At 45.2% G+C, this 72,089-nt stretch overlaps 1 protein-coding gene across 2 annotated transcripts; it reads left to right on the forward strand.

Moving 5' to 3' along the window:
- Positions 1 to 6,100: 6,100 nt before the first annotated feature.
- On the forward strand, positions 6,101 to 53,948 carry LOC141117482 (uncharacterized). Of its 2 annotated transcripts, XM_073610374.1 has the most exons (8): positions 6,103 to 6,260; positions 19,010 to 19,333; positions 22,316 to 22,369; positions 45,273 to 45,347; positions 45,923 to 46,060; positions 46,621 to 46,686; positions 48,187 to 48,212; positions 52,202 to 53,948. In XM_073610374.1, exons 1-8 carry the CDS (start codon positions 6,212 to 6,214, stop codon positions 52,265 to 52,267), a joined length of 798 nt encoding a protein of 265 aa, XP_073466475.1. In that variant the 5' UTR covers positions 6,103 to 6,211; the 3' UTR covers positions 52,268 to 53,948. The 2 variants fall into 2 exon arrangements, with proteins under 2 accessions (XP_073466476.1, XP_073466475.1); XM_073610375.1 differs by lacking the exon at positions 22,316 to 22,369 and having other exon boundaries at positions 6,101 to 6,260.
- Positions 53,949 to 72,089: the final 18,141 nt, after the last annotated feature.

The raw sequence follows: 72,089 nt of genomic DNA on the forward strand, positions 1-72,089 counted from the left end.
GCAGCCGCTGCAGCATGGCCAACGTTGAGTTCCACCTGGTGGGCATGTCACAGATTAGGCGGTTCTTGGGCAGGTTAAACTCCTTTTGGAGGTCCGTCAGCCGAGCACTGGCATTATATGACCGGCGGAAATGCACACAGACTTTCCTGGCCTGCCTCAGGACATCCTGTAAGCCCGGGTACCTGCCCAAGAACCGCTGCACCACCAAGTTAAGGACGTGAGCCAAACAGGGCACATGGGTCATTTGTCCCTGTCGGAGGGCAGAGAGGAGGTTGGTGCCATTGTCGCAAACCACCATTCCTGCCTTAAGTTGGCGTGGCGTCAACCACCTCTGAACCTGCCCCTGCAGAGCTGACAGAACCTCTGCCCCAGTGTGGCTCCTGTCCCCCAAGCACACCAGCTCAAGCACCGCATGGCATCTTTTGGCCTGCGTACTTGCGTAGCCCCTTGAACGCCTACGGAGCACCGCTGGTTCCGAGGAAGAGGCCATGGAGGAAGAAGAAGAGGAGGGGGTGGAGGAGAGAGGTGTGTCACAATCAGCATTTTGGAGGCGTGGTGGCGGAACAACCTCCAACACTACTGCACCTTGTCCTGCATCCTTCCCAGCTGCCAGCAGAGTCACCCAATGCGCCGTGAAACTTAGGTAACGTCCCTGTCCATGCCTGCTGGACCATGAGTCAGCGGTAATATGCACCTTACCGCTGACCGCCCTGTCCAGCGAGGCATGGACATTGCCTTCCACATGCCGGTAGAGAGCCGGAATCGCCTTCCGTGAGAAAAAGTGGCGTTTGGGTACCTGCCACTGAGGAACCGCACATTCCACAAACTCACGGAAGGGGGCAGAGTCTACCAACTGAAAAGGCAGCAGTTGAAGTGCTAGCAATTTTGCCAAGCTAGCATTCAACCGCTGGGCATGTGGATGGCTGGGAGCAAACTTCTTTCGGCGGTGCAGCAGCTGGGGCAGGGAAATTTGCCTGGTACAATCTGACGTCGGTGTACCAAAAGCAGATTGCCCACAAGTACTTGGCTGTGACACACCTAATTCTACACCTTCATTCCTCTCACTGCAGGTCTCAGAGAGGACTGAAGGTCTAGTGGGGTTGGAAATCTCAGCTGATGAGGAGCAAGGAGAGATCCTCTTTGTTCTTTGGTGTGGGTCTTTTAGATACGCTTGCCAACGAACTGCATGGCAGGTCAACATATGTCTGGTCAAGCATGTGGTACCCAAGCGGGAGATATTTTGGCCACGCGAGATACGCTTGAGACATATGTTGCAAATAGCAGCGGTGCGATCTGATGCACTCGTCTCAAAAAAGGCCCACACCAAAGAACTTTTTGAATAACGCGCAGAGACTGCAGCGCCCTGCACATGTGGAGCTTTGGGGTGTGATGCAGTCAATGTGCTGCCCTTAGGCTGGCCCCTGGAGGGCATCCTGCCTCGTTGGTGATGTGCTGCCGCCTCCTCCTCCTCCTCCTCCTCCTCCTCTCTCCTATCAGGCACCCACGTTGAGTCAGTGGCCTCATCATCCCCTCCCTCCTCATCACTGGAGCAAACCTGGCAGTATGCTGCAGCAGGGGGAGCATGACTGCCAGATTGCTGTCCTTCTTGGGCACCCCCTCTGTCCGCGCTCATGTTACTGCCTTCATCGAGCTCAGTATCGTCATCAGAGCCTTCCAAACGCTGGGCATCCTCCTGGAGCATGTACCCAACACTGTGGTCAAACAGTTCGAGGGAATCCTCATGAGGACATGGTGGAGCTAGGGAAGGAGTCACTGATGACATTGAGCTGAGGGAAGAGGCCGCTGCTTTGCCAGACAAAGCACCCTGGGCATGGGTGAGAGAGGATGAGGAGGATGAGGACGGCTTGGTCATCCACTCGACCAAGTCTTCCGCATGTTGCGGCTCAACATGGCCAGCTGCCGAAAAAAAGGCCAAGCGTGTCCCATGGCCACGTGCTGATGAGGATGCACCGTCTCCACGACCAGCACTAGACACAGAGCCTGCTTGCCCTCTCTTATTGGCTTGTGACTGTCTGCCTCTCCTTCTTGGCCTTCCAGACATACTAATGGCCTGTAGCTGCACTAAGCTGGGATAGAACACCTGTAATTTTCTTCAAGTAGCTTTATATACTGTAACCAGACAAGCCTGCCTGTCAGTAGGAAGATAAGAGGAACGGATCTAGCTGAACACTGTGAGCAGGACGCACTGTACTAAATGTAAATAGTCTAGCTGCCTGACCGTGGTACTAATAGGATCAAATAGAACACCTGTAATTTTCTTCAGGTAGCTTTATATACTGTAACCAGACAAGCCTGCCTGTCAGTAGGAAGATAACAGGAACGGATCTAGCTGTACACTGTGAGCAGGACGCACTGTACTAAATGTAAATAGTCTAGCTGCCTGACCGTGGTACTAATAGGATCAAATAGAACACCTGTAATTTTCTTCAGGTAGCTTTATATACTGTAACCAGACAAGCCTGCCTGTCAGTAGGAAGATAACAGGAACGGATCTAGCTGTACACTGTGAGCAGGACGCACTGTACTAAATGTAAATAGTCTAGCTGCCTGACCGTGGTACTAATAGGATCAAATAGAACACCTGTAATTTTCTTCAGGTAGCTTTATATACTGTAACCAGACAAGCCTGCCTGTCAGTAGGAAGATAACAGGAACGGATCTAGCTGAACACTGTGAGCAGGACGCACTGTACTAAATGTAAATAGTCTAGCTGCCTGACCGTGGTACTAATAGGATCAAATAGAACACCTGTAATTTTCTTCAGGTAGCTTTATATACTGTAACCAGACAAGCCTGCCGGTCAGTAGGAATTTAACAGGAACGGATCTAGCTGAACACTGTGAGCAGGACGCACTGCACTAAATGTAAATAGCAGGAACGGATCTAGCTGAACACTGTGAGCAGGACGCACTGCATTAAATGTAAATAGTCTAGATAGAAGATAACAGGAACAGATCTAGCTAAACTGAATACAGTGTATATATATATATGCAACACCTGGGATGCATATATATACACAATACACTGTAAGTGCAGCTAACTGACTGACTGTTCTGCCTAATCTATCTAACTCAAATCAAATGACACTGTCTCTCTCTCTCTCTATCTCTCAGCACACCGGAACACACACTACACAGGGCCGCCGTGCAGGCGGCCTTATATAGTGTGGGGTGTGTACTAAATCCCCTGAGCCATAATTGGCCAAAGCCACCCTGGCTTTGGCCAATTACAGCTCTCTCTACTGACAGCGCTGTGATTGGCCAAGCATGCGGGTCATAGTGCATGCTTGGCCAATCATCAGCCAGCAATGCACTGCGATGCCGCAGTGAATTATGGGCCGTGACGCGCCACACGAATTTAGCGCGAACGGCCCATAACGTTCGCAATTCGGCGAACGATCGAACAGCCGATGTTCGAGTCGAACATGGGTTCGACTCGAACACGAAGCTCATCCCTACTGCTGATGTCTGCTCTCAGCCTCTCAGTGTGCTCTTCTGCCTCTGGGTTGCAGGGCACGGCTCCGGCGTCATGAGGAGTCGGACTTGGAACTCGGGAGTGGGACTGCTGCTCTCGACGGTGGTCTGAGTAGAGAAGGCCGCTGAAATTAGGAAATAAATGGCATGCAGTGGGTACAGTACACAAGAGGCTGGTCTGGAGCCTGGATGGTGGTCTGAGGGGATAGCCTATAATAATCGACAGTGCATTTACAAAAAGGCCTGGCCTGGATGCCACTGCCAGTGCCACTGTGCCACTGCCTGTCAGAGGAGGCCTGCCCTGCACACACAGTTGCACTGTTGCACAGGTGGTCGTCTAAGGGCAGTGAGGGCTAATTGATTTCAATGGAAAAGGCATTAGAAGAAAAAGGCATTAGAAGAAAAAATGCATAGGTAGGAGGGGGAAGGCCTCAGGCTTGGCTGTTGTGTACGTACCATTATGTACTGCAGTCACAGTGCAAAGTACTGCACTAAGAAAACTAGTTCTGCTGATGTCTGCTCTCAGTCTCAGCCGAAGTTCTCTCTCTGCCTCTCGGCGGCGGGCGCGGCATCAGGAGGAGTCAGATTTGTCTGGACTCGGATGGGAGTGATCTCTCTCACAGACTGTCCTCCTCTCCTCTCTCTTCGCTCACAATGGCGTCGGACTCGTCACTGGCGCTTGGCGCGGATTGCATAAGTAGGCGGAGCTCCGTAAAAAAAAAACGGAAGTTAGTAAAGGTCCCTCCTTGCCATTTTCATCTCGTTGTCGTCCGATAACGAAAACGGATCCAATTTTCGTCATAATTTTCGTCAGTGTGCTGTACTTTTTGTTACGTTTTCGTCACTGTAAAAATGCCGCTGACAAAATCTTTGACGAAAGCGTTTTCGTTGACAAAATTAACACTGGTGCCAGCAGAAGGAATAGTGCCCCATCATTGGTATCAGTGGGAGGAATAGTCTCCCATCATTGGTGCCAGCAGAAGGAATAGTGCCCCATCATTATTATCAGTGGGAGGAATCGTGTCCCATCATTGGTGCCAACAGAAGGAATAGTGCCCCATCATTGGTATCAGTGGCAGGAATAGTGCCCCAACATTGATATCAGTGGGAGGAATAGTGCCCCATCATTGGTGCCAGCAGAAGGAATAGTGCCCCATCATTGTTATCAGTGGGAGGAATCGTGTCCCATCATTGGTGCCAACAGAAGGAATAGTGCCCCATCATTGGTATCAGTGGCAGGAATAGTGCCCCAACATTGATATCAGTGGGAGGAATGGTGCCCCATCATTGGTATCAGTGGGAGGAATAGTGTCCCATCATTGGTGCCAACAGAAGGAATAGTGCCCCATCATTGGTATCAGTGGCAGGAATAGTGCCCCAACATTGATATCAGTGGGAGGAATGGTGCCCCATCATTGGTGCCAGCAGAAGGAATAGTGCCCCATCATTGTTATCAGTGGGAGGAATCGTGTCCCATCATTGGTGCCAACAGAAGGAATAGTGCCCCATCATTGGTATCAGTGGGAGGAATAGTGCCCCAACATTGATATCAGTGGGAGGAATGGTGCCCCATCATTGGTATCAGTGGGAGGAATAGTGTCCCATCATTGGTGCAAGCAGAAGGAATAGTGCCCCATCATTGGTGTCGGTGGGAGGAATAGTGTCCCATTATCGGTGTCAATGGGAGGAATAGTGCCCCATCATTGGCGTCAGTGGGAAGAATAGTGTCCCACCATTGGTATCTGTGGGAGGAATAGTGCCCCATCATTGGTATGAGTTGGAGGAATAGTACCCCATCATTGGTGTCAGTGGGAGGAATAGTGCCCCATCATTGGTATCGGTGGGAGGAATAGTGTCCCATCATTGGTGCCAGCAGAAGGAATAGTGCACCATCTATGGTGTCAATGGAAGTAATAGTGCCTCATCATTGGTATCAGTGGTAGTAATAGTGGCCTATCATTGGTATCAGTGGTGTGTGTGTGTGTGTGTGTGTGTGTGTGTGTGTGTGTGTGGGGGGGGGGGGGGTTAGTGTCCCATCACTGGTGTCAATGGAAGTAATAGTGTCCCATCATTGGTATCAGTGTGAGGAATGATGCCCCATCATTGGTGTCAGTGGGAGGAATAGTGCCCCATCATTGGCGTCAGTGGGAAGAATAGTGTCCCACCATTGGTATAGTCAAAAGGTCTCGGTCCCCTTCAGCAACTGGTCTGCCTTGCCTCTGGCCTTTGGCAATGCATACCAACTTCTGAAATTGACTGGGACTTATAATTATCCAATTTTGCAGATGTTATCTAGAGTCTGAGTTCTTTTCAGTCACTCTCCCTAGACAACGCTGCTGTCCAATGGTTGCTGCATTGCTCCTCCATCCAGAGTGGAGCCTCCCCAGGACACTAAGCATGTTACTGGCTTGACGATGGCTCACCAGGTGAAAACAAAGAGGAATAAAGCCTAAGAATAGAGAACTAATTCAGACACCTCATTTGAGCATTGTTAAGCTGCAATATATGACATTTTTGTTTTTTTGGGTTTCATATAGCTTTAACCTAATTTTACGAACAACCCGTACTCTGCTGCATGTCAGTGGTCAAAGGTACAGGAAGGAGGAGGTGAGATGAATAAGCGGTACAGTAAATATCTGTGTCACATCTTCACATTAGAGTGTTTTGGTGAAATGTCATTCAGGAAACAGTGGTTCTCATCTATGAGGTGAAAAATCATGGCTGTCCATCTGTGGGGTGGCTTGATGTTCCTATGTGTGTGCAAAGGTAAGTTATGTTTTTTCCACCATCCTTGTATTGTGTGATCTTCTACGATGGTGTGTAATATCTCACAACAACTGGTAATAAGTAAGAATTCTGTAAAGTCGATTAAGACGTGAATCACTTCTTATTTTTCTCTGTTTTATCTGGTGTTTTATATTCATCTGGGACGGACTGATATTCATATATAATGAAAGCTTGTTGCAGTTTTTGTAATTTTTCTTTTTTTTGCTGGTTGGTGCCGTTTCCGGTTTCACTGTTTAAACAATGCTGACCATGCTGTGAGCTACTCGCAAAGTATTGACTCTTCTTTTGGTCTGGGGCAATCATTGGGATTGATGTCCATTATGAAAACTCATATCTTGTGGAGCACCTCAGTATATAGATCTCTTGTGTCAGATGATGTAAACGTGGCTTTCCAGGGCTTAAAGTGGTTTAAAAAATGATATTCCAGTATGTATCTTAACTCAAAAAGGTTCCTTCTATTGCTCTCAGTCTCCTCCAAATTTCCAAATTCCTTTTCTTTGGTGTTGTGATCTGACCCCCTGTTATAGTGTGCCAACATTCATTCTCTGTGGTCCCACAGCATGTAAGTACGTAGCCACACTGCCTTGGTCCCACTGTATGTAGGAACGTAGCCACCTTGCCTTAGTCCCACTGTATGTAGGAGCATAGCCACCCTGCCTTGGTCCCATGTATGTAGGAGCGTAGCCACCCTGCCTTGGCCTCACTGTATGTAGGAGCATAGCCACCCAGTGGGACCATACAGTGGGACCTATTGGTCCCACTGTATCTAGGAACATAGCCACCCTGCCTTGGTCCCACAGTATGTAGGAGCATAGCCACCCTGTCTTGGTCCCACTGTATGTAGGAACGTAGCCACCCTTTTTCAGTCCCACTGTGTGTAGGAACGTAGCCACCCTGCCTTGGTCCTACTGTATGTAGGAGCATAGCCACCCTGTCTTGGTCCCACTGTATGTAGGAACGTAGCCACCCTTTTTCAGTCCCACTGTGTGTAGGAACGTAGCCACCCTGCCTTGGTCCTACTGTATGTAGGAGCGTAGCCACCCTGCCTTAGCCCGACTGTATGTAGGAACGTAGCCTCCCTTTTTCGGTCCCACTGTGTGTAGGAACGTAGCCACCCTGTCTTGGTCCCACTGTATGTAGGAGCGTAGCCACTCTGCCTTGGTCCCACTGTATGTAGGATCGTAGCCACCCTGCCTTGGTCCCACTGTATGTAGGAGCGTAGCCACCCTGTCTTGGTCCCACTGTATGTAGGAACGTAGCCACCCTTTTTTGGTCCCACTGTGTGTAGGAACGTAGCCACCCTGCCTTGGTCCCACTGTATGTAGGAACATAGCCACCCTGCCTTGGTCCCACTGTATGTAGGAGCGTAGCCACTCTGCCTTGGTCCCACTGTATTTAGGAGCGTAGCCACCCTGTCTTGGTCCCACTGTATGTAGGAACGTAGCCACCCTGCCTTGGTCCTACTGTATGTAGGATCGTAGCCACCCTGCCTTGGTCCCACTGTATGTAGGAGCGTAGCCACCCTGTCTTGGTCCCACTGTATATAGGAGCCTAGCCACCCTGTCTTGGTCCCACTGTATGTAGGAACGTAGCCACCCTGCCTTGGTCCCACTGTATGTAGGAGCGTAGCCACCCTGTCTTGGTCCCACTGTATCTAGGAAGATAGCCACCCTGCCTTGGTCCCACTGTATGTAGGAGTGTAGCCACCCTGCCTTGGTCCCACTGTATGTAGGAGTGTAGCCACCCTGTCTTGGTCCCACTATATGTAGGAACGTAGCCACCCTTTTTCGGTCCCACTGTGTGTAGGAACGTAGCCACCCTGTCTTGGTCCCACTGTATGTAGGAACGTAGCCACCCTGCCTTGGTCCCACTGTATGTAGGAGCGTAGCCACCCTGTCTTGGTCCCACTGTATCTAGGAAGATAGCCACCCTGCCTTGGTCACACTGTATGTAGGAGTGTAGCCACCCTGCCTTGGTCCCACTGTATGTAGGAGTGTAGCCACCCTGTCTTGGTCCCACTATATGTAGGAACGTAGCCACCCTTTTTCGGTCCCACTGTGTGTAGGAACGTAGCCACCCTGTCTTGGTCCCACTGTATATAGATGTAGCAATATGGACTACAAGCATAAAGCATCATACTTTCCAGTGTCTCAAACCATCGCTTGTCCCTCTAGTGATATTTACTGTTCCCACTACACCTAATCGGATTACAGTTAACGAGCTCCAACAAGCCAGTGAAGAACATCAGATCTGCAACGTGGACTTTATTGCCATTACTGATACAAGGGGCCCCTATATTATCACTTTTAGACCTGCTATCCCTTCTTAGGATAGCATTATAGGCTGGCTAGGATCCATCTGCTGAGATGGCGCTGTTGCTTAAAACTCAGCAGATCTACCTCCTTTTTGTAGCAACGTTTCCTATTCATGGTTCAAGTAAAATATCCATAGAACCTAAATACGCTGAGTTGTCTGATTATTAATCCACAGTGAAACAAGGATGTCTAAACCCAGAGTGTCAGGTGGGTTGGAATGTTTACCAGGTCATGGCCGCGCAGATGAGCGGATAATTTTAAGCAGTCCTCTAGTGGGCCGTGCTACATAGGAATGTAGCCACCCTGTCTTGGTTTCACTGTATATAGGAACGTAGCCCCCCCCTCTTGGTTTCACTGTATGTAGGAGGGTAGCCACCTTGTCTTGGTTCCGCTGTATGTAGGAACGTAGCCACCCTGTCTTGGTCCCACTGCATGTAGGAACGTAGCCATCCTGTCTCGGTCCCACTGTATGTAGGAACGTAGCCATCCTGTCTCGGTCCCACTGTATGTAGGAACGTAGCCACCCTGTCTTGGTCCCTCTGTATGTGGGAATGTAGCCAACCTGTATTGCTTCATCTGTATATAGGAATGTAGCCACCCTGTCTTGTTCCCACTGTATGTAGGAAGGTAGCCACCCTGTCTTGCTCCCACTGTATGTAGGAACATAGCCGCTCTGTCTTGTTCCTACTGTATGTAGGAATGTAGCCACCCTATTTTGGTCCCACTGTATGTAGGAAAATAGTCACCCTGTCTTGGTCCCACTGTATATAGAAATGTGGTCACCGTGTTTTGGTCCCACTGTATGTGGTAACATAGTCACCCTGCCTTGGTCCCACTGTATGTAGGCACCTAACCACACTATCTTGCTCTTTTCTGAAATATACTTTGGACTATGGGATTTGTAGTGTGCATAGAGCAGTGCACTTCACTTTAACTAATGCGCACTACTCATTCCAAACACAAACTACTAGCCTTGTCTGCAGACACTAAGACCAAATAATGAAGCCCTACTGAATCTCCACCACAATCTACATTTCCTCTTCAGTTTCTCAGAAACAATGCTGACCATGCTGTGAGCTACTCGCAAAGTATTGACTCTTCTATTGGTCTGGGGCAATCATTGGGATTGATGTCCATTATGAAAACTCATATCTTGTGGAGCACCTCAGTATATAGATCTCTTGTGTCAGATGATGTAAACATGGCTTTCCAGGGCTTTAAGTGGTTTAAAAAATGATATTGCAATATGTATCTTAACTCAAAAAGGTTCCTTCTATTGCTCTCAGTCTCCTCCAAATTTCCAAATTCCTTTTTTTTTGGTGTTGTGATCTGACCCCCTGTTAGAGTGTGCCAACATTCATTCACTGTGGTCCACAGTATGTAAGAACATAGCCACCCTGCCTTGGTCCCACTGTATGTAGGAAAGTAGCCACCCTGCCTTGGTCCCACTGTATGTAGGAATGTAGCCACCCTGCCTTGGTCCCACTGTATGTAGGAGTGTAGCCACTCTGCCTTGGTCCCACTGTATGTAGGAGCGTAGCCACCCTGTCTTGGTCCCACTGTATGTAGGAACATAACCACCCTTTTTCGGTCCCACTGTGTGTAGGAACGTAGCCACCCTGTCTTGGTCCCACTGTATGTAGGAATGTAGCCACCCTGTCTTGGTCCCACTATATGTACGAACATAGCCACCCTTTTTCGGTCCCACTGTGTGTAGGAACGTAGCCACCCTGTCTTGGTCCCACTGTATGTAGGAGCACAGCCACCCTGTCTTGGTCCCACTGCATGTAGGAACGTAGCCACCCTTTTTCAGTCCCACTGTGTGTAGGACTGTAGCCAACCTGTCTTGGTCCCACTGTATGTAGCAACATAACCACCCTGCCTTGGTCCTACTGTATGTAGGAGCGTAGCCACTCTGCCTTGGTCCCACTGTATATAGGAACATAGCCACCCTGCCTTGGTCCCACTGTATGTAGGAGTGTAGCCACCCTGTCTTGGTCCCACTATATGTAGGAACGTAGCCACCCTTTTTCGGTCCCACTGTGTGTAGGAACGTAGCCACCCTGTCTTGGTCCTACTGTATGTAGGAACATAGCACCTTGCCTTGGTCCCACTGCATGTAGGAGCGTAGCCACTCTGCCTTTGTCCCATTGTATGTAGGAGCGTAGCCACCCTGTCTTGGTCCCACTGTATGTAGGAACGTAGCCATCCTGTCTTGGTCCCACTGTGTGTAGGAGCGTTGCCACCCTGCCTTGGTCGCACTGTATGTAGGAACGTAACCACCCTTTTTCGGTCCCACTGTGTGTAGGAACGTAGCCACCCTGTCTTGGTCCCACTGTATGTAGGAACGTAGCCACCCTGCCTTGGTCCCACTGTGTGTAGGTGCGTGGCCACTCTGCCTTGGTCCCACTGTATGTAGGAGCGTAGCCACCCTGTCTTGGTCCCACTGTATGTAGGAACGTAGCCACCCTGCCTTGGTCCTACGGTATGTAGGAGCCTAGCCACCCTGCCTTGGTCCCACTGTATGTAGGAGCGTAGCCACCCTGTCTTGGTCCCACTGTATGTAGGATCATAGCCACCCTTGTTCAGTCCCACTGTGTGTAGGAACGTAGCCACCCTGCCTTGGTACCACTGTATGTAGGAGCAGAGCCACCCTGTCTTGGTCCCACTGTATGTAGGAACTTAGCCACCTTTTTTCAGTCCCACTGTGTGTAGGACTGTAGCCACCCTGTCTTGGTCCCACTGTATGTAGGAACGTAGCCACCCTGCCTTGGTCCTACTGTATGTACGAGCCTAGCCACCCTACCTTGGTCCCACTGTATGTAGGAGCGTAGCCACCCTGTCTTGGTCCCACTGTATGTAGGATCGTAGCCACCCTTGTTCAGTCCCACTGTGTGTAGGAACGTAGCCACCCTGCCTTGGTACCACTGTATGTAGGAACGTAGCCACCCTTTTTCAGTCCCACTGTGTGTAGGACTGTAGCCACCCTGTCTTGGTCCCACAGCATGTAAGAACATAGCCACCCTGCCTTGGTCCCACTGTATGTAGGAAAGTAGCCACCCTGCCTTGGTCCCACTGTATGTAGGAATGTAGCCACCCTGCCTTGGTCCCACTGTATGTAGGAGTGTAGCCACTCTGCCTTGGTCCCACTGTATGTAGGAGCGTAGCCACCCTGTCTTGGTCCCACTGTATGTAGGAACATAACCACCCTTTTTCGGTCCCACTGTGTGTAGAAACGTAGCCACCCTGTCTTGGTCCCACTGTATGTAGGAGTGTAGCCACCCTGTCTTGGTCCCACTATATGTACGAACATAGCCACTCTTTTTCGGTCCCACTGTGTGTAGGAACGTAGCCACCCTGTCTTGGTCCCACTGTATGTAGGAGCACAGCCACCCTGTCTTGGTCCCACTGTATGTAGGAACGTAGCCACCCTTTTCCAGTCCCACTGTGTGTAGGACTGTAGCCAACCTGTCTTGGTCCCACTGTATGTAGGAACATAGCCACCCTGCCTTGGTCCTACTGTATGTAGGAGCGTAGCCACTCTGCCTTGGTCCCACTGTATATAGGAACATAGCCACCCTGCCTTGGTCCCACTGTATGTAGGAGTGTTGCCACCCTGTCTTGGTCCCACTATATGTAGGAACGTAGCCACCCTTTTTCAGTCCCACTGTGTGTAGGACTGTAGCCACCCTGTCTTGGTCCCACAGCATGTAAGAACATAGCCACCCTGCCTTGGTCCTACTGTATGTACGAGCCTAGCCACCCTACCTTGGTCCCACTGTATGTAGGAGCGTAGCCACCCTGTCTTGGTCCCACTGTATGTAGGATCGTAGCCACCCTTGTTCAGTCCCACTGTGTGTAGGAACGTAGCCACCCTGCCTTGGTACCACTGTATGTAGGAACGTAGCCACCCTTTTTCAGTCCCACTGTGTGTAGGACTGTAGCCACCCTGTCTTGGTCCCACAGCATGTAAGAACATAGCCACCCTGCCTTGGTCCCACTGTATGTAGGAAAGTAGCCACCCTGCCTTGGTCCCACTGTATGTAGGAATGTAGCCACCCTGCCTTGGTCCCACTGTATGTAGGAGTGTAGCCACTCTGCCTTGGTCCCACTGTATGTAGGAGCGTAGCCACCCTGTCTTGGTCCCACTGTATGTAGGAACATAACCACCCTTTTTCGGTCCCACTGTGTGTAGGAACGTAGCCACCCTGTCTTGGTCCCACTGTATGTAGGAGTGTAGCCACCCTGTCTTGGTCCCACTATATGTACGAACATAGCCACCCTTTTTCGGTCCCACTGTGTGTAGGAACGTAGCCACCCTGTCTTGGTCCCACTGTATGTAGGAACGTAGCCACCCTTTTCCAGTCCCACTGTGTGTAGGACTGTAGCCAACCTGTCTTGGTCCCACTGTATGTAGGAACATAGCCACCCTGCCTTGGTCCTACTGTATGTAGGAGCGTAGCCACTCTGCCTTGGTCCCACTGTATATAGGAACATAGCCACCCTGCCTTGGTCCCACTGTATGTAGGAGTGTTGCCACCCTGTCTTGGTCCCACTATATGTAGGAACGTAGCCACCCTTTCTCAGTCCCACTGTGTGTAGGACTGTAGCCACCCTGTCTTGGTCCCACAGCATGTAAGAACATAGCCACCCTGCCTTGGTCCCACTGTATGTAGGAAAGTAGCCACCCTGCCTTGGTCCCACTGTATGTAGGAATGTAGCCACCCTGACTTGGTCCCACTGTATGTAGGAGTGTAGCCACTCTGCCTTGGTCCCACTGTATGTAGGAACATAACCACCCTTTTTCGGTCCCACTGTGTGTAGGAACGTAGCCACCCTGTCTTGGTCCCACTGTATGTAGGAGTGTAGCCACCCTGTCTTGGTCCCACTATATGTACGAACATAGCCACCCTTTTTCGGTCCCACTGTGTGTAGGAACGTAGCCACCCTGTCTTGGTTCCACTGTATGTAGGAGCACAGCCACCCTGTCTTGGTCCCACTGTATGTAGGAACGTAGCCACCCTTTTCCAGTCCCACTGTGTGTAGGACTGTAGCCAACCTGTCTTGGTCCCACTGTATGTAGGAACATAGCCACCCTGCCTTGGTCCTACTGTATGTAGGAGCGTAGCCACTCTGCCTTGGTCCCACTGTATATAGGAACATAGCCACCCTGTCTTGGTCCCACTATATGTAGGAGCGTAGCCACCCTTTTTCGGTCCCACTGTGTGTAGGAACGTAGCAACCCTGTCTTGGTCCTACTGTATGTAGGAACGTAGCACCCTGCCTTGGTCCCACTGCATGTAGGAGCGTAGCCACTCTGCCTTTGTCCCATTGTATGTAGGAGCGTAGCCATCCTGTCTTGGTCCCACTGTATGTAGGAACGTAGCCATCCTGTCTTGGTCCCACTGTGTGTAGGAGCTTTGCCACCCTGCCTTGGTCCCACTGTATGTAGGAACGTAGCCACCTTTTTTCGGTCCCACTGTGTGTAGGAACGTAGCCACCCTGTCTTGGTCCCACTGTATGTAGGAACGTAGCCACCCTGCCTTGGTCTCACTGTATGTAGGAGCGTGGCCACTCTGCCTTGGTCCCACTGTATGTAGGAGCGTAGCCACCCTGTCTTGGCCCCACTGTATGTAGGAACGTAGCCACCCTGCCTTGGTCCTACTGTATGTAGGAGCCTAGCCACCCTGCCTTGGTCCCACTGTATGTAGGAGCGTAGCCACCCTGTCTTAGTCCCACTGTATGTAGGATTGTAGCCACCCTTGTTCAGTCCCACTGTGTGTCGGAACGTAGCCACCCTGCCTTGGTACCACTGTATGTAGGAGCACAGCCACCCTGTCTTGGTCCCACTGTATGTAGGAACGTAGCCACCCTTTTTCAGTCCCACTGTGTGTAGGACTGTAGCCACCCTGTCTTGGTCCCACTATATGTAGGAACGTAGCCACCCTTTTTCGGTCCCACTGTGTGTAGGAACGTAGCCACCCTGTCTTGGTCCTACTGTATGTGGGAACGTAGCACCCTGCCTTGGTCCCACTGCATGTAGGAGCGTAGCCACTCTGCGTTTGTTCCATTGTATGTAGGAGCATAGCCACCCTGTCTTGGTCCCACTGTATGTAGGAACATAGCCACCCTTTTTCTGTCCCACTGTGTGTAGGAACGTAGCCACCCTGTCTTGGTCCCACTGTATGTAGGAACGTAGCCACCCTGCCTTGGTCCCACTGTATGTAGGAGCGTGGCCACCCTGTCTTGGTCCCACTGTATGTAGGAACGTAGCCACCCTGCCTTGGTCCTACTGTATGTAGGAGCGTAGCCACCCTGCCTTGGTCCCACTATATGTAGGAGCGTAGCCACCCTGTCTTGGTCCCACTATATGTAGGATCGTAGCCACCCTTTTTTGGTCCCACTGTATGTGGGAACGTAGCACCCTGCCTTGGTCCCACTGCATGTAGGAGCGTAGCCACTCTGCGTTTGTTCCATTGTATGTAGGAGCGTAGCCACCCTGTCTTGGTCCCACTGTAGGTAGGAACATAGCCACCCTTTTTCTGTCCCACTGTGTGTAGGAACGTAGCCACCCTGTCTTGGTCCCACTGTATGTAGGAACGTAGCCACCCTGCCTTGGTCCCACTGTATGTAGGAGCGTGGCCACCCTGTCTTGGTCCCACTGTATGTAGGAACGTAGCCACCCTGCCTTGGTCCTACTGTATGTAGGAGCGTAGCCACCCTTTTTTGGTCCCACTGTGTGTAGGAGCGTTGCCACCCTGTCTTGGTCCCACTGTATGTAGGAACGTAGCCACCCTTTTTCAGTCCCACTGTGTGTAGGAACGTAGCCACCCAGTCTTGGTCACACTGTATGTAGGAACGTAGCCACCCTGCCTTGGTCCCACTGTATATAGAAGTGTAGCCACCCTGTCTTGGTCCCACTGTATGTAGGAACGTAGCCACCCTGCCTTGGTCCTACTGTATCTAGGAGCGTAGCCACCCTGCCTTGGTCCCACTGTATGTAGGAGCGTAGCCACCCTGCCTTGGTCCCACTGTATGTAGGAGCGTAGCCACCCTGTCTTGGTCCCATTGTATGTAGGATCGTAGCCACCCTTTTTCGGTCCCACTGTGTGTAGGAACATAGCCACCCTGTCTTGGCCCCACTGTATGTAGGAACGTAGCCACCCTGCCTTGGTCCCACTGTATGTAGGAGCGTAGCCACTCTGCCTTGGTCCCACTGTGTGTAGGAACGTAACCACCCTGTCTTGGTCCCACTGTATGTGAGACTGTAGCCACCTTGTCTTGGGTCTACTGTATGTAGAAATGTAGCCACCCTGTCTTGGTCCCACTGTATATAGATGTAGCAATATGGACTACAAGTATAAAGCATCGTACTTTCCAGTGTCTCAAAGCATCGCTTGTCCCTCTATTGATATTTACTGTTCCCACTACACCTAATCGGATTACAGTTAACGAGCTCCAACAAGCCAGTGAAGAACATCAGATCTGCAACGTGGACTTTATTGCCATTACTGATACAAGGGGCCCCTATATTATCACTTTTAGACCTGCTATCCCTTCTTAGGATAGCATTATAGGCTGGCTAGGATCCATCTGCTGAGATGGCGCTGTTGCTTAAAACTCAGCAGATCTACCTCCTTTTTGTAGCAACGTTTCCTATTCATGGTTCAAGTAAAATATCCATAGAACCTAAATACGCTGAGTTGTCTGATTATTACTCCACAGTGAAACAAGGATGTCTAAACCCAGAGTGTCAGGTGGGTTGGAATGTTCACCAGGTCATGGCCGTGCAGATGAGCGGGTAATTCTAAGCAGTCCTCTAGGAGGCCATGCTACATAGGAATGTAGCCACCCTGTCTTGGTTTCACTGTATATAGGAACGTAGCCCCCCCCTCTTGGTTTCACTGTATGTAGGAAGATAGCCACCCTGTCTTGGTCCCACTGTATGTAGGAACGTAGCCACCCTGTCTTGATCTCACTGCATGTAGGAACGTAGCCATCCTGTCTCGGTCCCACTGTATGTAGGAACGTAGGAACGTAGCCACCCTGTCTTGATCTCACTGCATGTAGGAACGTAGCCATCCTGTCTTGATCTCACTGCATGTAGGAACGTAGCCATCCTGTCTCGGTCCCACTGTATGTAGGAACGTAGCCGCCCTGTCTTGGTCCCTCTGTATGTGGGAATGTAGCCAACCTGTATTGCTTCGGCTGTAAACAGGAATGTAGCCAGCCTGTCTTGTTCCCACTGTATATAGGACGGTAGCCACCCTGTCTTGCTCCCACTGTATGTAGGCACATAGCCACCCTGTCTTGGTCCCACTGTATGTAGGAATGTAGTCACCCTGTCTTGGTCCCACTGTATATAGAAATGTAGCCACCGTGTTTTGGTCCCACCGTATGTGGGAACGTAGCCACCCTGTCTTGGTCCCAGTGTATGTAGGCACCTAACCACACTATCTTACTCTTTTCTGAAATGGACTTTGGACTATGGGATTTGTAGTGTGCATAGAGCAGTGCACTTCACTATAACTAATGTGCACTACTCATTCCAAACACAAACTACTAGCCTTGTCTGCAGACACTAAGACCAAATAATGAAGCCTTACTGAATCTCCACCACAATGTACATTTCCTCTTCAGTTTCTCAGAAACAAATAGTGTAAAAATAAACTTTTTGGCAATCGTCTGTTCAGCAGACTGTCCATTCTTGACCGTCCTTCTCAACCTTTTCAGAGGGCCAGTATACCTAAAACAAGCCATACACATACGTAAATATTTGCCTAAACAATTCCCTTACATTTATATACAACAAGGAAGTCCCTTGCACTACATAGGTGTTGGTTATTTGATAGGATATTGTACAATCAGTTTCTTATATGTGTGGCTAACTTTAGCGAGGTATATACTATAGGGCCAAAGGTTTGTGGACATCTGGTCATTGTACCTGAATGAGCTTGTTGGACATCCTAATCCAAAATCATGGACATTACGATAATAGCCTCTGCTCTTCTGGGAGGGATTCCTATAACATTTTGGAGGGTGCCTGAGACAAATTTGTGTCCATTCAGCCAAAAGAACATTTATGAGGTCAGGTACTGATGTTGGATGAGAAGACTTGGATCACAGTAATGCCCCGTACACACGGTCGGACTTTGTTCGGACATTCCGACAACAAAATCCTAGGATTTTTTCAGACGGATGTTGGCTCAAACTTGTCTTGCATACACACGGTCACACAAAGTTGTCGGAAAATCCAATCGTTTTAAACGCGGTGACGTAAAACATGTACGTCGGGACTATAAATGGGGCAGTGGCCAATAGCTTTCATCTCTTTATTTATTCTGAGCATGCGTGGCACTTTGTCCGTCGGATTTGTGTACACACGATCGGAATTTCCGACAACGGATTTTGTTGTCGGAAAATTTTATCTCCTGCTCTCCAACTTTGTGTGTCGGAAACTCCGATGGAAAATGTCCGATGGAGCCCACACACGGTCGGAATTTCCAACAACACGCTCCGATCGGACATTTTCCATCGGAAAATCCGACCGTGTGTACGGGGCATTAGTGTTCCAAATCATCCCAAAAGTGATCAGTACGGTTAAGGTCAGGGCTCTATGTGGGCCACTCAAGTTCCTCCACTACAAACTGGTCAAATCATGTCCTTATGGTGGGGGCTTTATACACGGGGCACAGTCATGGTGAAATAGAAAAAGTTACCAAAAGGTTGGAAGAGCACAAATGTCTAAAATGTCTTTGTATGATGTGGCATTAACAGAACCCATCACTGTAAACACCTGAACTCAATCCTTTGGAGGGGTGTCCACAAACTTTTGCCCATATAGTAGGTAGGAAGGTCAGGTGATCACAAACGTTTGCCATAGAGTGCATTTTGGTTAAGTCTGGTGGGCCAAATAACCAGAAGACTTTTTGTGTTTTAAGATTATTCAGAGGAAATCCCTCTTATATTATTTATGTTAGCTTATAGCATTTTAATGTTTTTCAATCCTGAAAACCTGTTTAGCCTGTCCAATCCACCTAAGCATTTACATGTACCCAAATCTCCACCATAAACCAGACGGGTTCTAAATAAGTCCTATAAACCAGAATGTATTGCTAAGTATGGAGAATTTGGAAGGGCCACAGGGTGAAACAAGATGAGGCATCATGCTGGATTTTCCATTGGACTATATACAGCATCTGGCAGGGCATAGTCAAGACCTAAGATAAAGCTAAAAAATGCAAACAGGGAGTCGGACTGCGCCACCATTCCACCCCAAACGGTGCAAATATTTTTTTAGTGGAGTTGCTGTTTAATTGGTATAATTGGTAAAATGTCAAATAGTCTTATTTCTGGTAAAGATTTGTAGATATTAAAAACCTTTCTTTATTTCTATATTCATGTGTGGTTCAGTATCAGGGGCAGCTGATGTACCGTGTGGAAATATAAGACATGTATCCGGTGTAGAGGGAGAATCGGTTGTCCTAGCTGTGGATTACACCAATATCACAGACAACTCCTGGTCAATTACCAGTACCAATCATCAGTTTGCTACAACAATCCCAGGTGAACCCATTGATATTCGGGATTATAAGTATAAAGGACGTCTGAACACCACAGCAAATGGATCCTTAATTATAGATAAACTGACCAGAGAAGACCAAAGGACATATACAGCAAGTATACTAAGACACAGATCAGGGGTGTGCAGTCATTTCTATAATCTCACAGTGTACAGTAAGTATTTATACCGATGAATCTATTTATTGGGAGGAGTCAACACATGTGAATACTTAAATGTTACAGAAATAAGGCAGTTTCCAACAATAGCACTACATATATTGCAGGTCATACAATTCTTCAGGCAGTAAAGGTGATGCTTATCAGCCAAGCACTCTTTAAGTTGTAATATACCATGAGCTTGCAGACTATAAAATGTCTGGGATGCACTTTCCTTGGAGGAGGAATAAGTTTACTGGGTCAGCCTGAGACTCCCAAAGTCCTTGCAGTTATCTGGCTGTCGGTGAGAACTGGCAAAAGGAACCACTTGTAAGTGGAAACCTACTCCTTCCCTCTCCATCAGGTACCCCCCTATCACTGCTCCTACTCTTTCCCTAACCAGCAAGGCTCTGTCCCTGACCAACTCTCACACTGACGGCAGACCAAATATATGTAGAATCTGCTATTTAGGCACTCCTGTGTCAAGATGGCCAACCAAATCTCATGGGATTTCGGCATCCAGTAGGAGATGCCAGCCTCCCCTAGATGGCCACCCGGATCACATAATAGGAAATAAATTAGTCCTCAATGGTCTCTCGCCAGCCTGAAAAAAAAGGCACAGCCCAACACTTGCCTACATGCTTGTGCTAGACATGACTATGGTAAGACAGATGCAAGCTGACCTAATACCTTTTCACATACCCTACTATTATGTTTACCATCTTAAATAACCAGATGACACCCTTTTGGAGTAAACTTGGCCGTACCTGCCAATTTATTAACAATAAACCATAAACATATTATTTACAAACAATACTTTTTCAGATCAATCATAACCATGTTGTAGATCTTTGAAGGCACTGAAAAGACCCCAAATTTATATCGTATCAGCGTGACACACCAGGTCCCCAGTCGCAGCATGCTGATTCGGGGACAATACCAACTCTTCAACTTCCAACACTGATACCCATATCCTGGCATCTTCCCGAGAATCCCATACCAAGATGGTTCCCCACTATGCTATACTGGTCTTAATTTTAGAAGGCCTTCAAAGATTTCAACCGCCATAACTTACAACAATGTATGCCAAACGTTCCAAATATAATACAGACAACAGGGCGGGAGGGTGGGAGCTGTTTCTTCTTTCAGTGACCTCCAACTGACCACCGGACACTGGCCCCTCCCCAACTATGCCACATACTATTCTGGCCACCCCCTCTACTCTCATCAACTCCACATACCCAGTTATCCCTTAATTGGCAAGCTGGCCCTGCTACCCTGTCAAGCCATCCCTGCGCCTATCCCTGCATCTTTTGCTACGGGCTTCTCTGGAGAGCAATCAGTGGGAGAAACACTGGCATGAGAGTTCTGTAAACCTGACTGACAAGCTCTGCACAGAAAGCTGCATTGCAACTATATGATCAGAGGATACGTATGACTTTGCAACATTGGTGCATGCCATCTCTCTCTCACATTTAAAATATGAGGTTACGTTGATGATAGGGTAAATGGAATAACTATTTATTTATCAAACATTTAGTTATGATTATCAAAACATGTATTCTGATGAAGCAGAGATATTTTACAAATGTTTAGAAGTCATATGAGTTAACAGCTGTTTTGGTGATCAAATGCCATTCACACCTTTTAGCTGTGAAAAGTTCTATCTCTGGCTTTCCCACAGAACTTGGGAAGTGACGTGTATATGTGAAATGACCATTTGTATATCAATGAATATCACCAAAGTGTTGAATGGTACTTCAAAAGAGTCCTATTCAAGGTGCCACCCCCTGTAGAATGTATAAATTGTACTGAGGCTCTCATCCATTTCAGAACAATCATATTGAATGTCACCATGTACTTACTGTATTGTTCTCCCTGCCTATAGCTAAAACTATGGGCTTGTATATTAAATAAATCATCTATAATTTGGCTTCAGCAGTCAACTTTATTGAAAGTCCTTAAGTTCTGGGCTTTCCCTATCATTGAGTAAATAGACACCACATAAGTCAAGCCTCAAAATTGTCTCAATTCTTTAAAAGCCATTACAGGTCGAAAATGTTTAGATGTAACAGTGAATGATGACCCTAGAAATATGTCAAGCATTTCTATATGTGCACTTTCGTGTTCATATGTGTGTGCATATTAGGCTTTTAGTTTGTTTTTGTTTTTAAAACTTTTTTTTTTACATTTCTAAAAAATAACTTCTTTTTAACTTAACTTTTTGCTAGAACAAGAGGATTGACAATCCCTCTGTGTGATAGCATAGTGCAGGTTCTCCCTAAAGAAATATCAGGGGACATTAGAGGGACATTAAACCCCTAATGCCACCTCTGTACTCTGTTGAAGCTGAACGAGCACAGACTGTGCTTTTACAGCATATTCCCTGGCCAGAGTCATTGACATTGACATCTCTGAACCTAAAAGTGCTCAGAGCTGAACACTTCTAGGTTCATACTATTCAGGGAAGATCAGCAAGAGGATGCCGGCTGATTGACCACTGCTCTCCAATTTTTTTAAACTCACCCAAACTACTTCTGCAAGAAAGATGGCAGTCAGGATTAAAAATCTAAGCTGCTATAGCTGCCAGGAGTTTGTTTACATGCCACCACTGCAGGCTGGCCACTCTCTTTACAAATGTTTTGCAAAATTTCTATTGACCCTGATTTAGATGTACCAATGCCTATGCAGAAAAGCCACCCTAGTAATCCATCCAATATATATCCAATCAGATTGGCCCTCTCATAACACAATTGTTGAGAAGTCTATAGGAGTTTGTACAACTAGGTTCTGGAGATGAGCATGAGAACATGACTCCAGTGCTACAAGGTATTCTCACCTTGTAGAGTTGAGGTCCTGGATTCCATCCCCACCAGGAACCATGTGTGCATAGAGTACGTTCTGTTTATGTTTCTATGGGAGTCCTGCCAAAATAAGTAGAAGGTAAACTAAAGCACTAAATCACTGCAAATTTAACAAAAAAATGTTGATGCTTTTTAGATAAGCTGATAAAGAGCACTCCAAACAAAGACAACTACTACTCAATATCCACAGGTAAGGAGACCCTTCATACACATTTACAGCTGTAGCTTTGAAAAACTCGGGTTACTTTTTTACAGACATATTAAATGATTCTTTTTTTGTTTTCTGGAAACCTCAGCTAAAAAAAAAAATTAAGGTATTAGTATCAAAACAACAAGATCCCGGGATAGTATCGTGAGATATGGCTTCCTTTTGGGAAGGATTGGCCATGGCCTTGGTAACAAAGAAGCATTGGGTAGGCACGTTCTTCCCTACCATGTTTTGGATCAGCTTTGGCTGGAGTTTGTCACGTAAGCAGGAGTTTGTCTAGGTAGGAGTGTCTTCTAAATGCGCTGTCTATGAAATACTGTGTAGGAACTAGAGACTTAGTCCAACTTTTAAGAACCATCGAAAGCAAAAAGGACTTGAGGAACAATGGCAGAGCCAGCTTCACACCCTTTAACTCTCAAAGGTAATTATAAGCTACTAATATATGGGCTCATAGAAAATGTTCTCAATGGTTCCCAGTGGCCAGTGGAAAATACATTTATGGGCCTCCATCTAACTGTACTCAATGCAACCATTACCCTGCACCCTCTGGCTGCAACTGCAATCCACACAATTTAGTTCCCATTTCTCATCTTACCAAGACCAGACTGCAGAGGCGTAGCTTGCAGCTTGTGGGCCCCGAAGCAAAAGTTGACCTGCCCCCCCCACCCACTACCACCTGCCAGGATCCAGCGTGCCAGGATACTACAAGTGGCTAAGGATTTAGTTCAGGGCTTTATTGACAGGGTAATTAAAAAGATTTTGTAGAAACTATCCAATTTTGACATACCTCTCCAATTCTTTTGAATTCCCCTTGAATTTGTAGAGGCATTGAGAGGCTTCCCTTCTTGGGGTAGATAGACCATTACTAGTCCTATACCATTACAGTTTACATTTTAAAAAGTGTGCAGTGCAATAAAGTAAAAGAAAAAAAAAATAGATAAACCTACAAAAGTTCTTAGCAGTTGTCTATGCAGCAGATTAGAGCTTTGGCAGTAGTCCTTATCTGTATGAGGAGACTGTCTGTAAATAGAGATAGGCCTAGAGTCAATGGCGACCCTAGGGGGGGGGGCAGAGGGGGCCCTGACCCCCCCAACATCATGCTGTGCCCCACCATGTGCCCCCCCAAAAAAAAAAAAATTTTTTTTTTTTTTTTTTTACAAAAAATCAATGTCTAAGAGGGAGAGAGTCCCCAGTCAGCTCCTGCGGGTGATTCCTCCCCCCTCCCCTGCTCGCTGACACTGCATAATGCGAGCGTTCACACAACCACGGCTGCCTGATCTGCTCGAGCCAGCGAGTTGCAGGAAGGACTCCACCAGGACTTTCAGTTACTGATTTCTCCCGTCCTTAGGACAGGAGGACCAGCCTGTAAATTCCAAGAGATGCCAGACCAGAGCTGTCAATAGCAGGGGCAGGACAGCAAGAGGAGGCTGGGGAACCCCACAGTGGCAGAACACCAGGGCCCGGTGGCAAGACAACCTTTGCAACCCTGATAGTTCTCCCACTGCTTTGGAACCTTATATTTTCTTGATATGCTGGTGACATATATCTCTTGTTTTCTGCCACCCTGGGGGACCCCAATACAGTAGGAAGGGAGCTCACTGCAGAACATGTGAAAGGGCCCGTTGTGGGGTCGTAGTAAAGGGCCCCAGGATATATATATATATATATATATATATATATATGTATATGCCTTTTATAGTTGCCCCCCTACTTTTGTCCCTGTCCCCCCATGTGCCCCCCCTAAATTTGAAAGCTGGAGACGCCACTGCCTAGAGTAGGACAGAAAGATAAGAGAAGATGACCATGCATTGACCTGATAAGTGCAACATAAGTCCAAATGTCAAATAGCTTGACTGAAGGTGGCCATCCACTTGTGATCAGACTGTTCATTCCCAAAATGATTAACTTAAAGCTTGATAACGCAAACAATGTGGTAGAGGAGCATTTGCACTTTAGCATTCATCAAGGGCTTTAACAATAGTGATACAATAGTGATAATTAAAATAATTGGAATTTCATTTTGACAGATTTCCCAAGTTAAGTGAAAAATCATTTTGACGGACTTCTTCAACTTCCATACTTTATCAATGTTATTCACATGAACTCTCATCAAAAGGTCCACTCTTGGACAACATCCTCTGCATTGCAAAACAATAGTCCCCTACCACCAGGCCCGGATTTACTCCCTTTGCCGCCCCAAGGCCGGGTCCTTCAATGCCGCCCCCGACGCCCCCCCCCCCTACACACACACACACACACACACACACACACACACACACACAAAACCATTTTCGGCCTTTATCGATGACTGCTATAATAGATCACTTAAAAACATATCTCCACACACACAAGAACACTGAAAATAACTGGCTTTAATTGTACCGAAAATACTTTGTAATGCAGAAAATGTCTATAATAATAATACAGTGCACAGTGCAAATCCTAACCAGTACTGCATTTTTTATGATAAATAATAATGATAATAATAGAGATCAGATCCCAGGCAGCATTGCAGGACAGTCCAGCTGTTCTGCACTAAGCCACAAACACACTGACAGCCCTGATCTGTGCCCTTATTGTCACACTCCACAAAACAGCTGGGCTGACAGTCTACAGCACTATGACATCACAATGCCTAATAACAAAAAGTAAAAAAATAAAATCTCCAACACAATGCACCTACAAACTACACTGCACAATGTTGCATAGAACGCAACACAAAACCCAAAAGCAACACATGAAGGAATTTCAAAGGGTGCAAAGCAACACATAAATTGCAACACACACACAAAAAAAACTCCTGCACCCCCCAGCTCCCCCCTCTCCCTTCTCCTGCCCAAATTCTGCAGCCTAGATTTGGCGATTAGCAGCAAATGATGGCAGAAAAATGCATGAAAATAGAGGCAGCAGTGAGCTCTGGACTTGTGTCACACAGCTCAGTCAGTTTTGATGAAGTTAGAAACACCTTCCTATGGAACATTTAACCCCTTGATCGCCCCCTAGTGTTAACCCGTTTCCTGCCAGTGACATTTATACAGTAATCAGTGGCTATTTTTAGCTCTGATCGCTGTATAAATGTCAGTGGTCCCAAAAAAAGTGTCAAGTGTCCGATCTGTCTGCCGCAATGTCGCAGTCCTGCTAAAAATCGCTGATCACTGCCATTACTAGAAAAAAATAAAAATAATACAAATGTCAAATCTATTCCCTATTTTGTAGACGCAGACACTATAACTTTTTTTTATTTTTACCAAAAATATGTAAAAAAAATACATATTGGCCTAGACTGATGAAGAAATATATATATACTTTTTGGGATATTTATTATAGCAAAAAGTTAAAAGAATTGGTTGTTTTTTTTCAAAATTTCGTTCTTTTTTTGTTTGTAGCGCAAAAGACAAAAACCTTGACCAAATACCACCAAAAGAGAGCTCCATTTGTGGGGAAAAAAAGACATCAATTTTGTTTGGGTACAAAATCACACGACCGCGCAATTGTCAGTTAAAGCGATGCAGTGCCGTATCGCAAAAAATGGCCTGGTCAGGAAGGGGGTAAATCCTTCCGGGGCTGAAGTGGTTAAACCACCGAATCGGCTCACCATCATCAGTGCCCATCAATGCAGCCTCACTAGTGCAGACAGTGCTCATAAGTGCAGCCTGATCAGTGCCCATCCATGCCGCCTCCCCATTGCAGACAGTGCCCATCAGTGCCTTCTGATCAGTTCCGCCTTACCCATGCAGACAGTGCCCATAATTGCAGCCTAATCAGTGCCGCCTGCCTCACCAGTGCCCATCATCAGTGCAGCCTGATCAGTGCCCATGGAATGTGGGGGGTCAGCTGGGGGTGTGTCAGGGTCTGTGTTACAGCTAGGTACTTACTCTCCTTGCAGTGCCTCTTCAGAGGGAGTGAAAAATCTCAGTCACTTCTTGTCTCTGCCTCTCCTCAAGCCAGCGCCCGGTCGCAGCTCACAACTGCTCAGGTCATGTGTGACGTGCCGGCTGCCTCTGAGGCTCCTGGGAGGTGGGAGTTGTAGTCTGTTGAGCTTCTGAATTCCTCCCACCGCCAGGAACTTCAGTGAGGCCAGACTACAACTCCCAGAGTGCAGCGCAGCAGCCAATCAGCGGCACGCCCCGGCCCAGCCCGCCACTGCTCGCCCCTGCTTGCCAGGACTAAGAAACTTTGCAGGGGCTATGTTAGTGTGGGGGGGGGGAGAGGCGGCCGAGAAGTCGCCGCAGGAGCGGCGCCGCCCCCGCACTACTGCCGCCCTGAGGCCTGGCCTCGGTGGCCTTGTGAGGAATCCGGCCCTGCCTACCACAAGTTTTTGTTATCAATTCGTAGATAAAAAACATTTGCCAGTCACTGATATCACTAAATTACTATACTTACTCAACAGGGCCAGTAATTAAAAAGTGAATCCATCTCCATGTATGTTAACTCTTCTTCAAAACAAAATCAAATTTCAACATGAACTGTGGAACAGTAAAACGATGAAACTGTCTGAGTTGTGGAAAGGAGAAAGACAATGAACAATGAAAAAAATACATGCCCATATTTATGTCAGCATCTGCCTTCACTTTCACCATTAATACACATAGGGGTTTACTTACTAAAGATAGAGAGGGCAAAAGTAGTCACAATTCTGCAGAGAAACCAATCAGCTTCTTACCTCAGCTTGTTTAATTAAGCTTTAGCAATAAAATCTGGAAGCTGATTGGTCTCTCTGCAGAATTGTGACTACTTTTGCCCTCTTTAGTTTTAGTAAATAAACCCCATAGTTTTAAATTACTAATGAGCATTTTGTGGCAAAAATTACATTTTTTTTTTTTTTTTACAGAACCACTGAATTTTTGAGGAAATTGTTTGGCCAGGATATTATCATCTAGTGCATTATATACAAAATACAGTTGCAACAGATATTCTTAATTAAAAATGAGGCAGATGGACATAAACATGCTTTCTAACCAGTCAGTAAAACAAGTTAACAGAACTTTAATGCACACTGGACGTTATAAAAAAAAGTCAGTTATGTTAGCTGTAGAAAGCTGTAGCTGTACAGTGAGTTTTTCAGCATTTTTTAGCCAAACTATACTCCCATTAAAGCTTATGGTTTAATCACTTAAAGTGGTGTTCCGGCCGAAATGATACTTTTTAAATAAAAATACCCCTATAATGCACAAGCTTAATGTATTCTAGTAAAGTTAGTCTGTAAACTAAGGTCTGTTTTGTTAGTTTATAGCAGTAGTTTGTTATTCTATAAACTTACAGCAGGCTGTGGCCATCTTAAGTGTGGGCGTCTGAAGCCAGACTGTATTTCTTCATGGATCTCATCCTTGCAGATCTCGCACATGCTCAGTGCAGCACAAGCAGTGCAATAGGTCAGGTTTCCATAGCAACGGCAGTGTCAGAGGAAGTTGCTGCTCCTTCCCAGAAGGCATTGCAAACAGGAAATGATGCGATGGGCCACGGTCAGGGAGGAGGAAGTGAAAAATGAATACAGCAGATATACAGTAGGTGCTGAGAAATTTTTTTTTTAATATCCAATTTGTTTACAGTGCACAGTTTAGTGAGGGATGATGATGAGTTGTAAAAGTGGATGGAACTCCACTTTAAGGACCAGCCTCGTTTTGGATTTTAGGTGTTTACATGTTTAAAACAGTTTTTTTTTTGCTAGAAAATTACTTAGAACCCCCAAACATTATATATTGTTTTTTTTCTAACACCCTAGAGAATAAAATGGCGGTCAATGCAATACTTTTTTTCGCACCGTATTTGCGCAGCGGTCTTATAAGCGCACTTTTTTTGGAAAAAAATCACTTTTTTGAATAAAAAATAAGACAACAGTAAAGTTAGCCCAATTTTTGTAATATTGTGAAATATAGTGTTACGCCAAGTAAATTGATACCCAACATGTCACGCTTCAAAATTGTACCCGCTCGAGGAATGGCGTTAAACTTTTACCCTTAAAAATCTACATAGGCGACGTTTAAAAAATTCTACAGGTTGCATGTTTTGAGTTACAGAGGAGGTCTAGGGCTAGAATTATTGCTCTTGCTCTACCGATCACGGCGATACCTCACATGTGTGGTTTGACCACCGTTTTCATATGCGGTCGCTACTCACGTATGCGTTTGCTTCTGCATGCGAGCTCGTCTAGACGGGGCGCTTTAAAAAAAAATGTTTTTCTTATTTATTTTATTTATTTTTTCACTGTTTTTAAAAAAAAAAAAATTGGATCACTTTTATTCCTATTACAAGGAATGTAAACATCCCTTGTAATAGAAAAAAGCATGACAGGTCCTCTTAAATATAAGAGAAAACAAGAAAGAACAGCGCCCTCTAAGTGCGGTATATAGGCTGGTTTAATCAATGAAATGGTTAAAAACACTCACAAAAGTGAAGGCACAATAGGCATGGATTATCATCCGCTCCCAGCAGCCGGGTGAGAGTGGGGGAGGTCCGGTAAGATGTGCCGGTGGCTGTGTCTCCTGGATCCGATCCTATGCCGGTCACACTGCTGGTTTACTGTGCTGTCTGGTGGATAGGGAGGGGGACCGATGGTTGACACTGCTCGCTGTGGCGGACGTCACTCGGGTCGGCGGGAGGTGCTCGCATTCGGGACATGCGTGTCCCTTCCTCAGGCTTGAAAATATAAGATCTGGGGTCAAAAAGTCCTCAGATCTCATATTTGGACTTAAATGCCAAAAAAAAAAAAAAATTGTCATTTGAAAAAATGACAACAAAAAATATGCCTTTAAGACGTATGGGCGGAGCTGACAATATGGCGTCGCTTCCGCCCTCCTATGGTATGGAGACGGGTGGGGTCCATCTTTCCCTCACTCGTCTCCATACCACAGACATGACAGGTCCCGATCGCCTCCGCCGCTACCGACGGCTCCGGTAAGCGGCGGAGGGCGCGGGAGGGGGTGGCACCTCTCCCGCCGCTGATAACGGTGATCTTGCGGCGAATCCACCGCAGAGACCACTATTATCGTAAACACGACCGGCTCCTGAAAAGATGGATACCTCGGTTGTGCCAGCAGCTGCTGCCGTTACCGAGATATCCACCTTCAAAGTGCCAACGTATATGTACAGGAGCCGGTCGGTAAAATGCCGATAAACTCTGAATAGCCGCGTTTTTCAGTGTTTTTAAGCTCTTTTCAGCTTTTTTTCAGAGTTGGAGCTGTTTTACAGCTGAAAACCTGCCTCTCAAAACCCACTAGTTCTGGGGGGTTTTTCCCAGCCAGAAAACGTCCCTGCCAAAGACTGCTGATAACAGCCTATGGGGGTTATTTACGAAAGGCAAATCCACTTTGCACTGCAAGTGCACTTGGAAGTGCAGTCGCTCTAAATCTAAGGGGTAGATCTGAAATGAGGGGAAGCTCTGCTGATTTTATCATCCAATCATGTGCAAGCTAAAATGCTGTTTTTTATTTTCCTTGCATGTCCCCCTCGGATCTACAGCGACTTTACTTGCAAGTGCACTTGCAGTGCAAAGTGGATTTTCCTTTAGTAAATAACCCCCTATGCGTGCATAGACACATAGGATAACACGCCGGTAAGTTTACTGGCTGCAGGAAAAAAAACAAAAAAAACGTCTGAAGCCAAAAACAGCCACTGTAAAAAACGTCCAGTGTGCATGAGGCCGAACTGTGTTAGTACAATTGATTATTTAGGATTATTATAAACTTTGTTAGTCAACCAACAGGAGAACTTGAGGTTAAAAGAAACTTTCAACAAAAAACGAAACCAACTTTCTGTTCAACAACCTTATACTTACTGACGACTATTAAAAGTTACGTTGTCGTGTCTTAACCTCAGCAAACTTATCTATAATGTCTTGGCGGTCAAGATTCCTGGCTCTCAGGTTTTCAATACTTAAAACTGCCAGGTCAGAAAGCCTCTGCTGTGAAACTGTGCTCCTTAGGTCATTTTTATTCATTTTAACTTTGAGAAGGATCTTTCCGCAGATGACACTGTCACTGGTAGCGTTAGAAACAGCAAAAGTGCTATGCACACATCTGGCACAGTCGAAGACAAGACACAATTGTCAATTAGTAAAAGACTGGCCAAGTCTTTTACACTGGAACACTTGCAGATGTCTTCTTGAAGTGCTAAAAGGAAACTACACAATTGGATGGGAAAATCTGGAGGCAAGTCCTCTTGATAGTGTTCTTGCAATGTTGCTGCTTCTTTGTACAAGGTCTCATCTTGCACAGAAGAGAGCACTGCAAGCTGAACAATATTGAACCTTTGCAGTATGGTGGTGTTCATGCCCTCAAAACGGTTATGTAATGGGTTTACAGTTACATCTAAACACCCAAAGAAGACTAATGCTTTAAAATTTTCTTCAGGGTCCTGAAGCCTTTCATCCATGCACAGCTCATCAAAGTGCCACTTGACCTTCTTGTTCCTCTTGTTTGCAAATTTGGCTTGAATGCCCCATTTTTCCGTAAGACACTAGCATTTTTCTTGGCATCATCAAAATGATTTCTATAGGTGGTAAGAGTGTGAATGGCATTCTGTATTAGATGTACTGCATTGGAGAGATCCAATTCTTTAGACTGAAGCACTTTGGAAATCAAATTTATTTTTTCGAATATTTTGAACATCAGGACAATGGAGAAAATGAACTCAAAAGATTCAATTTTTTTTCTTCAGGTTACTAGCTTCATCTCTTTCGGTTTAGTTGAGACCAGCATAAGCTTTGACAATGCCTGCATGATGTCTAAAAATATGAACCGTAAGGCAAGCAATGAGTCATATCGAGATGACCACCGTGTAGGGCAGAGCTTTTTTTAAGGTTAGAGATGATTTGGATGCAAACGATAACAAGGCCCACCTCTGGATACTTTCTCCAAAAAAAATATATAAAGCCTGCACCATGTCAAAAAAAATGAGAAAGTTACTGCATCTTGTATAACCAAATTAAGGTTGTGTGCAGCACAGGAGTTTTTTTCCTTGCTTAAAATGCAGGCCTGCACACCGGAATAAATGCCACTCGTGGTAGCAGCTCCATCATACCCCTGGCCACGGCACTTTTGCAATTCCAGACCTGTAGATTCTATGCACTGAATTTTTGTAGTTTCAAGGCCAGCAGCTGTTGGATTTTCATTGGTGTGAAAGCCTAGAAAGGCCTCCTCTATTCTTATACCCGTAGCTCTCAAATTTCTATCTCTTTCAAGAACAACATATCTGAAGACTTGACTCAGCTGGTCTACTTTTGATATGTCCTGTATGGTATCCATGATGACAGAATAAAAATGGGACTGTTTAATCTCTGCAACAATGTTATTTTTGACTTTGGTTGCCAGAATATTAATAAGCTCATTCTGAATTTTTGGGCTCAGGTACTCAACAGTCCCTTTGGGTAACTGCAGCAATTCTTTAAGAACAGGATCATACGTGGCCAATAACTCTATTATGGAGAGGACATTTCCATTGTTCAGTTCTCCTAAATGCTCTTGGTGACCACGGAAGGTAAGGTTAGCTGTAGCCATTGTCAGAGTAACATTGACAATTCTTTGCAATACCTGCTTCCAAAAGTTACTCTCTTTTCTAATTTTTTTGTTTTGTTTTCTTCATCTATTGTTTTGTGACGTCTCCACTGGTCATAAACTATACATACTTCCATGTGCGCTTTGCTAGTCATGCTTTTTTATCCTTGATGACAGCCTCTGCCATTTTTGCATGCCCTTTGACTATGCATGTTCAAATCCCTGCTTTTTGTGGTCACCAAACAACCAGCAGGGCTCACAGTAGGCTGCATTAAGTTTGGCGAAAAACACAACCACATAACCGGTATTTTAAGGTCTTAGTGATTCTCTCATAATATTTGGCAGAGAAACACCTCCCATCTTTGTCATCTCTTGGAAATGGTTCTTTTGGTTTGCATGGACTATTTACAATAGTAAGCCTTTTGATGCCTGCATTGGTGATTGTGATGGGATAATGACCTCTGTCTGTGACATGTTTTTCTGCTAAAATATTTTTTTCCTCTATGTAAGCAGCAATTCGTATTGGTGTCTCTGAGTCAGACTGACTGGTACTGGCTAGTGGTTGCTCTGCTTCTGCACTAGGGCTGCAGCCCTTATCGAGACTACCAATAACATAATGTGTTCCTGCAATATCACATGATGCACTTGCAGCAGTAGGTTGGGTAAAAAAACTAGTTATTTGGGGTTTTTAATATTCTCCCCCTGCTGCTTCTTTTTTACGTTTCTGTGACCCACTCATATGAATGTACGATGACATGATTCTGATTTTAAGTGTAATACCGCGTACACACGACCGGACTTTCCGGCAGACTATCAGAGTACTATATTATACATTCACTTTGATAGCGCAAAGGACCTTACTTACATTTATTTCCGGCAGACTAGGTCCGACGGTGTTTCCGACGGACTTTTGACGGACTTCTGACGGACTTTCGAATGAACGGACTTGCCTACACACGATCACAACGAAGTCCGACGGATTCGTACGTGATGACGTACGACCAGACTAAAGTAAGGAAGTTGATAGCCAATAGCTGCCCTAGCGTCGGTTTTCGTCCGTCGGACTAGCATACAGACGTAAAAGTGAAATGCAGCACTAAAAATGATAACAAATGGTAAAAGGCACATCAGACATGGTGACCATTACCAATATATACATAGCTGAAACACATAAAGCATAATACCAAAAAATTGAATATTAGACGGGATATAGTAAAGTCCCAATGTATGGCTATGAATCTGATACAAGAGAGTCCCAAACATAGGCTAAATATGAATGTTGGACTGATGTAGAAATCTTCTCTTGTATATCATAAGTGATGCCCCTGTTGAAGTCCATGTGGACGAAACACGTCGGGTGAGCCTTACTCTTTCCTACACTTGATTTTATTGTTTTACACGTGATCACGTTTTTTTAAATCGTTTGTTGATTATTGGTTATATCCAATAAAATACGTCATTTGATCTGCACTATTGGCGTCCTATCTATCTTTTTGGGAACCATCCATGCTCTGGAGACTTGTTTGTGGCGGAGAATTCCCCCTCGGGCTTCTGAACGGACAGTCGTGACGTGGACCATAGAGGATAGATCCCCCTCGAGATCCAGGGTTTCCAGGACCAACCATTGTCCAACCATCGTCCATTAAGGATCTCAGAGCCTGCTTGATTCGGTGTCACCGGCATCCGAATCCACTCCTGTTGGTAAGCGTATTCCATCTATTCACTTCCCATGATCGTGGGAAGTGAATAGATGGAATACGCTTACCAACAGGAGTGGATTCGGATGCCGGTGACACCGAATCAAGCAGGCTCTGAGATCCTTAATGGACGATGGTTGGACAAGAGCATGGATGGTTCCCAAAAAGATAGATAGGACGCCAATAGTGCAGATCAAATGATGTATTTTATTGGATATAACCAATAATCAACAAACGATATAAAAACGTGATCACGTGTAAAACAATAAAATCAAGTGTAGGAAAGAGTAAGGCTCACCCGACGTGTTTCGTCCACATGGACTTCAACAGGGGCATCACTTATGATATACAAGAGAAGATTTCTACATCAGTCCAACATTCATATTTAGCCTATGTTTGGGACTCTCTTGTATCAGATTCATAGCCATACATTGGGACTTTACTATATCCCGTCTAATATTCAATTTTTTGGTATTATGCTTTATGTGTTTCAGCTATGTATATATTGGTAATGGTCACCATGTCTGATGTGCCTTTTACCATTTGTTATCATTTTTAGCGCTGCAGTTCACTTTTACTTCTGTTTACAATATTGGTCATATTTTATGTAGCTGCTTTTCACATTGGGTTAGCGCAGTGTTATTTATATTTTCTTTTAGCATACAGACGAGCGGATTTTTCGAACGGACTCGAGTCCGTCGGAAACATTTGAAACATGTTCCAAATCTAAAGTCCATCAGATTTTTTACAGAAAAAGTCAGCTGAAGGTCTGATAAAGCCCACACACGGTCGGATTGTCCGTCGGACCAGTCCGGTCGAAAAGTCCGCTCGTGTGTACGCGGCATTAGTTCTGTAAACAAGTATATAGAAGAACAAAACACCAGTAAATAACACTATTTTTAACCAACTTGATAAAAAAAAAAAAAACAAATAAAAAAAAAATTGAAAAAGGCTGTCCACATTTTAACATGCCTCTCCAATTCTTTTGAATATCTGCTTACTGACATTGGGGAGGCTGTCTATTTTAGAAAGGAGAGACCAGAAGAGCCTTGGAAACAATGTTGTTGAATACGCCATAGTGACAGAAGCTAAATTAGGTCATCCCATCTGTGTGATTTTTTTTTTTTCTCTTGTCTTGCACTGACCGTTTTCTTGATTTCATCTGGACTTATGTAATAAGTTATTTTTTTAAATAATAACCCTCCCTGAGTCCAGAAACCATGAAAACTGTCAGTGCTAAGTGTGGGGCCAGGGAAATTTTACATTGATGGAATATGTAAGTTTGACACATATATTAAAAAAAGAAAAAAGAAAAAAGCATATTGGCACCAACAGTGTAAGAAATGAGTGTTGAGTAGACAGGAGTAAAGAAGAGGATGTAGCTCACAGTGAGCTGCAAAAAAAGTCAAAGGCCACAAAGCATACACCAATAAACAGTTTAAAGAGGAAGTAAACCTTGGATGTGTGCACTCCGGAGTGAATAGAATCCTCTTCTTCCTTTTTACTGATGTCCGCCACTTACAATGAACTGTTCATAGGAAGTCTCTGAGTCTGAGCACTGGTTGCTATTGTTTTTTATGCCACTGTTGGTGTTTGAACAACTAACTTTGGACATTTGATCTCTATTCACTGCACTAAATGTTTTTCTTTTCCTCATAGGAGTTCGGGAGATAGATGATATTATATGCCTTCAATTTGATACTTTATTTTAGTAGCATATGAAGGTATCATATGCCCTCAGTTTGATAGATTATTTTAGCAGCATATGAGCTTTTGGGTCTATTCAATTTTAATTGCATCAAGCGCTGTTAATACTATCTGTTAATACTATTTTTTATAAGAGAGTATTCTTTGTTTTTTATCTTTGTTTTTTCTTTATAACAGCAGCTAGAATTATGCAATAGGTAGAACTATTTACTCTCTCTTTTTCCATTTGGAGCGCTAGGACCAGTGTTGTTTTTCAACCCTGGTATTTGTAAGGTTATATATATATATATATATATATATATATATATATATATATATATATATATATATATATATATATATATATATATATATATATATATATATATATATATATATAAAATTATTATTATTATTTTTATTCTTCCAGCTGTATCTCTGGTTTTATAGTTCCTAGTACTTGCTTGTCACCTTTGCTGTCCATGGAATATGTAACAGTCTTCTACAACATCACATATTATACAGGGAATAATGCACCCCCTCCTGTGAATTAGAAGACACCAAGGACCTCCATGACCTTTTCTACAGGTTATTGGGAGACCGAGATAACTTCTGATATCAATAATTCACAGGAGGAGGTGTGTTATCATTATTATTGTGCATTATTAAAGTGGTTGAAAAACCCTTACAGACCACTTTTACCTACAGGTAAGCCTAGATTAAGGCTTACCTGTAGGTGCAAGAAATATCTCCTAAACCTACATGGTTTAGGAGATATTTCCAAAAGACAGGCACTGATGTCTACGGCGTATGAGCCGTAGATAATGGCGCGCAGGCACACTGAGCGTGCCTTCTCTAACGGCGATCATGCCATTATTGGCGGCATCAGCGCGCATGCGCGGGAGTGACGTCATCGCGGCTCCGGGCAATCACAGCGCCGGAGCCGCGATACCTGGAAAGAAGATGGACGTTTCGTAGGAGAAGGAACAGCGGTGACAGCGCAGGCTCCCTTGTCAGGTAAGTGACACATAATGGGCTACAATGCGATGCATAGTAGCCCATTATGTTTTACCTTTGCAGGGAAACAAAGAGGAAGTAAACTCATCCAAGGGTCACTACATCTTCACCACATCACCACGTGAGCAGCCCCCTTTGGGTGTAAGCTTACCAGAGGTAAGAAATAGACAATCATATCATATACATATCATGTAGGAAATAGAAGGGGAGGCTCTCCATAGTGTAAAAACGTTTATTTATAGTGACCCTTGGATGTGTGCACTCCGGAGTGAATAGAATCCCCTTCTTCCTTTTTACTGATGTCCGCCACTTACAATGAACTATATATATATATATATATATATATATATATATATATATATATATATATATATATATATATATATATATATATATATATATATATATATCTCTCAATGAACTATATATATATATATATATATATATATATATATATATATATATAATTTTAATAATAATAATGATCAAGTCCCAGGCTCACTAATTTCAGCCATGTAAAAGGGAATGCAATAATGTACAGAATGGTAACCGACAAAACAAAAACCACCAAGTACACAATCAATTATTAATGGTGTACTCAAGGCTGAAAAATACAGGTAGATACTTCTCAATCATGGCATACATCAGGGAGGCACGTGATTGGCCCCAAATTTAAGCCCTGTACACACAATCAGAAAATCGTACGAAAAATACCGCTTTGGAAGTAATCGTACAATAATCTGATCATGAGTACACAGCTTTCGAGAGCCAATCACGACAATTCATGCAAAATAATCCGATGGAACAAACACGAAAACTGTTCTCATACGATCGATTTTCGTTGAATCAGTAATTGTCCGAAAATACAATACAACACATTAAATCACTTCCGAATTTTTATTCTGTCATACGAGAATTTTTGTTAGTAATTTCAGATCAATAGTCCGGTAATCTCATTGTGTGTATCAGGCATTTTTCTGCAGCAGGACAACCCCCTAAACATACAGCCAATGTCATTAAGAAGTATCTTCAGTGTAAAGAAGAACATGGAGTGGATGGTTTGGCCCCCACAGAGCCCTGATTAACCATTAGAGCCATCATGGAGTCTGCCTGGGATGAAGGATTGGAGGCAGCAGACATCCACAGAAGATCTGTGCTTAGTTCTCCAAGATGTACAGAGAACAACCTACCTGCCGAGTTCCTTCAACAATTGTGTGCAAGTCTACCTAGAAGAAGGCAAATGGTGCTTACGCCTACTATTGATTAGATTTGGATTTATCTTCTCTTCATTTACGTCCCATTTTTTTTTAATTGATAAAAAAAAAATATTAACAGTTTGATTTCTGAAAGCATTATAGCATTACACCTGCCTAAGACCTTTGTACCATACTGTATACAGCAGTGCCATCAAAATGACAGAACCAAAGCCAACATTGAGGGGGTCCAGCTGTATGTAAAAGTTTTTTGCACTTAAACAAACATAAAATAATATGTTATAGCAAAAAAAAAACTAAATCTGACCCTGCAAAATGCCCCCATCACGATCATAGTACCCGATTCTGCTAAGAAACACAATCCAAGCTGCTTCTTACCGTTAGTGGATGGCCTGCGCTCTTTTAGAGCAGAACTGCTGAACCCAGCAATATCTGCTGCTTTGATCACTAAAAAATAAAACCATAATTATCCTCATCACACAGCACTGCATATGACCAACAAAACCTTTCTGGAGCAATCAGTAACTGTCCCACCACTGCAGTCTGTGCCCCCATCAACGTGTCTTTCAATCTGTGTCCCCAAACTCCATTAGCAGAGTACTAGCAGATCCCCCCCCACCCCACCCTAGACTCCAAATTAATTTGCAGACTGTGAGCGGATCTCCTCTCTCCAAAAACCCCAAATATATAAGCAGAATGCAAACAGATCTCCCCACTTCATACCCCAAACTAATGGGCTAAGTATAAACAAATGCCTCCAACCCCAAATCATCTCTCCTCTTCCATGGTGTCACTTACCTAAGCACCTAGTGTCACCACTGCCCCACCAGTGTCTGTGTAATGGTTGGAGCCATCTAGGTCATCAAGCCATCTAGGTCACAGATGACCCCCGTAGATGGCTCACCCTTATGGCAATGACACGCCACAGCCCCCCCCGTAACAAATCAAAATTTCCCCCTCTAGGCAATGACCCCCTCCACCTATCAGATAATAACTGATGCCCCCCCCCTTTCAGGTAATGACAGATGTTCCCCTCCAAGGTTGCTAAACTCCTTCAACTGTTTTTACCGTTTTTACGAGGTATGAAAAATTTCGTAACATAGCACTTTTCTTACTGACATCCTGAAATATGACAGAAACTCCTATTATAAACTAAGGCTCCATTCACACTAACGCGTTTTTTGATACATTTTGCATTTTGCAGAAATGCATGGGAATTTTTTTAACATGGGTTCCTATGGAACATGTTCACATCAATGCATTTTTGTACCTCTGCGTTTTTGGAAAGGGTCAGGGACTTTTTTTCATGCAAAATGCAGCGTTTTGCATGTAATAGAATTCAATGGACCAGCATCAAAAACGCAAGTACAGCATTTTTACAGCGTTTTTGCGGCATTTTTGACGCATTTTTCGGCGTTTTTTTTTACGCAAAACACGGCAAAAACGCCGTAAAAACGCTGTAAAAACGCTGTTCAAAAACGCAGCAAGCACCACAAAAAACACTGCAGAAACGCTCAAAAGCAACATGCATAGATGTGAATCGAGCCTACGACAGTCACCATTTTAGCAGTATAAACATATGTGAACAATAGCAATACTCAGAACCAGGGCTTTTTTTCAGCGGGAATGCGGGGGAACGCAGTTCCAGCACCTCCAGACCTGAATGTATTCTATGGCAAGCTGTGCTGGAGGATCAATTGATGCTGACTGCTGGGGGGTCTACTGTCACTGGTGATCTATTTTTTTGTCGGGGTCTATTGTTGCTGGGGTGTTTTTTTTTGTTGCCGGGGGATCCATTGTTGCTGGGGGGAGGTCTGCCGTTGTGTGTGGGGGGATCCATTGTCACTGGGGATCTATTTTTTTGTGGGGGTCTATTGTTGCTGGGGTGGTATTTTATTGTGGGGGGGGTCCATTGTTGCCTGGGGGGGGGATCTGTCGTTGTGTGTGGTGGGGTATGTTGCTGCTTGGGTGGGGGCTATCAAATTCCATACAATTTAGTAGCACAAAATGATATTTGGTTCTGTACTCTTTAAAAGGAGCGGTACTCGGAGGTGGGTAGGGGGTGGAGCCAAGAGACAGTGCTCGGGGGAAGGTCTGCCGGTGTGTGTGGGGGGATCTATTGTCACTGGGGATCTATTTTTTTGTGGGGGTCTATTGTTGCGGGGGGTGGTATTTTGTTGCCGGGTGGGGTCCATTTTTGCCGGAGGGAGGTCTGTCGTTGTGTGTGGTGGGGTCTGTTGCTGCTTGGGTGGAGTCTATCAAATTCCATACAATTTAAATGATACTTGGTTCTGTACTCTCTAAAAGGAGCGGTACTTGGAGGTGGGTAGGGGGTGGAGCCAAGAGACAGTGCTCGGAGGTGGGTACGGGGGGCGGAGACGAAGGGTGACTCATAAGGGGAGAGTTCCTGCACCTATTCTCTAAAAAAAAAAGCCCTGCTCAGAACAAACAAGTAATCTGATGGCTTTACAATGAAAATTTCCAGAGTGACAAAATGTCAGCATGATTAGGATTCTGAAAGGCCGGGGGCACCCTGGGATAAAGAAGAAAAATAAGAAATGTGGCTTGCATAGCACTCCGTGATGAACATTGCACTTACGTCACGGCCCGCAGCGTTCCCCCTTTTCACTGTAAAGGAGAATCCCGAAAACTCTGATGTAAAGGGGAACTCTGAGGACACGGATTTAAAGGGGAAAGCTGGGAACTCTGATGTGGATGGGACTCTGGTGGCCTCCTTTCACATAGTGAAGAATATATAGCAGTGTGATCCTTTAAAGCAACAAAAATGAGATATCAACTTCTTCAACAACACATGTGCTCCCATAAAATGTAAATAAATAAAAGAAGGAACGATGGGGTCTTAAACACAGAGCTCTAATGTTAGCATCAAATCAAATAAGTGCAAAGCAGCAGAAAAGATGAATTAATAAAAAAAAATAAAAAAACACATACCCACACAGCACAAAGATTCAATGTATAAAAAGGATGAATAACCCTCCTGGGTTGGGGGCCCGGATCAGAAGTGCTGTAACAAGGGAAAAAAAGTGATGTAATGTGTCAATAATTAATCAATAAATAGAAAACCACAGAAAAAGACATGTAATTAAATCAATGAAAGCAGCAATAAAATATCAATAAGACATAAAAATAAATAACCCTACTGGGTAGTGAAACCCAGATCTCCGGTGCTACAAAAAATAAATAAAATGTGCTTAATTCCTAATGGATTGTGAATCCAGGTCCCAAATGTAACAAGGATGTAATATGTGCAAACGGTAAAAACTTTTTTTTACAATTACATATAGAGGTTAAAGTCAATCAATCTAAGGATAAATACTCCTACTTACCGACCGGCTCCTGTACATATACGTCGGCAGTTTGAAGATGGATATCTCGGTAACGGCAGCAGCTGCTGCCACAACCGAGGTATCCATCTTTAGAGCTGGCTGTTCTGTTTACGATAATGGTGGTCTCTGCGGCGGATTCACCACGAGACTACCGTTATTGGCTCTCCCGCGCGATCGGGTCCTTTCACGTTTGTGGTATGGAGATGAGTGAGGCTAAGATGGCCCCCCCACCCGTCTCCATACCGTAGAGGGGCGAAAGCTACGTCAAAACGTCACTTTCGCTCATACGTCTTAAAGGCACATTTTTCTGTTGTCATTTTTTTCAAATGACAATTTTTTTTTTTTTGCATTCTAGTCCAAATATGAGATCTGAGGACTTTTTGACCCCAGATCTCATATTTAAGAGGACCTGTCCTGCTCTTTTTCTGTTACAAGGGATGTTTACATTCCTTGTAATAGGAATAAAAGTGACACGATTTTTATTTTTTTTAAAAACAGTGAAAAAATAAATAAAATCAAGTAAAATAAATAAGAAAATAATTTTATTTTTTTTAAAGCGACCCGTCCTGACGAGCTCGCGCGCAGAAGTGAACGCATGCGTGAGTAGCACCCGCACATGAAAACGGCGGTCAAACCACACATGTGAGGTATCGCCGCGATTGGTAGAGCGAGAGCAAAAATTCTAGCCTTAGTAACTCAAAACATGCAACCTGTAGAATTTTTTAAACATCGCCTATGGAGATTTTTGAGGGAAAAAGTTTGACGCCATTCCACGAGCGGGCGCAATTTTGAAGCGTGACATGTTGGGTATCAATTTACTCGGCGTAACTTTATCTTTCACAATATGAAAAAAATTGGACTAACTTTACTGTTGTCTTATTTTTTTATTCAAAAAAGTGAATTTTATTCTATGGACACTTATCTGTCCAGTGGTCCCGCAATGGCAGCAACCCAGCTGTTTTTTTTTCCCATTGGCTCTCGGGTGCTGCCGTTGCTACTGCTTCTAAGGGAAACCAGCAGTTAAACCCTGTGGCCTCCCAGCCGGTTCCCTACTGCGCATGTGCTCCCAAAAGGTGGCAAATGTGGCAGGGGATGGGGGGAGGGCGATAAGCAGAGCTTCCACTTTTGGGTGGAACTCCGCTTTAATAGAAGACCAAAAAGGTCTGACAGCACCTGTATTAAAAAAAAAAAAACACTCCTCACAGCAATTCCTCAGATATCATGCACAGGATAGGGGAGATCTCACAGCACTTGATATCCGGTAATTCCTTCCAATAGATCTTTAGATATCCTCCTCTCACTTGCTCATCAATGGTCATATGCAATAAGAACAATCCTCATAGTGTAGTATGATATGGTAAAGACTGGAAGCTTCAGGTTTGTGGTGCCCTATTGTAATCTTCCAATGCCGTTTTACATCTACTTATATGTAAGTTATTGATTATGAAAAAAAAAAATGTTATCTTAAACTACTATACACCAGTGGCGGTGCGTCTATAAGGGTGCACAGGCGCCACCCCCTCTCTCCTGCCACCCCCCTCTAGCACCAATAGATAGATTCATGCATGGGTGCCGCTGCCACCCCCTATTCAGGCGCCCGGCCCCTTTTTGGGCGCCGGAATTACAGCGGCGGGGGGGGGTTGAAGCACCTGATTAGAGCCATAGGCTCTATAGAGAGGGTCAAAAAAGAGCCATAGGGTCAAAAAAGGTGACCTGCAAGCGCCATGCTGGGCGCTCGCAGGTCGCTCAGCTGTGTTAGAAAAGCGAATGAATATTCGCTTTCCTAACACTAAACCACCTCTCTGCCAATCAGGTGCTCGGATTGGTTACCCATCACCTGATAGGCATCCAATCACAGCGCCTGTCATTTCAGCCAATCAGGCATCCAATCATAGCAGAGGATGGGAAGAGAGGACGGGAGAAGACATCGAGGAGCTGTCCCACCAAGACAGGGTAAGTGCCGATGGCGGGGCGAGGGGCACACTGGCAGCATTTGATATGGCACAGTGGGAGCATTTGATGGCACAGTGGCTGCGTTTGATGGCACAGTGGTGGCAATTGATGGACACAGGCGCTGCGTATAATGGCACAGTGACGGCAATTGATCGGCACAGTCGCTGCGTATAATGGCACAGTGACGGCAATTGATCGGCACAGTGGTTGCGATTGATGGGGTTTTTTTTCAGATTTTTTCAGTTTGTTTGCGCCCCCCCCAAAAAATTTTGAGCACCAGCCACCACTGGTATACACCGTGAGGATTGTTCTTATTGCATATGACCATTGATGAGCGGATGAGAGGAGGATATCTAAAGATCTATTGGAAGGAATTATCGGATATCAAGTGCTGTGAGATCTGAGGAGATGCTGTGAGGGGTGTTTCTATGTAATACAATCTGTTTGGCCCCCCTCCGAGGAATGACAAATGTCGCCCCCTCCAGGTAATGATAAGTGCCCCTGTCCTGATAATTACACATGGCATTCCCCTCCCACCATCCTAGTAATGACATGCCCCTCCCACCATCCTGGAAAGGACATGCCCCTCCCACCATCCTGATAATGACATGCCCCTCCCACCATCCTAGTAATGACATGCCCCTCCCACCATCCTAGTAATGACATGCCCCTCCCACCATCCTAGTAATGACATGCTACCCTCCCTCAACTTTTCTAATATCTGAGTGTTGGCAGTCAGGACAGGTGCTGTGGGGGGCAGTGTGTGTTCTATGCCTGTTCCCACATTAGAGAACACTCCTCGCATGGCAGCATGTCTCTTACCTAAGTTACTGAAAGCGGTAGTTAACCCGCTGACTTTTTTTTTTTTTTTTCCCCTACACCTGTAAGGGAAAAGGCATGGACTAAATCTACTTTAAGCCCCACATCCAATCACTGTCCAAATGTTGCTGCCTCAACCTCCGCAACATCTCCAAAATACGCCCCTTTCTAACCAATGATGCAACAAAGCTCTTAATTCACTCCCTGGTCATCTCTTACCTTGACTACTGCAACTCCCTTCTCACTGGCTTACCTCTACTGAGTCTATCCTTCCTTCAATCCATCATGAATGCTGCTGCTGCCACACTCCACCTTACCAGCAGCTCAGTATCTGCTACACCTCTATGTCAATCCCTCCATTGGCTTCCACTCACCCAACAAATTAGATTCAAAATACTGACTACTTACAAAGTAGTTCAAAAAACTACTTACAAAGCCATTCACAACTTAGCCCCCAGCTACATCACTAGCCTAGTCTCAAAATACGAACCTAATCGTTCTGTTCGCTCCTCAAAAGACATTCTGCTCTCTAGCTGCCTCGTCACCTCCTCCCATGCTTGCCTCCAGGACTTTTCCAGAGCCTCTCCAATCCTATGGAACACATTACCCCAATCTGTTTGATTATCTCCTACTCTATTAGCTTTTAGACGACCCCTGAAAACCCTCCTCTTCAGATAAGCCTATACTACCCACACCTAACAACTGTATGTCTATTTTCTCCATCAGCTCACCCCCCCCCCCCCCACAGTTATTACCTTTTGTATCATTTGACCCTTTTTTCTAAATAGAGTGTAAGCTCTAACAAGCAGGGCCCTCTGATCCCTACTGTATTTAATTGTACTGTAACTGTACTGTCTGCCCTCATGTTGTAAAGTGCTGCGCAAACTGTCGGCGCTGTATAAATCCTGTATACTAATAATAATGATGAGCACTTTCTTTGATATCTATTCCTGAGGAAGCAGAGTTACTCCATGAAATGTGTTGGGGAAAAAATCTCAAATTATACCAGATAGACTATGTAATTATATGAGATAACATGAATTATAAGATGACATGCAACAAAATCCAAATTGGGATATGCAAAGTGGAACCAATAACATTCCAAATAGGAAAAATAAATTGATAAATTAATACTAAGATGGTTGTTGGCCAGTGAACTTGCTGTGTGAGCTATCAGATGTCTCCCCATATACAGAGATATGAGTCTCCACCTTAGGTTTTGGTGGAACCAGCAAACTTCCAACAGCCCCAATGCTTTGATTCCTTTAAAAGTGTTGTTGACAGTCCCAGTATGGTGAACTTAGGGATGGGGTGTGAGTGGATTGGGGTGGGTGGGGCTCTCTTTGACTCTTTGGAGGGCATCAACTTTTCCTTTTCTACAGTCCCAACACTCCACTCCAACACTTTTGGAGAGGCCTAAACTGAAAGCCACTCACTACTAATCCTAAATTTAAGAACAGGGTTTTCAACCATTACGTAATATCTAAGGTTACCAACCACAAACCCGATTTTTCATTTTGGGCGCTTAATAGGAATGAGCACTTCAGTGCTGACTGCACCACCACCCTGCATTCTCATGGAGGTGTGTTCTTACTCTGACACTTGATTATGTGTATCTGTTTCAATTATGTATATGTTTACATATGTATCACTTTTTTTAGGTGGGATACTAAATAATACTACCACTGCAATGAGTAACACAACCGGCCACCAAAACTCCACTTTGCATTCTTCAAGTGGGTAAATCCATAATGTTATCTATCTATCTATCTATCTACAAATTAATAAATACAAAGTTATATAATAAAGGTGGAAAGAAAGGAATATGGTGACTCTTGGTAGTTGCTATAGATTTGTACTTTTATTTTTTGTTTTGGCTTAGGGGCAGTTGATAAGAGATCACATATGCTTCTGGGACATAGCTTAAGACCAAACAAGGTCCTAGGCTGGTTGATAATCCCCACTTCAAGGCACCTTTACCTATGCCTAGCCAGGTCACAGTATATAGGAAATGGTCATCACTAATGTTCTTCAGTATTGATCAATTTTACCTGGACCTCAGACAGCCACTTGGCCCTAGTCATCCACTTAGGTCACCTTGTGGTTAATCCAGCAATCAGCGATAGCCGTTGAGGAGATCTCACGATCCCTTCTTTTCCTTGCCTCTCTGAATGCACCCAATGCTACCAAATGGAAAAGAGTAGTGTAGGGACATATAGATGTCATATAATTGCATTTGTATGGCAATAGTATTAGTATGTATTTGTTTCATTGTCAGGATTGCAGCTGATGGTATCCTATCTTCTTACAGGTAGAAGCCCCTTAATACTTGCTGTGGTCATTCCTGTCTCCCTTGTGTTGGTCATTCTCTTGATTGCCTTTTCCATTAATAGTTGTCAAACACAATCTTCATCACGTATTTTTGAAAACCAGAATGAAGGAAGTACAGGTCAGTCATCAAGTTTCTTAAAGAGAAACAGTCTTTGAACATTAGCCACAAACAGGTACTACCACAGTGGTTAAAAATACAATTCTCTGCTTCCCTTATGGTCTACATCAGTATAATGTTGATATTAAAAAAGACCTTAAAGTGTATTTAAAGCCAAAGCTTTTTCAGTTTTGGATAGGTTTCAACTATTGTTAGGTTTATATTTTTGTATGTGTCCCTTTAGAGAGATTCACCCTCTCTTCTTGTCTTGGTAGTAATTGTTACCAGGGCAGAAAATGTTCTAAAAACGCAACAAAGGCTTGACATATATTTTAGGCTTTGGTAAGGTAAGTCTCCTAGCTGGGACATGTAGAGATGCAAGAATCCATATGAACCAGCTCTTTATACAGAGCTACAACCCTTGCATACCTGCCCTTGTGACTTTGCAGAATTTAGTTTGTTGGTTCTTTCTGTGGACTGGAGCTTTGCTTTAATTGTTTTAGATATATCCAAGGTAACAGACAAATAACTGTGTGTAGAATACACAAGCAACACAAATAATGTATTTTCTATTCTTGTAGAGGACAACAATTGTCCTGTGTGGAAAGAAAACAATGTATACAATTATTTGGACATCACGCAGAAAGGTCAGTTGCAATATTTGTAAGAAAGTGTGTACAAATAAAACTGATTGTAACATAAATAATTCTATTTGTAATCGGCTTCATAACATAACTTAGTGTTGTTGCGGCCTGTATAAGGCCTGTGTGGGGTTGGTGTAGTATTGGCCTGTATGGGATTGGTGTAGTGTTGGCCTGTATGGGTTTGGTGTAAGTTTGGCCTGTGTGGGGCTGATGTAGTGTTGGTCTGGTTGAGGTTGGTCCATTGTTGGCCTGTATGGGTTTGATCTATTGCTGGTCTCTATGGGTTTGCTGCAAGGCTGGTTAGTATTGGGTTGGTGTAGAATTGGCCTGTTTTGAGTTGGTGCAGTGTTGGCTCGTGTGAGGTTTGTCCATTGTTGGCCTGTATGAGGTTGATTTATTGTTGGCCTATAAGGGGGGTGGTCCATTGATCTATGTGGGTTTGGTGCAGTTTAGCTTCCTAATGTTTGGTCTATTGTTGGCCTGTATGGGTTTGTCTATTGTTGGCTTCTATAGGGTTGGAAATTGTGGGCCTGTGTGGGGTTTGTGCAGGGTTGGCCCGTATGGGGTTGTTGGAGTGTTGGACTGTATGAGGTTGGTATAGTGTTGGCCTGTATGGGTTTGCTGTGGGGTTGGCCTTTGTGGGGTTGGTGTTGTTATGGCCTGGTTAAGGTTGGTCCATTGTTGGCCTGTTTTGAGTTGGGGCAGTGTTGGCTCGTGTGGGGTTTGTCCATTGTTGGCCTGTATGGGGTTAAATCATTGCTGGCCTGTAAGGGGTTGGTCCATTGATCTATAAGGATTTGGTGCAGTTTAGCTTCCAAAGGTTTGGCCTATTGTTGGCCTGTATGGGTTTGTCTATTGTTGCCTTCTATGGGGTTGGAAACTGTCGGCCTGTGCAGGGTTTGTGCAGAATTGGCCTGTATGCAGTTGGTGTAGTGTTGGACTGTATGGAGTTGATGTAGTGTTGGCCTGTATGGGGTTTGTGGAGTGATAACTTGTATTGGGTTGGTGTAGAATTGGCCTTTTTTGGAGTTGCTGTAGTGTTGATTCATGTAGGGTAGGTTCATTGTTGGCCTTTATGGGGTTGATTCATTGTAGGCTTGTAAACGGGTGCTCCATTGGCCTGTATGGGGTTGGAGCAGTTTAGCCTCCAAAGGAATGGTCTATTAGTCTATTGTTGGCATGTATTAAGTTGATCCATTGTAGGCCTGTTTGGAGTTGGTGCAGTGTTGGCCTTAATGAGTTTGTCTATTGTTGGCCTCTAAGAGGTTGTTCATTGTTGGTCTTTGTGGAGTTAGTGCAGTGTTGGCCTGTATGAAGTTGGTCCATTGTTAGTCTGCATGAGGTTGGTACAGAGCTGGCCTGTATGGAGATGTTCCATTTTTGGTCCGTGTGGGGTTGGTGAAGGGCTGTACAATTTTGCATTTATACACTGTAAATAATTCAACTATGTTGCACTGAATATCTATATATGTTACTTTAAATATATATATATTTTTTCTGCAGGTCCCACTGGGCATCTCACTGAGCAGGTGAATATAAGAGAGATGTCTTATTGTATACCAGTAGTGCAAAGAGCAAAAGATCCACCCAGAGCATCCATAGTTATCCTCCTAAATTGCTCAATTCACTATATTGACTAGTCAGAAATGGCCAGCTTATAGGATAGTAAAGCTAAGTTTTAGATAGATGTAAAGAATTATGTACAGGAGGAGAGAGCAGAGAGAGTACCTACAACATCTACATCATATGTTGGGGGAGTTATCCTTCATTCTCTTTTTTTCCTATCTTGGAGTCACATCAGCAATTAAGGAGAACTTCAATCATCCACAGTTGTCACCAGAACAGGTGTCCCCAATGGAAGATGTTCCCTCTATTCCTGTGAGGGATGAGTGAATCTCCCTGAGTTCAATTCAGGTTTTTTTTCAAACCCTGCTTTAAATCCACCATCCAAATAATAGGATGCACACCAAAGACCCTCAACTCCAGCTAAGGTTTATTGCAATGAAAGCACACTGCTCGTTCCAACCCAAAGCCATGTATGGCTTTGGGTGGAAGTGGGCATTGTGCTAGAGGCATGACTTTGGCTTTGGGTGGGAGTGGACATTGTGCTAGGGGCATGGGTGTGGGTGCAATAGAGCATTGTGCTGGGGGCATGGCTTTTTGTGGGAGTGGGTATTGTGCTAAAGGCATTGCTTTGGGTGAGAGTGGGCATTGTGCTAGGGGCATGGATTTGGGTGGGAATAGACATTGTGCTAGGGACATGGCTTTGGGTGGAAATGGGCATGGCTTTGGGTGGCAGTGGGCGTTGTGCTAGGGGGTGGGTTTGGCTGGGAGTGGGCATTGTGCTAGGGGCATGGCTTTGGGTGGGAGTGAGTGGTGTGTTGTCATTACAGGAAGGCTTGGCTTGAGTTGAAAGTTTTCAGTGTGCAGCCCAAATGTTGGTCTACAGTTGAGCAAAAGCAGACTCCAGGGCATTGGTACCCAGCTGATTGCAGGGAATCATGGAGGATACAAGCTGTGAAAGGGGTTGGGTTCACCAGCTTGAAAACCACCAAACATGCAATAGTTAGCAGCAAACCCTACTGAAGTCTTTGGGGGCAAATCTTGATACAGAATTCAGCTTATTTTCAAGACTAATAAAAACGCTATTGTCAAAAGGGATATGGGGATCTGGGCACTGCCATGGAGGACATTTAACAAAGGAATACTACCTTTAAGGCTGGCCATACATTATACAATTTTCTTGTACAACTTTCCTTTAGATTTACCAAAACCATATAATACGAGGTCAAACCTAAACACTCTCAGTTTGTATGCAATCAGACAGACAGGCCCTTATATTACATAGTTGAAGGTAAATCTAAAGAAAATTGAATAACAAAATTGTATGGTGTATGGCCAGCTTAAGGGTGTCATGCGAAAACACCAGTCCTTTAAATTGTTTTGACGTTGTCTTTAGGCTGTTTTGTGGTGTTATGGTACAGTGCTAATTTCATTGAAAATTTTTAATTTTTCATCACATTTTTTGCAAACTGATTGATTGAAGTGTTACATTTAGCTTGGTTTAAATACAATAACAGTACCCCAATCTGATTGATTTCAGCTTTAAAATAAGTCTCTTTTTGGGTAGTTGTGGCTGCGACACCCCATTTTTTAATAAAGCGATAAAGGACTTGAATAGGAAGTAGAATCCACAAAGATATAAAAGTTTAATCATAAAAAATAGAGCTAAAGCCCTCAACTTCATATAAATTGACCAGTGGCAAAAATAGTTTTAAAAGTATAGTTGGTGAACTTCTTTTTTTCACAAATTTTAATATAATGTCAGAATACACTAGAACACTTCAAAATCACAACCCCAGGTCAGGTGGGTTCAGCCGGCATTTCTGCAGGCTCTGACCATATCCTGTAGACTGCTGCCTGCCCATAGTCTCTGACCATCTCCTGTGGAATTTCCACACTCTCTGACCATCTCCTGTACTATGTCTGCAGTCTCTGATCATCTCCTGTATTATGTCTGCAGTCTCTGACCATCTCCTGTAGTATGTCTGCAGTCTCTGACCATCTCCTGTGGAATTTCCACACTCTCTGACCATCTCCTGTAGTATGTCTGCAGCCTCTGTCCATCTCCTGTAGTATGTCTGCAGTCTCTGTCCATCTCCTGTGGAATTTCCACACTCTCTGACCATCTCCTGTAGTATGTCTGCAGTCTCTGACCATCTCCTGTCTTATGTCTGCAGTCTCTGACCATCTCCTGTCTTATGTCTGCAGTCTCTGACCATCTCCTGTCTTATGTCTGCAGTCTCTGACCATCTCCTGTATTATGTCTGCAGTCTCTGACCATCTCCTGTACTATGTCTGCAGTCTCTGACCATCTCCTGTAGTATGTCTGCAGTCTCTGACCATCTCCTGTCTTATGTCTACAGTCTCTGACCATATCCTGTAGTATGTCTGCAGTCTCTGACTATCTCCTGTACTATTTCTGCAGTCTCTGACCATCTCCTGTAGTATGTCTGCAGTCTCTGATCATCTCCTGTATTATGTCCACAAAGATATAAAAGTTTAATCATAAAAAATAGAGCTAAAGCCCTCAACTTCATATAAATTGACCAGTGGCAAAAATAGTTTTAAAAGTATAGTTGGTGAACTTCTTTTTTTTCACAAATTTTAATATAATGTCAGAATACACTAGAACACTTCAAAATCACAACCCCAGGTCAGGTGGGTTCAGCCGGCATTTCTGCAGGCTCTGACCATATCCTGTAGACTGCTGCCTGCCCATAGTCTCTGACCATCTCCTGTGGAATTTCCACACTCTCTGACCATCTCCTGTACTATGTCTGCAGTCTCTGATCATCTCCTGTATTATGTCTGCAGTCTCTGACCATCTCCTGTAGTATGTCTGCAGTCTCTGACCATCTCCTGTGGAATTTCCACACTCTCTGACCATCTCCTGTAGTATGTCTGCAGCCTCTGTCCATCTCCTGTAGTATGTCTGCAGCCTCTGTCCATCTCCTGTAGTATGTCTGCAGTCTCTGACCATCTCCTGTAGTATGTCTGCAGCCTCTGTCCATCTCCTGTAGTATGTCTGCAGTCTCTGACCATCTCCTGTATTATGTCTGCAGTCTCTGACCATCTCCTGTATTATGTCTGCAGTCTCTGACCATCTCCTGTAGTATGTCTGCAGTCTCTGACCATCTCCTGTAGTATGTCTGCAGTCTCTGACCATCTCCTGTGGAATTTCCACACTCTCTGACCATCTCCTGTAGTATGTCTGCAGTCTCTGACCATCTCCTGTCTTATGTCTGCAGTCTCTGACCATCTCCTGTCTTATGTCTGCAGTCTCTGACCATCTCCTGTCTTATGTCTGCAGTCTCTGACCATCTCCTGTATTATGTCTGCAGTCTCTGACCATCTCCTGTACTATGTCTGCAGTCTCTGACCATCTCCTGTAGTATGTCTGCAGTCTCTGACCATCTCCTGTCTTATGTCTACAGTCTCTGACCATATCCTGTAGTATGTCTGCAGTCTCTGACTATCTCCTGTACTATTTCTGCAGTCTCTGACCATCTCCTGTAGTATGTCTGCAGTCTCTGATCATCTCCTGTAGTATGTCTGCAGTCTCTGATCATCTCCTGTAGTATGTCTGCAGTCTCTGACCATCTCCTGTAATATGTCCGCAGTCTCTGACCATCTCCTGTAGAATGTCTGCAGTCTCTGATCATCTCCTGTATTATATCTGCAGTCTCTGACCATCCCCTGTATCATGTCTGCAGTCTCTGATCGTCTCCTGTACTATGTCTGCAGTCTCTGACCATCTCCTGTATTATGTCTGTAGTCTCTGACCATCTCCTGTAGTATGTCGGCAGTCTCTGACCATCTCTGGTGTTATGGCCTTTGGTGCCACACTTAAGGCCCCATAGATCAAAAATAAAGAAAGAATAAACTGGCTCTGGGTAGACTTACATGTGTAAATGCTCTTCTGCTTACTAATGTTTTTTTTTTTTTTTTGTTATAGGACACAGTGTCCATTTCCTTATACAGTGTGGTGTCTGTGGTGAATAGAAGTCAACCGTCTCAATGAAGAAGTACGTCGCTGTATCAGTTTACTGTCAGCTTGGAAGACAAAATGCCCCCGGCATATCACAACAGTTGCTTGTAGTGGCGAGCAGGTGGTGCTGGTTAGCAGAAAAAAAGACACACACACATTTGGGGTCTATTTGTAGAACTATATATGTATTTGTTTTTTAAAATAATAGATTCATTCCTGTATCATCAGCTCCATCTAGAGGCCAAAAAGCAGCATAGCTTTCTAAAAAAAAAACCTCAATGAAAAAATATACCACATTTTGGCCACTAGATGGAGCTGCTGTTATAGGAATTAATCTATTAGAAAAATTACTGAATTTTCGTTCAGCTTGCATGAATGTTTCTGACAATGGTGCAACAAATATTTTATAAAGAGACTCTTTAGGGTCTATATATCATTTTCACTCAACATTCATCCATTTCTCACATAGGATTCTATTAGAAATATGGGTGAATCTTGGGTGAAAACAGTGGTTAATAGACTCCTTAGATCAGTGTTTCTCAACTCCAGTCCTCAAGGCGCCCCAACAGGTAATGTTTTCAGGCTGTCCAGTATTTTGTGCAGGTGATTTGATCAGATTCACTGCCTTAGTAATTACCACAGCCGTTTCATCTGGGGGAAATCCTGAAAACATGACCTGTTGGGGCGCCTTGAGGACTGGAGTTGAGAAACACTGTTTTAGACAATTGTTATAGTAAAAAAAAAAAAACAATAGGAAAATGTTTGCAGTGTCTGTGAGTTTTAAAGTGTCCCTAAACCCAAGAACAACAATTTAATCTATTGCTGCTTATCAGTCCTTGAATGTGGTGGTTGCATTAGTATTCTTTTTTTTTTTCAAGCTAAGAACATTTTCTGAAAGTACAGAAAAATTAGTGTTGATCCTGGTTTGAAATCTTGCACAACCTCCTTTACACTGAAATCTCAAACAAGGTTATTGACCTTCCCGGATATATTCTGTGAACTATAAAACACCTCCCCCTAATGTGTTGGAAATGGGGAGGGAGCAGTGCTTGTAGTCCAAATCAGGTGACAACACTGGTCTTCCATAGTTATAGAATGGTGGGAGGGTGTTGTCACACTAGAACAGGAAGGGTTACTGGCAGTGACAGGCTCACTAGGTGAAAATAAAGGAAGAACAGTCAGGGGAAAAAATGAACCAATGAAACCACTAAGGACTAGGAAGATGTAATATTTTTGTTTTGGGGTTTAGATACAATTTGGGGGTCACATGCAATTCCTGTAATTTGCTCCACTGTCAGCTCCATTTACTGGCCATAATGCAGTATTTTATTGATATGGCTATTTCAGGAAAATACCTCATTATAGCCACTAGATGGTGCTCCTGGTTATAGGCAATAAACATATTAGTCAAACTTCAGGGATTATTAATAAGCTGAAACATTTGCACAGCAAACTGAACTTTTTACCCTGTAAATATTTTTCCCACAAGAACCACAATGGGAAATGTGTACATAATACTAATGATAAATGTAGCAGTTATTAATAAAATGAATTGATAAATGTCACCTATTGTGTGTCAGAATGTCACTACTTATCTGGAAAGTCCTGTTTTAAAACTAAATATCTCTAAATACAAAAGCTGTATATAGTATATCTTGCTGGAAGACCTATGGGTCAATCTGATTTCAATAAATGACAAATTTTCCTTTGTTTATTCCTGTGTAGTGATTGACTCTGTTGGTGCCTTTCATTACACATACAATGGTGGGCGTTCCTCATAATGACCGTTCTTTCCCACCTTCAGGTGCATCTCAAAAAATTTGAATATCATCAAAAAGTACATTTTTTTCAGTAATTCAATTCAAAAAGTGAAACTCGTATATTTTACATAGATGCGTTACACACAGAGTGATATATTTCAAGCATTTCTTTCTTTTAATTTTGATGATTATGGCTTACAGCTAGTGAAAACCCAAAATTCAGTATCTCAGAAAATCAGAATATTACATAAGTCCAATAAAAAAAAAAGGATTTTTAATACAGAAATATTGGCTTACAGAAAAGTCTGTCTATGTACAGTATAGTATGCACTCAATACTTGGTTGGGGCTCCTTTTGCATGAATTACTGCATCAATGCAGTGTGGCATGGAGGTGATCAGCCTGTGGCACTGCTGAGGTGTTATGGAAGCCCAGGTTTCTTTGATAGTGGCCTTCAGCTTGTCTGCATTATTGGGTCTGGTGTCTCTCATTTTCCTATTGACAATACCCCTCAGATTCTCTATGGGGTTTAAGTCAGACGAGTTTGCTGGCCAATCAAGCGCAGTGATACCATGATCATTAAACCAGGTATTGGTACTTTTGGCAGTGTGGGCAGGTGCCAAGTCCTGCTGGAAAATGAAATCAGTATCTCCATAAAGCTGGTCAGCAGAGAGAATCATGAAGTGCTCTAGAATTTCCTGGTAGAGGGATGCACTGACTTAGGACTTGATAAAACACAGTGGACCAACACCAGCAGATGACATGGCTCCCCTAATCATCAAATTTTGCATTTCATTTGGAAATCAAGGTCCCAGAGTCTGGAGGAAGAGTGGAGAGGCACAGAATCCAAGTTGCATGATGTCCAGTGTGAAGTTTCTACAGTCGGTGATGATTTGGGGAGCCATGTTATCTGCTGGTGTTGGTCCACTGTGTTTTATCAAGTCCAAAGTCAGCGCAGCCCTCTACCAGGAAATTCTAGAGCACTTCATGTTTCCCTCTGCTGACCAGCTTTATGGAGATGCTGATTTAATTTTCCAGCAGGACTTGGCTCCTACCCACACTGCCAAAACTACCAATACCTGGTTTAATGATCATGGTATCACTGTGCTTGATTGGCCAGCAAACTCGCCTGACCTAAACCCCATAGAGAATCTGTGGGGTATTGTATTGTCAAGAGGAAGATGAGAGACACCAGACTCAGTGGCGGCTGGTGAAGTTTTAGGATGGGGGGTGCCAGGTGCCAGACCCCGCCTTTCCTTTTTGACCACTCCCACTTCTCATAAGCCCCACCCCTTATAGAATCCACCCACTACGTCCCCTGTATTCCACTTGCTTCCACCTATAGTGTCAGGAGTATACAGGACAGAGTATACAGTCCCAGAATAGACAGAGTATACAGCTGAGCCTCACAGATCAGGGTATACAGCTCAGCATCACAGATCAGGGTATATAGCTCAGCATCACAGCACAGATTATATAGCTCAGCATCACAGCACAGATTATATAGCTCAGCATCACAGCACAGAGTATATAGCTCAGCATCACAGCACAGAGTATATAGCTCAGCATCACAGCACAGAGTATATAGCTCAGCATCACAGCACAGAGTATATAGCTCAGCATCACAGCACAAAGTATATAGCTCAGCCTCACAGATCAGGGTATATAGCATTACAGATCAGGGTATACAGCTCAGCCTCACAAATCAGGTCCTCATCATTGTATAATACACGCTCATCGCTATCCTCATCATTGTATAATACACCTGTCATAATCTTCCTCATCATTGCATAATATACCTGTCATCATCATCCTCATCATTCTATAATACACCTGTCACTGCTATCCTCATAATTGTATAATACACCTGTCATCGTCATCCTCATCAATGTATAATACACTCGTTATAATCATCATTGTGTAATATACCCGTCATCACTATCCTCATCATTCTATAATACACCTGTCACTGCTATCCTCATCATTGTATAATACACCTGTCATCATCATCCTCATCATTCTATAATATACCTGTCATCATCATCCTCATCATTGTATAATACACCCGTCACTGCTATCTTCATCATTGAATAATACACCCGTTATCATCATCCTCATCGTTCTATAATACATCTGTCACTGCTATCCTCATCATTGTATAATACACCCATCATCATCATCCTCACCATTGTATAATACACCTGTCATAATCTTCCTCATCATTGTATATTACACCCATCATAATTATCTTCATCATTGTAAAATACACCCGTCACTGCTATCCTCATCATTGTATAACACACCCATCATTGTCATCCTCATCATTGTATAATACACCCATCATCATCCATATCATTGTATAATACACCCATCATCATCATCCTCATGTGAAGGAAAGAAAGCTGCTCACAGGACTGACACACCTGCATGAGAGTGAAGACGCCCAAAACAGCCTCACAGGTGCTGGCTCTGCACAAAATGTGGATAGAGGAAAAAGGAAAATCCTGGACGGCCGCACTCCGTGAAAAACGAAAACACCTTTATTGTACAATCATCATCCTCATCTTTGTATAATACACCGATCATTAGATGACGGGTATATTATACAATGATGAGGATAGCGATGATGGGTGTATTATACAATGATGAAGATAGCGATGACGGGTGTATTATACAATGATGAGGATAGCGATGACGGGTGTATTATACAATGATGAGGATGATGATGACAGGTATATTATAGAATGATGAGGATGATGATGATGGGTGTATTATACAATGATGAGGATGATGATGACAGGTGTATTATACAATGATAAGGATGATGATCATCATCCTCATCATTGTGATTTTGTATAATACACCCGGCTGCTGGCGTCATCGCTATCCTCATCCAGTGGGTGACCAGGACATCCGGCCAGGTAAGTGGTAACTAATACTCTTGATTACTTATTTTTTTCTTAGCAAGTTGCAAGTGAAATTCCAGTTTGAATCCTGGGGATTAAACTGACACCTCATAGCAAACAGAATGGGTGTCCGTTACACCTCTGTCAGCAAGCATATAGCAAGTCAGCTTTTTATGCTCAGTGTAAGTAAATCATGGAGACAGTGAGCAGAGGATAGAATTTCGCTTTATATAAGATTTAATGCAAGGATAGAGGAAAGTAGCAGTGTAGCATGTCCTTGAAGCAGATAAGAAATGGTGAACACTCACAGCTCCTCCACGGATGTCAGCAAGTCCGAGCGATCATAATACAGAGAGCAGAGAGCTTTACTGACTGGGACTTTCACGTTTACTTGCAGCTTGCTTGTTCCATCACATGAAATACTGTTTGTGGACTCCCTCCCACATCACATGTATTTACCATCCTCTCCGTAGCTCAAAGTGTAATGCCGCGTACACACGAGCGGACTTTACGGCAGACTTTGCCCGGCGGACTTTTCGACGGACTTTACGATGGACTTTCTGAATGAACGGACTTGCCTACACACAATCAACCAAAGTCCGACGGATTCGTACGTGATGACGTACGACCGGACTAAAATAAGGAAGTTCATAGCCAGTAGCCAATAGCTGCCCTAGCGTGGCTTTTTGTCCGTCGAACTAGCATACAGACGAGCTGACTTTTCGACCGGACTCGAGTCCGTTGGATAGATTTGAAACATGTTTCAAATCTAAGTCCGTCCAACTTTTGAGAAAACAAAGTCCGCTGGAGCCCACACACGATCGAATTGTCCGACGAAATCCCGTCCGCCAGGCAAAGTCTGCCGTAAAGTCCGCTCGTGTGTACGCGGCATATCACCATCTGCTGTGTATTCCTCTCCCCCTGCCTGCTCCAGCTCACACTAGATAGTCTGCCTGTGTTAGGTCCGGCTTCACCACGCTGATCGCACTCCGTCGCAGTCCACTCTGAGCAGGGAAGTGACGCCAACGCTCCGAGGGAAATCACTGCCAATCAAAAACAAGGCAAGTGTAATAACAGTACGGGAGGAAGTATTCAGGCGCACAAAAATAGGCAAATGAAGCATCTTGTTTGCAATCACGTGATTGCATAGACATCACACTTCCCATTATTATTATTATTATTATTATTATTATACAGGATTTATATAGCGCCGACAGTTTACGCAGCGCTTTAATAGTGCACTGTGTCTGGCGCCCGAACACAATGCACTTAAAGGTCCTTTTTGATTTTTTTTTTTGAAGGGCCCTTTTTTTTTTTAAATTTGTGACTAGGGGGTGGCGCCCATGCCCCTCCTATGGGCAGGCTGCAACTAACCAGACCCAACAATGCAGATGAGTTGAAGGACGCTATCAAAGCAACCTGGGCTTCCATAACACCTCGGAAGTGCCACAGGCTGATCACCTCCATGCCACACTGCATTGATGCAAAAGGAGCCCCAACCAAGTATTGAGTGCATACTATACTGTACATGGACATACTTTTCAGTAAGCCAACATTTCTGTATTAAAAATCCTTTTGTTTTATTGATCTTTTGTAATATTCTGATTTTCTGAGATACTGAATTTTGGGTTTTCACTAGCTGTAAGCCATAATCTTCAAAATCAAAAGACAGAAAATGCTTTAAATATATCACTCTGTGTAACGCATCTATATAAAATATATGAGTTTCACTTTTTGAATTGAATTACTGAAATAAATTAACTTTTTGATGATATTCTAATTTTATGAGATGCACCTGTATACACAGGCTTTCCTGATACCAAATGTTCTGTCCCACTTATATGTACTTTTTCAGTTTTTGTATTGAACTTTATCGAGTTACTATTGTTCTATTGTACACTGACATCTTGTGGTGGTTTAGGGCCACTACACTACAGCTTTCTTGTTTGCGATTGTATATATTATCCACTTGAGCTTCAGGCCTTTTTCTGACACTTCTGTTCACATGTAAAAATCTGTATTTTTTTTGCTAGAGAATAGGGATGAGCTTCGTGTTAGAATCGAATGCATGTTCGACTCGAACATCGCCTGTTCGGTCGTTCGCCGAATTCCAAACAATATTAGCCATTCGCGCCAAATTCGAGTGGCGCGTCACGGCCCATAATTCACTGCGGCATCGAAGAGCATTGCTGGCTGATGATTGGCCAAGAATGCACTATGACCCGTGCACCTAAAGCTACCTGAAAAAAATTAGTGGTGTTCTTCTGATCCTATTAATACCACATGCAGGCAGCTACAGCATTTACAGTTAGTGTAGTGCGTCCTCTGCACAGTGTGCACCTAAAGCTACCTGGAGACAATTGCTGTTGTTCTGCTCCTATTAATACCACAGGCAGGCAGCTACAGTATTTACAGTTAGTGCACTGTGTCCTCTGCACAGTGTGCAACTAAAGCTACCTAAACAAAATTAGTGGTGTTCTTCTGATCCTAGTAGTACAGTACCGCAGGCAGCTTCAGTATTTACAAGTTAGTGTAGTGCGTCCTCTGCACAGTGTGCACCTAAAGCTACCTGAAGAAAATTAGTGGTGTTCTTCTGATCCTATTAGTACAGTACCACAGGCAGCTGTAGTATTTACAAGTTAGTGTAGTGCGTCCTCTGCACAGTGTGTACCTAAAGCTACCTGAAGAAAATTAGTGGTGTTCTTCTGATCCTATTAGTACAGTACCGCAGGCAGCTGCAGTATTTACAAGTTAGTGTAGTGCGTCCTCTGCACAGTGTGCACCTAAAGCTACCTGAAGAAGGGGCGTGTCCGGATGTAGCAAAGAGCAGGACGTGTTCCAGAGGAGCTCCGCCGGTCCTGGCTTTATCCGTAGCCATCCTGCTCTAAAAACACCTCAAGGCAAGGCTCCCTAAGTGCTGCAGCCTGTCATCCTTAGCTGGGACGGAGGGTATTGTGGAGGACGGCCGCTCGACGGAGTAGTAGCAGGCCGGCTCCACTTCCAGGAAGCATTCCGCCATCTTGCGGCCTACAGCGGCCTCGCGATCCCCGGCCTAGATTACCGCAATCCGCGGGAGGGGGACCTCAGCGCTCCGCGCATCGAACCCGTCCAGAGGTGGGAGTAAGTGAGAACTGGGGGAGACAAGCGCACCACAGCGGCCTCCATTCGGCCCCACAATCAGGACGCGAACCGCCATCTTGCGGCCTGCGGCGCCTCCGCGATCCCCGGCCTCGGGTACCGCGATCGGCGGGAGGAGGGCCACCGCAGAATATACACTGGTGCCACCCAGCCAGAAGCAGCAGCGGGATCCGGAGGTAACAAGGGGGGGCGCCGTAAATACCATAAAGGCCCTCGGGGGGCTCCATACACACACCGGCTGCCAGCCACCACTTTGGAGTCCAGGACTATACCAGCACTCACCTGGGGTGCTGGGGTCTGTGGGAGGGAGCTGCCACCCGACCTGGGACCTGCACAAGAGGAGATAAGCATCTAAACGACATAAAAGAATTTGCAGAGACGACCCCCCCTTCTAACCTGAGACCTAGAGGACACTCTACAGCCTATACCACAAGGTACTGTTGTTGGGGGTGACATAGTTGCAGTTTTCAAAGCCCGTGCCCTACCTGAGTCCTCTCCAGTATTATAGATCATTTCATCCAGCAGTGGAGGGCATTTGGGCATGAGAAGAGGCAGATCCAGTTCAGCGAAGACCGGTGGGCATACCCCTAAAGCTTCCTCACAGCGGAGGTCACAGGCCCCAGCGGGCCTGACCACCTACGCACACATGGCATCCCAGACCATCCCCACTGATCCGGGCTCGGAAGAGGATCATTTCCAAGCTCTGATGCAGGCTATTTCTGGATGCCAGAACACCCTGACAGCTAAAATTGATACCCTCCAAATGGAATTCGGACTTATGCGCAGGGATATGGACAAGATGAGGGATCGCATGAATGAAGCGGAGCGGCGAATCGGCGATTCGGAAGATACTATTCGGGACAACCGGGCCTCTATCCACACCCTGCAGGCCAAGGTAAAGATCCTCGAGTCGAGGGCTGAGGACAGTGAGAACCGTAGTCGCAGGAACAATCTGCGGCTGGTGGGCCTCCCGGAGGGCTCTGAGGGTCGGGATCCTACAGCCTTCACGGAAACCCTGCTCCGCACTTTACTTCCACAGGCCCCATTCTCCCCGCATTTTGTGGTGGAACGTGCGCACAGGATGCCTCCAGTGCGGGGCCCGCCTGGGGCTCCACCGCGTACCTTCATCTTCCGGCTGCTGAATTTCCGAGACAGAGACTTGGCCCTTAGGGAGGCTCGGAAGGTCCCGGAGCTTCGCTTCGAAAACACCAAAATCATGATGTTTCCGGACTATTCTATTGACACCCAGCGTCTCCGCAGAACCTTCGATCACGTCAAAGCACAGCTCCGCCTGAAAGGGCTAAAGTATAACATGTTGTTCCCGGCTCGCCTCAGAGTGATCGATGGAGAGTCCTCTCGATACTTCACCTCGCCAGAGGATGCTTCCCGCTGGTTGGATACCCTACCCCAAGATCGAAGGGGACAGGAGTAGTATATGCAAATGCTGGTGTAAGTGCCCAAAGATGCTACCTAGTGCCTTAGAAGTAACTTCTCAGATGCGTGTGACTGTCACTTTCAATATTCACCAAGAAGATCGGCTATGCTCATGTGGTTCCCCAGGGGGCCTTATTCCTGCCACCCCCCCCCCCCTAATTCTTGGTTCCTGTTCACTAAAAAGTGCCTGTTGGGGATGGAGGGGTTGGGGGGGTGGATGGCTCCCTTGCTGGTTCTTTTCCCTCTCCTCTTACCGTTGAACTCTACATGGCGGATTTATCCTCTACCCTCTTCAAATATGTAGAAGCCATAACAGTTCAGACACACTGTAATTTTTATTTTTTCTCCAGAAGAAACAGGGGACCTCCTTAAAAGGTGTATGGGGGTTTATTGGTCACAGTTGGGACCTAAGTATGTGCCCCTAGCTCCGGCTAGGTGTTTTTATTTTTACCCTTTTTTTTTTATTATGTTTTCCTATATTAGTTTAAAGTTAGCATGGATCTCTATTATGGTGCTTTTATCCTCAGGATACGGACGGACATCTCGGGACTGCATCGAACTTTGACCGCCCCTGTGTTGTTTGGTGTAGTTCTGGGAGTTGTCTCACTGCTTAATAGGGGACTTTCCTAGAATTGAATGGGTTCTGTTTGGGGTACAGGCACGCCGAGTTCTACAGCGGATGTGCGGGGTGGGCCGGGCTTGGGTTTTTGTTTTTTTTGGTTTATTAAAGTTAATCTCTATTACATAAGACAGATGTGTGACAATGTATGGTTTACAAGGGTGCTGTGGATTTGGGCCCTGCCACCGCTTTGCCTAGGTCCGTGGCGGACCCATATGTACAGTGAATTGATGGTGGTGTCGGCCCCTCGGGGTCCAGCTGACTATAATTTGATCCTCGCATATTCCTATTCCCCCTTGCTATGGCCTCCCTGAGAATTCTTTCCTGGAATGTCCGGGGCCTTGGCGATAAAATAAAGCGCTCCCTAGTGTTCGAATATATTAAGAGATATAACCCCCATATCTGCATATTGCAAGAAACGCATTTAGTGGGGAGTAAGATAATGAGTCTCAAACGGCCCTGGGTTGGGAGACATTTTCATGCCACTCACTCTGGATACTCCCGGGGAGTTAGTATCCTGATTCATAAGTCCCTCCAATTCGAGTTATTGGATGTTAAGCTGGACCCTGGGGGTAGATACGTACTACTACATGCACTTATTGACACGATTGAGATGGTGGTTGTGGGCATTTATTTACCACCCCCGGCTGACATTTCCCTTCTACATAATCTCATCCCTCTCCTAGCCCAATATCCCACAGATAATGTCCTCCTGGCAGGGGACTTTAACATAGCACCTGATCCGTCCCGAGACAGGCTCACACCTGACCCGGCCACGGACTCTTCCTTGTCCAGATGGGCGGCTGTCTTTGGCTTTGTAGATGTGTGGAGATGGAAGCACCCTCATGAACGGTCATACACGTGCTGCTCCCACTCATACAACACACTATCCCGCATTGATCTCATCTACGCCAGTGGCATTCTTTTGCCTGGGCTTAGGGGGATCAAGATCCTCCCCAGAGGAATATCGGACCATTCGCCGATGTTCTGTGATATGCAGACGGTGACTCCCCCTGCTGACAGAGTCTGGCGACTGTCTAGATTCTGGATAAATCACCCGACTATAGAGATTGAAATGGCCACTTTGATTAGACAATACTGGTTGATAAATGCTGACTCTACTACACCGGGTAATGACTGGGATGCATTCAAGGCCTATATCAGAGGATGTTACATGTCTTCCATAGCTACGGAACGTAAAAACAATCAGATTGCACTGGAAGAGGCGGAGGCCAGAGCCCAGACGCTCGAGTCTGACTTTGCCCTCACGGCTAGCCCCCTTATAGGACAGGATATGAGAGCAGCTTATAGGGAGGTTCAGCTTCTTAGGGTGGCCAAGGTCAAAAAAAGACAGCTGGTCCAAACACAAAAAATTTTTGAACAAGGGGAGAAGACGGGGAGACTGTTAGCCTGGCTAGCTAAAGAACAATCCATGACCCCCACTATAGCAAGAGTCGAGGCGTCGGACGGTACGATAAAGACAGACCCATTGGATATAAATACATGCTTTAGGGAGTTCTACTCCAGTCTGTACTCTTCGAGAGCAGGATACTCTGATGAAGAGCTCTCTGAGTTCTTGCATGGAGTGGAATTTCCTACTCTTACCCTGGAGGCAAGACAGTCCCTCGATAGCCCGATCACAATAGAAGAGGTTCAAATAGCCCTGGGTTCTTTACAATCTGGTAAAACACCGGGAGCGGATGGATTCCCTCCTGAATTTTATCAGCAATATACTGAGGAAATGGTCCCAAGAATACACAGCATGTTGGTTAAGACGCTAGGGGAGGGAGCCCTCCCCCCTTCCATGGCACAAGCCATAATAGTTGTGGTGCCCAAACCAGGTAAGGATCCCCAGTTGTGTTCGTCCTATAGGCCCATCTCCCTACTGAATTCTGATGCAAAAGTGTTGACCAAAATCCTTGCTAGACGCCTTAATGAGGTAATACTATCATTGGTGCATGAGGACCAATCGGGGTTCATGCCGGGCAAAGGCACAGACATAAACCTGCGGAGACTGTATGCGGTCTTGACCTCGGGGGTTGGAGACGTTGACCAAGCGGTAGTGGCCTCCCTGGACGCGGAAAAAGCTTTCGATTCCATGGAATGGAATTATCTATGGGAGGTCCTCCGCAGATTTGGATTTGGTCCCGTCTTCATCTCCTGGGTTGAGGCGGTGTACAGATCTCCAACAGCCGTGGTGCGCACTGGAACGGTCCTCTCTCAGTCCTTTCCCCTCCGTAGGGGGACGAGACAGGGCTGCCCATTATCCCCGGGGCTTTTTGCGCTCGCGATAGAGCCCATGGCTATCCTAATAAGGTCCAACCCACGTATACAGGGTATTACTATAGGCCCACTACAAGAGAAGGTGTCATTATATGCAGATGACACCCTTTTATACCTTAAGGATGATGGACAATCGTTGACACAAGCGCTTCAGGTAATAGATAGATACGGGCAATACTCCGGAATATGCATTAACTGGGGAAAGTCGCTGCTGTTCCTGCTGCACTCTGGGGTTGCTCCTTCGCACTTGGACGCACAGCTTCGCCGGGTGTCACAGTTCAGATACCTTGGCGTAGAGATACATAGAGACCTTCGTCAATTCATTGGCCTTAATTTGGCCCCGGTGATGTCTCGGGTGACCCACCAATTTTCATCATGGAAGTCTCTCCCCCTTAGTCCAGTGGGACGCGTAAACTTAATTAAGATGTCTATCCTGCCCAAATTCATCTACCTATTTCGGCAAACTCCTGTCCCTATACCGAATTCCTTTTTTAATAAATTAGACAGCTTAATCATATCCTTTGTATGGAATGGAAAGGCCCCTAGAATCGCAAAAAACACCCTACAATTACCGGTTACATTAGGAGGCCTGGCACTCCCAAGTTTCCTAAAATATTACTGGGCGGCGGTCCTGGTGACGTTAAAATGGTGGTTGGCGAAGGAGCCCTCTAACCCTGCATCCGCGGTGGAGGCCGCGTTACTTGGTTCTTATTCGGAGCTAAGAAATCTTATACATAGAGGGCCCCGCTCCAATCTCAAAATGACTGTGCCCATGAAAACGACCATCAAAGTATGGGATACGGTAAACACGAAGCTAGGTAAGCAAAATACATGGTCCCCTGTGACACCACTTTGGGGTAATCCACGGTTGAGCCATTTCCACTCGATACCAGATCCCGTCATATGGGCTAGATACGGAATAGTTACCCTGAGTGACATTGTATTGCAGGGACAACTGATAACATTTGATGAACTGAAGAGTAGAAAGGGCCTCCCAAACCAGATGTTTTTTAGATTCCTTCAGATAAGACATGCTTTCCGCTCCCAGTTTCCTGGTCCGGTGATCTTGCAGATGTCAGATTTGGAAACTGAGCTCAGCGCACCTGAGGGAACCAGACTGCTGTCGACTATGTACAATAAGCTTGCACGACTGGACACGTCTAGAGTCTCACAATTGATGTCTACCTGGCAGCGTGACATTCCTGACCTGACTGATGAGGACTGGGAAGAAGGGGTACAGCAATACCTAACTCTGACCATTTCCTCCAGGGATAGGTTTACCCAATTAAAATTTCTCCATCGGGCTTATTACTCCCCATCGCGCCTTGCTAAAATTTACACGAATAGAACAGCCACCTGTCCTAGGTGTGATGCGGATGATGCCGATTTCTTCCATACGGTGTGGACATGTCCAAGGATAGTGGGTTTTTGGAAGATAGTCCTGGATGATATTAATTCGGTGGGCAAAGTCAGGGTCCCCTATAGTCCTATCCCCCTCTTGTTGGGCATATGCGACTCTCTTGAGGCCCCCAAAAGGAAAAAAATATTCATTTTCTACACAGCAATGTATGCCAGAAAGGCGATTCTCCTTAATTGGAACCAGCCTCAACCACCCACTAAACAACTATGGCTCTCTCTTATCAATGCAGCCCTGCCCCTATATAAGCTTACATATATGGGGAGAAATTGTCTGAAGAAATTCGATAGGATATGGGCGGGATGGGTAGAGGCCAAACACCTAACCATTGCATAAATATATTAGATACTTTACATTAGCCCATTGGCTACCCAGTGATCCGGACATGGCCTGGCCGATACACAGCTAGCATATAACTAGGGTTGGGGGACCCCTGTCGGACGCCCCCCCCCAGGGGTCTTATAAGTATATATGATTTGGAGATTTAATAGTATACTTTCGCCACTATGTGAGACATTGAACTGTATTATTTTCACTGTACTTATTGACTTGTCATGATGTAGATGATCATTGTACAATATCTGTCTTGAACTAATGTAACTTGTTTATTTCTGTTTGTTCAGAACAAATAAATAAACTTTATGTTAAAAAAAAAAAAAAAAAAAAAAAAAGCTACCTGAAGAAAATTAGTGGTGTTCTTTTGATCCTATTAGTACAGTACCGCAGGCAGCTGCAGTATTTACAATTTAGTGTAGTGCGTCCCTTGCACAGTGTGCACCTAAAGCTACCTGAAGAAAATTAGTGGTGTTCTTCTGATCCTTTTAATACCACAGGCAGGCAGTCACAGTATTTACAGTTAGTGTACTGTGTCATCTGCACAGTGTGCACCTAAAGCTACCTGGAGACAATTGCTGTTGTTCTGCTCCTATTAATACCACAGGCAGGCAGCTACAGTATTTACAGTTAGTGCACTGTGTCCTCTGCACAGTGTGCACCTAAAGCTACCTGAAGAAAATTAGTCGTGTTCTTCTGATCCTATTAATACCACAGGCAGGCAGCTACAGTATTTACAGTTAGTGTAGTGCGTCCTCTGCACAGTGTGCACCTAAAGCTACCTGGAGACAATTGCTGTTGTTCTGCTCCAATTATACCACAGGCAGACAGCTACAGTAATTACAGTTAGTGTACTGTGTCCTCTGCACAGTGTGCACCTAAAGCTACCTGAAGAAAATTAAAGGTGTTCTTCTGATTCTATTAATACCACAAACAGGCAGCTACAGCATTTACAGTTAGTGTAGTGCGTCCTCTGCACAGTGTGCACCTAAAGCTACCTGGAGACAATTGCTGTTGTTCTGCTCCTATTAATACCACAGGCAGGCAGCTACAGTATTTACAGTTAGTGCACTGTGTCCTCTGCACAGTGTGCATCTAAAGCTACCTAAAGAAAATTAGTGGTGTTATTCTGATCCTATTAATACCACAAGTAGGCAGCTACAGTATTTACAGTTAGTGTACTGCATCCTCTGCACAGTGTGCACCTAAAGCTACCTGAAGAAAATTGATGTTGTTCTGCTCCTATTAATACCACAGGCAGGCAGCTACTGTATTTACAGTTAGTGTACTGTGTCCTCTGCCCAGTGTGCACCTAAAGCTACCTGAATAAAATTGGTGGTGTTCTTCTGATCCTATTAATACCACAGGCAGGCAGTTACAATATTTACAGTTAGTGTACTGCGTCCTCTGCACAGTGTGCACCTAAAGCTACCTGCAGACAACTGCTGTTGTTCTGCCCCTATTAATACCACAGGCAGGCAGTTACAGTATTTACAGTTAGTGTACTGCGTCCTCTGCACAGTGTGCACCTAAAGCTACCTGAATAAAATTGGTGGTGTTCTTCTGATCCTATTAATACCACAGGCAGGCAGCTACAATATTTACAGTTGGTGTACTGCGTCCTCTGCACAGTGTGCACCTAAAGCTACCTGAAGACAACTGCTGTTGTTCTGCCCCTATTAATACCACAGGCAGGCAGTTACAGTATTTACAGTTAGTGTACTGCGTCCTCTGCACAGTGTGCACCTAAAGTTAACTGAAAACAATTGCTGGTGTCCTTATACTAATAATACTACAGGCAGGCAGTTGATTCTGCTAACTGCAGTATCAGTATATATATATATACATCCCAGCTTTGTGCAGCTACATCTCACTGCAGGCCATTAGTATGTCTGGAAGGCCAACAAGGAGAGGCAGACAGTCACAAGCCAATAAAAGAGGGCAAGCAGGCTCTGTGTCTAGAGGCAACAGTGCTGGTCGTGGAGACGGTGCATCCTCATCAGCACGTGGCCGTGGGACACGCTTGTCCTTTTTTTCGGCAGCTGGCCGTGTTGAGCCGCAACATGCGGAAGACTTGGTAGAGTGGATGACCAAGCCGTCCTCATCCTCCTCATCCTCTCTCACCCAGGCTCAGGGTACTTTGTTTGGCAAAGCAGCTGCCAACGCGGCCTCTTCCCTCAGCTCAATGGCATCAGTCACTCCTTCCCTAGCCCCACCATGTCCTCCTGAGGAGTCCCCCAAACTGTTTGACCACAGTGTTGGGTACATGCTCCAGCGTTTTGAAGGCTCCAATGATGGTACGCAGCTAGAGGAAGGCAGTAACATGAGCCCAGAGAGAGGGGGTGCCCAAGAAGGACAGCAATCTGGCAGTCCTGTTCCCCCAGCTGCAGCATACTGCCAACTTTGCTCCAGTGATGAGGAGGGAGGGGATGATGAGGTCACTGACTCCACGTGGGTGCCTGATAGGAGAGAGGAGGAGGAGGAGGCACATCACCAACTAGGTAGGATGCCCTCCAGGGGCCAGCTTAAGGGCAGCACACCGACTGCATCACACCGCAAAATGCCGCATGTGCAGGGCGCTGCTTTCTCTGCGCGTTATTCCAAAAGTTCTTTAGTGTGGGCCTTTTTTGAGACAAGTGCATCAGATCCCACCGCTGCTATTTGCAACATATGTCTCAACCGTATCTCTGGTGGCCAAAACATCTCCTGCTTGGGCACCACATGCTTGATCAAACATATGTTGACCTGCCATGCAGTTCGTTGGCAAGCGTACCTAAAAGACCCACACCAAAGAACCAAGAGGACCTCTCCTTGCTCCTCATCAGCTGGGATCTTCAACCCCACTATACCTTCAGTCCTCTCTGAGACCTGAACTGAGAGGAATGAAGGTGTAGAATTAGGTGTGTCACAGCCAAGTACTTGGGGGCAATCTGCTATCGGTACACCAACGTCAGATTGTACCAGGCAAATTTCCCTGCCCCAGCTGCTGCACCGCCGAAAGAAGTTCGCTCCCAGCCATCCACATGCCCAGCGGTTGAATGCTAGCTTGGCTAAATTGCTAGCACTTTAACTGCTTCCTTTTCAGTTTGTAGACTCTGCCCCCTTCCGTGAGTTTGTGGAATGTGCTGTTCCTCAGTGGCAGGTTCCCAAACACCACTTTTTCTCATGGAAGGCGATTCCGGCTCTCTACCGGCATATGGAAGGCAATGTCTTGGCCTCGCTGGACAGGGCGGTCAGCGTTAAGGTGCATATTACCGTTGGCTCATGGTCCAGCAGGCATGGACAGGGACGTTACCTATCTTTCACCGTGCACTGGGTGACTCTTCTGGCAGCTGGGAAGGATGCAGGACAGGGTGCAGTAGTGTTGGAGGTTGTTCTGCCACCACGCCTCCAAAATACTACTAGTGGTGATTCTGCCACACCTCTCTCCTCCACCCCCTCCTCTTCTTCTTCCTCCATGGCCTCTTCCTGTGCTGATTTGACTTCGGAACCAGCGGTGCTCCATAGGCATTCAAAGCACGCACGCCAAAAGATGCCATGCGGTGCTTGAGCTGGTGTGCTTGGGGGACAGGAGCCACACTGGGGCAGAGATTCTATCAGCTCTGCAGGGGCAGGTTTAGAGGTGGTTGACGTAACGCCAGCTTAAGGCAGATATGGTGGTTTGCGACAATGGCACCAACCTCCTCTCCGCCCTCCGACAGGGACAACTGACCCATGTGCCCTGTTTGTCATGTCCTTAACTTGGTGGTGCAGCAGTTCTTGGGCAGGTACCCGGGCTTACAGGATGTCCTGAGGCAGGCCAGGAAAGTCTGTGTGCATTTCCACAGCTCATATAATGCCAGTGCTCGGCTGGCTGACCTCCAAAAGGAATTTAACCTGCCCGAGAACCGCCTAATCTGTGACATGCCCACTAGGTGGAACTCAACGTTGACCATGCTGCAGCGGCTGCACACGCAGCAGAGGGCCATCAATGAGTACCAGTGCGACTTTGGCACCAGGACAGGGTCAGGGGAGCTTGTTTTTTTTCCCCACGCCAGTGGGCCATGATCAGGGATGCATGCACTGTCCTGTCACCATTTGTGGAGGCCACGAGGATGGTGAGCAGTGACAGTGCATCTATCAGTGACACTGTCCCCCTTGTCCACCTGTTGGAGCACACGCTGCGTGGAATAATGGACAGAGCACTTGAGGCAGAACAGAGGCAGAAAGAGGAGGACTTCCTTAGCTCTCAAGGCCCCCTTTATCCAGACAGTCTTCCTGTGTGCCCGCTGATCACACAGGAAGAGGACAAGAAGGAGGAGGAGGAAGAGGAGGATTGTGTCAGCATGGAAGTGGAGCCTGGCACTTAGCATCAGCAGCAGTCTTTAAGGGATCATTTACAGTCCCATGAAACCCATGGACTTGTACGTGGCTGGGAGGAGGTGGCTGCAGATCATGTTGTTCTTAGTGACCCAGAGGACTCCGGACCGATTGCCTCAGCAAACCTACGCTGCATGGCCTCCCTGATCCTGCAAAGCCTGCGGAAGGAACCTCGTATTTGTGGTATCAAGTAGAGGGATCAATACTGGCTGGCAACCCTCCTTGATCCACGTTACAAGGATAAGGTTGCGGACCTTATCTTGCCGTCGCAGAGGGAGCAGAGGATGAAACATCTTCGGGAGGCCTTGCAGAAAGGTCTGTGCAACGCGTTCCCAGAGACTGGGAGGTTACAAACCCCTGTTCCTGGACAACGTGTTGCTGAGGCTTTGGTCAGTCAAAGGATTATGGTTTCTTCCTTATACTGATGGCAGCCTTGTGTGTTTCCTTTTTTGGATGTTTTTTTCTCCCCTATTTCACATCAACATCTCCATTGCTCATGTTATGGACTTTATTGTCACTTGATTCTCATCTAGCTTATCCATCATTAGCAGACCTGCATTGGGAATTTTATGAATTTTGGCTGTTGCGCCTATACTTGTATGTGGTCTATAGTTGAGCAAAAGCAGACTCCAGGGCATTGGTACCAGGCTGATTGCAGGGAATGGTGGAGGATACAAGCTGTGAAAGGGGTTGGGTTCACCAGCTTGAAAATCATTAAACATGCACTAGTTAGCAGCAAACCCTACTGAAGTCTTTGGGGGCAAATCTTGATACATAATTCAGCTAATTTTCAAGACTAATTGGAAAGCTATTGTCAAAAGGAGTATGGGGATCTGGGCACTGCCATGGAGGACAGTTAACAAAGGAATACTACCTTTAAGAGTGTCATGCGAAAACACCAGTCCTTTAAATTGTTTTGACGTTGTCTTTAGGCTGTTTTGTGGTGTTACGGTACAGTGCAATTTTCATTGAAAATTTTTAATTTTTTATCACATTTTTTTCCAAACTGATTGATTTAGCTTGGTTTAAATACAACAACAGTACCCCAATCTGATTGATTTCAGCTTTTAAATAAATCTCTTTTTGGGTAGTTGTGGCTGTGACACCTCATTTTTTAATAAAGCGATAATAGACTTGAATAGGAAGTAGCAACCACAAAGATATAAGAAAGTTTAATCATAAAAAATAGAGCTAAAGCCCTCAACTTCATACAAATTGAACAGTAGCAAAATAGTTTTAAAAGTATAGTTGGTGAGCTTCTTTTTTTCACAAATTTTAATATAATGTCAGAGTACTCTAGAACAATTCAAAATCACAACCCCAGGTCAGGTGGGTTCAGGTCTTAGTCTGCACCCACCTAAGCGAGCCTACCAGGAGCCTGTCTTCTGACCATGCCCTGTGGCATTTCTGCATTCTCTGACAGTTTCATAGTCTCAGTCTTTGATCATATCTTGTAGCATGTCCATAGTTTGTGACCATTTCTGCAATCTCTGACCATGTCCTGTAGCCTGCCCATAGTCTCTGACCATCTCATGTGGAATTTTCACACTCCCTGCCCATCTCCTGTAGTATTTCTGCAGTCTCTGACCATCTCCTGTATTATGTCT

The sequence above is a fragment of the Aquarana catesbeiana genome, linkage group LG13, assembly GCF_042186555.1.
Source record: "Aquarana catesbeiana isolate 2022-GZ linkage group LG13, ASM4218655v1, whole genome shotgun sequence".
In the NCBI taxonomy this organism is placed as follows: Eukaryota; Metazoa; Chordata; class Amphibia; order Anura; family Ranidae; genus Aquarana; species Aquarana catesbeiana.

What these genes read in the sequence shown, in the direction of transcription:
- LOC141117482 (XM_073610374.1), top strand. Translation starts at nt 6,212, where the DNA reads ATGGCTGTCCATCTGTGGGGTGGCTTGATGTTCCTATGTGTGTGCAAA. An exon ending in GTTCCTATGTGTGTGCAAAG is followed by an intron (nt 6,261 to 19,009) that starts GTAAGTTATGTT and finishes TGTGTGGTTCAG; the next exon opens with TATCAGGGGCAGCTGATGTA. An exon ending in TTTGGACATCACGCAGAAAG is followed by an intron (nt 46,687 to 48,186) that starts GTCAGTTGCAAT and finishes TTTTTTCTGCAG; the next exon opens with GTCCCACTGGGCATCTCACT.